This window comes from Cydia strobilella, chromosome 1, assembly GCF_947568885.1.
Source record: "Cydia strobilella chromosome 1, ilCydStro3.1, whole genome shotgun sequence".
Lineage (NCBI taxonomy): Eukaryota > Metazoa > Arthropoda > Insecta > Lepidoptera > Tortricidae > Cydia > Cydia strobilella.
In genome coordinates this window covers 27947903-28008850 of record NC_086041.1, presented here as the reverse complement: position 1 = coordinate 28008850, position 60948 = coordinate 27947903, and the positions used below count along the sequence as shown (strand labels likewise).

At 36.5% G+C, this 60948-nt stretch overlaps 1 protein-coding gene across 1 annotated transcript; it reads right to left on the bottom strand.

The window, feature by feature from the left end:
• Positions 1-21314: 21314 nt before the first annotated feature.
• On the bottom strand, positions 21315-34334 carry LOC134744223 (uncharacterized). The gene is made up of 4 exons (XM_063677960.1): positions 33898-34334; positions 24403-24541; positions 23123-23250; positions 21315-21526 (listed from the first exon to the last, which is right to left on the bottom strand). The coding sequence occupies exons 1-4, from the start codon at positions 33906-33908 to the stop codon at positions 21361-21363; spliced, it is 444 nt and encodes a 147-aa protein (XP_063534030.1). The 5' UTR covers positions 33909-34334; the 3' UTR covers positions 21315-21360.
• Positions 34335-60948: the final 26614 nt, after the last annotated feature.

Below are 60948 nucleotides of genomic sequence, written 5' to 3'. Positions count from 1 at the left end.
TGTAACGATTACAGCGCCACCTGCGTGGCGTATGTATCCTTATATTTACTTACTTGTAGACAAAATGTGCACATTGGCTCATATAGGTAGTTTCAACTACAAAAAATATTGTAAGTATGAAAGGTTATTAAACATTTATATACTTCATGTATTTATCTATAGAGGGTTAATAGATTTATCTATAGTTGGTCAAACCAAATTGGCAATAAATAGGAACAATACTCTCTTTTGTGTGCTGGTGCTAGTGTAAGGCAAGGATAGTATGATTCTCTGTCTATGTTTAAAATGTGACAGTCCTTGACAAACTTTAACAGATTTTATTATGTATGATATAATTGCAAGTATACACTGAAATGAATAGATGCAGATTGTAACAAAAGTACTTACAATTTCATTTAAAAGAAAGGAGAGGTAATAGATTATAAATGTCATAGGTATCTCTACAAAAGAGGATACACTGCGAACAAGATATTTATGGAACAATCATTGTTATACTGGATGTACAGGTCATAGATGTATCAGTATTGCTACAGTGAATGTTACATGTCATTGATGTATCAGTATGTGGTCTACTTTAACTACCTACATTAAGGACTAATCTAGACTCAAGTAAGAATATATGTTGTGCTACTAACCAGTGGTAGATATTTCTAGTCTAACATCACTCATTGTTGTTAACATATTAAGCATCCAAAGCTGGCTAGGTAATATATAGTCGTGATCATATTGTAAACATAATTATTGTACACTAAAGGGTATTTACAAGAAATAAGGTTTCTAAGACTATGTGGAAAGCTGTAATATTATTGGTAACTGGAGTTCGACTTCTTGATATTATCATTAGGTGTTGTCATTCATAGGTGAACACCGAGTTAATAAAAAGTGTGTGGTGATTTATTAGTTTTGTCATTGTTTCTAAATGCATTATTTTAATTGTTACCACTCATTTGGTTAAAGCTAAGATGCTGATTAGAAATGTGTTGTAGTGCGAGTTTACTTTTTGTTATTTAGTAAATGGTTCATTTTATGAATTGTTCTACAATTTCAAATTTGTTAAAAGGGAAGAGATGTGGTGTTCATAAATAAATAAATCAATCAGATGCGTTGGCAACACTAGTCAGACTGTCATGGCGGAGCGGTGTTTCGAGCGCACTGTGTGGAACAATAACAAATTGTTTTATTTATAATATAATTAATCCAAGAGTGTTTAGATTAACGGATGTAAATCTAAACACCACATAATCTAATATTATTATTATCTTTATTTATCTTTCATCTTAGGCTAGGTTTTTATAATATGGATATAAAAGTAAAATACAAAAACACTTACAAAACATTACAAAAAATATATAAACACATTATAAAAAACCTAACCTAGGGTACCGCCGGCAGCGGGGCAAGGCCCAAGCTGCCGGTGGTCAGGGCCGCAGAGAGAGGAACCGGCGGACTATCCGCGCCGTGTCCAAGATAACCGCCTTCTGCATCTGACCCTTGATCCAACCACCCAGCGAGAGTCTCTCTAGGTGTTGGTCGAGACTCTTCGCAATGAGACTGTTCGCTGACACGACTATAGGAACAATGATCGTCGAGTCAACATTCCACATGGCGGTTATCTCGTGAGCCAAGTCTAGGTACTTGCTGGACTTGTCCTTCTCGGCCTTCACGAGATTCTCATCATGGGGGATGGTGACATCGACGAGCACAGCTCGGCGCTGCGTTCGATCTATCAGCACGATGTCAGGCTTATTGGCTACAATAGTCCTGTCAGTGATGATAGACCGATCCCAATAGAGCGTGGCACGACCATTCTCGAGAACTGGCACAGGTAAATACTTGTAGTACGGTACTTCGCGGTCCACAAGGCCATATAGAAGAGCAAGCTGCTGGTGAATAATCCTGGCTACGAGATTATGTCTGTGCAAGTACTCGCCGTTAGCAAGATGAGAACAACCGGAAATGATATGCCTGAGTGACTCTCCGGGACGGCGGCATGCCCGACAAATGTCGACCGTACCGTCTTATTATTATTATTATTTTGACCATATATTTTATTTTATTTTACTGTAATGTATTTTCTTTGAGATTGTGTAATTAATTTCGACATTACTGGTGGAGTAATGTGTCTTATAAATGTATTTGCATTCATTATACTATGTTTTATGTGCAAATAAATGATTGATTGATTGATTTGTATATACAGATGTCAATCACAATGATCATCGTTGATTTTTTCATTGTGATTGACAATCTGTATATACAATTTATAAACTTAATTTATAGTTACAAAAAAAAGTGAAAATATTTAGATTAGTAATTATGATTTATTTCTTTATCGTGAACTTATATATAAAATTATTCCATAAACTTCAAATCTGGAAGGACTGAACATTATTTAGGCACCTAGTGTATGACGGAGAAAATGTTTATATGTACTTAACCGTTTAACGGGCAAGACTGAAAAAAATCCTCAATTCAAGCCTTTTTGAGACCGCTGCCCATTAAGGGTTGAAGTATGACCCAATTTCGATTTAATGAATAATTAAGAAAGATTGAAAATATTATCCCATCAAAAACATTACCTACGTGTAAAAAGATGCAAGTCTCGCAACGCAATTCTTCTACTACAAAAAAGTTTTGAGATGTAATGTGAAACCAAGTCGGTATTTTAGTCAGTGCCAGGGGGTGTTAAAATCGTATCAATATTAGATATCTTTATTTTTTAATACATATAATGACTTGGCGAACGAAATATCATTTGATATTTACCAGTTGCTTTTCGGTGAAGGAAAACATCGTAAGGAAACCGGACTAATCCCAATAAGGCCTAGTTTCCCCTCCGGGTTGGAAGGTCAGATGGCAGTCGCTTTCGTAAAAACTAGTGCTACGTCTATTCTTGGAATTAGTTGTCAAGCGGACCCCAGGCTCCCACGAGCCGTGACAAAATGCCGGGATGACGCGAGGAAAAGAAGAGGTCTTATTTATCTTTATCTTATCTTATCTAGTTCTGCTCATTCTAGTTGTATGGAATTGTCGGCATTAGCGTAACAGTACGTAACTACGTATCATGTCGACTCTGGGGACGTGTCGTGGGTACGGATTGGAGGAGTATGGAGTTGAGCTAAGTGGAGTAAGGTGTTGCAGTTCCATTTCATCAAGTAATGTTGCCATTAATACAGCGGATGCCGATTATTGTGACTGGACTGCTCTTCTCTTTACTGCTTTTGGGGTCTTGGTGCATTTTTTTTTGTTGCGATTCATTTTGAATGCCGTATACACTAACATTAGCAGGACAGTCATCGATCTCACTATCGGTGTTAAGCTTTTCGGAAGTAAGCCTTTAAAATCCCCCGTTGTGTGTAGTGGTGCAAAACCGGACACGTTCGTATGTGTGCATTGACTTATATATTACTTTGTAAAGATGGGACATAATGTAATGTTATTATTAAGTGAGTTAATAATAAACTGGCACGGCGGAATTTGTAATTATGTCATTTATATTTATAAAAAAGTCGCATGTCTTGTTTTAGCTGTGGCAACAATGGCAACATTCAATTGGCACTTTATCGGTGCTCTAAAAAAAAGAAAGGGAAACACACAGCTCTCCCTCGAGCTATTTTGTTTGGCGCGTTTTTGAAGATGAGAGTGCAGTCTACTTTAACATTTATGTCTCTGACTTGACCGGTAGTACGCATACTATATACCACAGGCGCCTGTGCTGCTTAACGATAATTTTCGGTCGGAATTGTATGAAAGGGCATATCTTTAGTTTTGAAATCATTGTGTGTGTGCATGTGCGACACAAGAACGTGGCCGATTTTGCAAAATAGGTCATAAGCAACATATAAAAGCTATTAGGTTAATTTATTAAGTGACTGAGTGATTCATGACGTAGACTGATTCAAGACTTTATTTTTTTCCAGACGCAAGGCAGCGAATATTCTTACTTATTTGGATTGAAAAGAACTAATCAATCAAAGTCGTTTCATCGGTCCATCCATCATACAAGAAGCCTTGTTGTCGGCTATGTTGAGCAAAGTACCTCTATTTGTCATATCGGACTTTTTTGAATAATAACATCGTTAAAGTCAATGCCTAGTTAGGAAAAATTCGTGCGTATAGTCCGACAAGAAATTGTAGAAATTAAAAAGTGGCAATGCTGTAGTGTTGTGTTGTCCCTTTCAAATCAATTGCAACTTTTTAATTTCTACAATTTATTGCACAACACGACGTACCTACTGCCTTTGTGTTTAGGTACTCAGCATTATTATGTTATGTCATACAACTCTTTAATGTTCCTATGCTATGCCTATCTATAAAAATCTATATACAGGTCAGTGAATCACATTCATTTGAGTTTTTCTTCTTCCTCGCTTTCTTATCAAAAAAATTACGAGGCAGGTAATCAAAAAGTTTTGATTGCGTCCATAAAATATCTACTTGTCTACAATTTGAATGCAAGCGTGATATTAATTAGAACGGTGAAATGAAGAGAAAAGATAAAAAAACCGGCCAAGTGCGAGTCGGACTCGCGCACTAAGGGTTCCGTACCATTATGCAAAAAACGGCAAAAAAATCACGTTTGTTGTATGGGAGCCTCACTTAAATATTTATTTTATTCTGTTTTTAGTATTTGTTGTTATAGCGGCAACAGAAATACAAATCAGCTGTGAAAATTTCAACCGTCAGACAGACAGCGGAGTCTTAGTAATAGGGTCCCGTTTTTACCCTTTGGTTATGGAACCCTAAAAAGGAAAAGATGTTATAGGTATAATTAACATCTTAGCCCTGGATACGGCGTACTTTTTTGAAAGTTCACGGCTCTGTTAAGTTTTCGTATTCTTGCGATGAAACGCAGGGCATGTCAATACCATGACTCTTAACTAATTAAACTTGGCTAACACAACACAAATTATTTGCTCACCGTTTGAGTGCGTCTTTTCTCTCAAACATAGGTACTTACACCTATTTTTAGTACTTATAGTTCTAACAACGAACTACTAGGTAGGTATCTTGCTATTAATACATATATAAATATTCAAATATTCGGCATTCAATATTTAAATATTCATTACATTTTTATGTATTTTCAGAAAAGCATCCCTTAAGGGTGTTAAAAATGGGTAGAAAATTTGTAGATTCAATAAATTCTTAAAAAAGGACATGCCTTTTACCATTTAAGTTTTCGTAGGAAATAAAGAATGTTTATGTATTTCTGACCAATTAGCCATACCTTTAAGGGTGAAAAAGGGGTAAGATGGGGGGTGGAAGTTTGTATGGGAAATAAATAAAAAACCGGCCAAGTGCGAGTCGGACTCGCGCACGAAGGGTTCCGTGCCATTACGCTCAAAAACGGTAAAAAAAAAATCACGTTTGTTGTATGGGAGCCCCACTTAAATATTCATTTTATTCTGTTTTTAGTAGTTGTTGTTATAGCGGCAACAGAAATACATAATCTGTGAAAATTTCAGCAGCTCCTTCGCGAATGCCCGAAGGCCCTTCACTCTAGGCGCGCCAAATAGTACTACGCGCCTTCCTCCTCGGCTTCCATTCTGCATTATAGCGGACCCCCCGAGCCCGCCACAAGGAAGTCACGGGCGCCAGTAATTTCCCCGGCGCCCGGCGACAGATCAGGTCTATGGTTCTGCCGCAAAACCACGAACGGCACATCGTAACACCGACACTCCTCTTTCTCTGCAGCCCCACCAACGCCGCTACAGCGGAACGGCCCCGCCAAGTTCGCAGGGGATAGGGAAAATGGCGCATCGAAATACCATCACTCCTCTTCCCCTGCGATCCCACCTCGGCCGCCGAGGACAGGGAAAACGGCTTACCGTGGGTGACCAAGCCACGGTTACTAAGCCCCTCTACCACGACAAAGTGAGCAATTCGCGGGGGTACTTCTTCAACTTCCTTCTCCAACTTCTTTAACTTCTTCAACTTTTACTGCTTCAATTTATCCAACTTCTATTAAATTAAACTTCTTCAATTTATTCAATTTCTTTAATTTATCCAACTTCTTCAATTTATTCAACTTCTTAAACTTCAAGTTCTCCAACTTCTTAAACTCCAACTTCTCAATCTTCCTCAACTTCAATTTCTCCAACTTTTTCAACTTCATCAATTTCAACTTCTCCCAGTTCTTCAACTTCTCCAACTTCAACTTTTCCATCTTCTTCACCTTCAATTTCTCCAATTTCAACTTCTCGAACTTCAACTTCTCCAATTTTGAGGTGGATGTATTGTGAAAGTGAAGCGAAGATACAAAATAAATAAATAAAAGAAAATAATTTCTAAAAAAGAGGGGGATCGAACATGTAGTTTTTTTTTCTTACAAGGGGGGGTCACGTAAGGTAAGATCACAAAGATGCGAAAATTTTTAAATTTCTATGAAATTATGATGTTTAAAATAATACTACCACACTTTATGCTATCAACTATCAAACACCGTGCAGAGTTAGTTTAGACGGCCTCTAGTACCTTTGTAGGAACAAATAAACATCACAAAAATGATTTTTTTTTGAAAAATAAAAACTGAATCAAACCAAACGTGTATTCATTTTTTTCTTTAGATTCATACGTAATACAGGGGGGAGGGGGTCAGCCTATTCTTTTTTTTACATAGTGGTGGGAGGGAGTCAAAAACTGGCAAAAACGTAATAAATAAATGGCGCATTTAAAACCTTTCGTTACAAATACAGAATGTTTGCATTTTTAACAAATTATTAGTCATCCCTTTTGGGGATGAAAAGAAGGGTGTAATAAAAAGCAGATTTGTTTAAAAATTAAGGTACCCCAATTACTAATTCCACGCAGTCGCAGACGAAGTCGCGGGCAAAAGCTAGTCGATAATAAATGAGACTGATATTTGTATTAGTACCAAAAGTTTGTGTAATACATCATCTTATCAACATATCATCATAATACCTACCCACCTTTCTACGCAATATAAAGTTTAGTAACTCCTTAATTAACTAAACCTGATGGTTCAGGTGAAGTTAAGCCTTATGTCAATGCTATAAAGATGTTGACGACGGCAAATCTGTTGTTAATAAATATATTGAATTAGGGAAATGAACAACATAACGTCTTTTTATTATGTATTTATAATTCCCGTTTCATTTACACCCAATATTACGTCTATTTTCTTAATAAAATGCTTGTTGTATTTTACATAGTCTGTAATATAAATGCGATGGGCCCAAAATCAACGATCTCCTTTGTAAGTATTTTTAACCGACTTCAAGGTTTCAAAAGGAGGAGGTTCTCAATTCGGTTGTAAGTATGTTTTTTTTAATGTTTGTTACTCCATAACTCCATAATTTCTGGACCGACTTTGAAAATTCTTTTTTTCATTGTAAGTATATACATACAGATTGGTCCCGTTTTTGACAAAACGCAGTTCTGATGATGGGATCCATGAGGAATCGAGGGAACTCCTCAAAATATGTTAAAGGCATACATATAGTGATTTTAGTATTGTCATCAACAAATTAAGCATTTACATTTAAAAAAGTGACATTTAATGAAGAGGAACTGCTGATGATGATCAGAACGGAACTCTTCAATGACGCATAGTTCACATTTGGCGATTTGTCCTCTTCGTTATGTTTGTTAAGCAAGTTAGGTTTTCAAGACACATTTTTGTCAAGCTCGAGTTATGACGGGATCCATGAGATTTTTTTAAAATTGCGATCCTCATAGAACCGAACTGCTATCAGAAAAGTGGGGTTAGGTTAGGTTAGGTTAGAATTGGTTAGAAAAGTGGGTGGTTTTACCTTCTTTTAGTTAAGCAAAAGATGCTGTCTTTTCATTTCATTGTCTGGAGTGCACCATCAACAATAAGTAACCTTTCAATGGCATCCCCCATTGAAGTCGGTTTTTCTTCTTAAAAATTATCTATTAGGTAGTGTTCACAGTGTCTCGATGAAAATTAAAAAAATATTTTTCATTTCTCATGCTCTGAAAGAGGGTCATTGTTGTTCTAAAAGGTGTGCAGAAAATGATACGTGTCTGCACTAGAGCATTTTACGTTCGAAGTACGATTTTTTTAATATTTTGTACGATAAACAATTGAAATTAGAGTTTAAATGGATTTGTTATACAATTTCCATTCCGATATTTGACTTTTCATTCCATAAATAACGATACTTTTGCCTTAATTGTTAATTGAAAGTACCCTCAAGAAATACTATAAAAATGTATACTTAGTCATGTTTAAAAAAAACACATGCATTATACTTTCCTCGTATTCGAAATGAAAAGTAGAGTGTTTAACTCGGGTGAAAGGCATCATTTCAGCCTCGGACTATTGGCGCTCTCACTGCATTCGAGCACCAAAATACCTCGGCAAAAATGAGTGCCTTTCATCCCTTGGTTAACAATCTACTATTACTGCACTAGTGCGATAATTAGCACATTACGTGACTATGTCGAAAATTATACGGGCCATATGTAGGTACTGTAAAACGTTGTACGATACATGTGCGAATAGTTCATTCGCAACTCGTGTCGCCACTCGTTGCGGATTTCCTATTTTTCGCACTTGTATCGTAATGTACAGTAATCGTACATCGTAACGTAATGTGGATACAAATTATACTCCTGCATACAAATTTTCACTCTACTTTTCATTTCGAAGACGAGGAAAGAAAATACCTACGTTACGTGTTTAAAAAAACTAAGTATTTTTAAATTTTTATAGTTTTTCTTGAGGGTAAGTACTTTCAATTAATAATTTAGGTAAAAGTATCTTTATTTATGGACTAGAGAGTTACTTGATATTCATTAGTGGCTTTTCGGTGAAGGAAATAACCCGAAGGACACCTGGACCTGCATACATTTTGCGCAGAAAATCAAAGGTGTATGTGAAGTCTCCAACTCGCTTCTGGGACTATAGTCCCGTCTCTCTCGTGCATGAGGCCTGTGCCCAGCAGTGGGACGTATATGTATGAGCTGAAGTATATACATAATACATATTATTTATAGATAATAATCAGATTCCATCGACATTCAGATGTTTAGTCTAAGATCCGTGTGGGATGTCCATAATGCGGAGAATATAAGTAGAAAAGTTAGAGCAACATAAAATAAGGCTCAGTATTTGAACAATGCCACTTGACAACCAAATCTTATTATTTCTTCCATGTTTATATTTAAATTAATTATAGTAAAGCATATGTTTTTCATACCCTAATTAACCGGCCAATTACGTTATTTTGTTCTCTTGTTCGTAAACAGAAAGTACGGCTTTATTTCATTATGATTATGACTTAACAGCGACTCAGTAACTGAGCTCGAATAATACTTATACACAATGAAATTAGCTATTAAAATAAAGTTTTTATGTTTATTAAGAAGTAGGCGTTTGTTGTGTAAAGGTATCTTTACACAAATAATTATTTCCTGTTTGAATTAATAATGCAATTAACGCTGAATTTTAGGTTTTATCCATATTTCGAGTTAGCTGTAGGTATATTATAAAACTGCGTTTGAATAAATATTAACATGATTTGAATAACGGGTAAAAAGACCGCGAGCCAGGAACATATTTCCATGACCAATCGCCTCCCGGGCATAGTAAGATAAGATAAAGATAGGATACAATTTTATTTCATTGAAAGATATCCAAAAATTAAAACAATCATTATGCGCTTAAATAGTACTTAAATACTATAAATGTACAAACATGGTTTAGAAAAGTAAATATAAATTGTAACTGGGTTTAACATATTTTACATCAATAGTGGTTAACGGCAATATAGTGTTTAACGGCTCTGTATGTTGAACCCTTGTGGACGCCGTTGGTGGGCTGAGGAATGGCAGCCACCGAAACACGTAAAAAAATTGGTCATCGCCTCCCGATTGATACTTTTTCAGATTTTAGTTTAGATGCTATTGTGAATTAAAAAACTTGTCAGCCGGTTGTATCGCGGTGGAAAGAACGTCCGCTGGTCGCATGAACATGTAAAAAATAAGCGCTTTACCATTTAATGATAATTATAACAAAATCATGAAACTTTGCATGTACCATGTAGCATTCCATCAGGCGTTTCAGTAAACGGATTACGCATTACGCATACTTTGCGTACATAAGTGGTAAGTCGCGTATTTTTTACATGTTCATGTGACCAGCTGACGGTCTTTCCACCGCGATACAACCGGCTGACATATTTTATTTATTTTAAATAGCATTTAAACTATCGTCTCACACAAAATCAATAGGGAGGCGTCGACTGTTTTTTTTTAAAACGTTCATGTCATTAACTGACCGTCTTTCCACCGCGATACAACCGGCTGACTATTTTTTTAATTCATGATAGCACCCTATCATCTGACAAAGTATCAGCCAGGAGGCGAACACTGACGATATATGCACCTGGCCCGCGGTCTAAAAGCTACGTGCCTGTAATAACGGTTTAAGGATAAAGCAAAGCGCCGTGCATACATTTTCTTCTTTACCGCTGCTTTACGGTTATTAAATTGTCGTAAGATTTTAGACATGTGATTTAAGCCTTTTTTTTGACGGAGTGGGAATGCACTTGCACACGGTGTGTGGGACTCGCCGCTCCTTGCCCCTCTCTTGCCGAGAGGGGGGGAGTATTTGGCCCTACCCACTTAACCCACTCCGGCGTTTCACCCTCTTTGCCGTTCGTGAGGGCGCACTGGGATCGATAACATTCCACCACGGGATGTGATTTAAGCCTGGAGGGGTATACAGATTTTTAGATCTGGTTTCTGGTTTTCATAGTAATAGTGGCACTATCGCTCGTGCTTAGGAATTGATGTACACAAAAGGCACTGTGATCAAAGATTTCAAAAGATAGACTAATTTCCACTGAACCTTGTGCGTATAAGAAAAACAGCGCCATCTATTGATTATTGTGTAACCTAATAATGATAATAAAGTAAAATGATCGCTTATAATTTATAAATTGTATATACAGATGTCAATCACAATTTAAAAATCAACAATGATCAACTCTGGTCAACGTCGGACTCGAACCCACATCCTTGGATTGCCGGTCCAATGCGTTACCAATTGCGCCAGCTGATTTTAGTCCTTGCAACTGTAACGACGTCACTAGCGACATCTGCATATTAAGGTTCAAAACCTAGGCCACCTCTGAGGACATGCGTTAGCGCATGACTTACCTCCGGACCACACAACATGGTTGTGTTAAGCCGGCCCGAGAGATGGCGTTGTTATCAACTTTAATGTTAATATTATGTTTCCTTTTTTATTGTAGGACGTACCACGTTATTACAATCTATAAATTATATATACAGATGTCAATCCCACCCACAATAAAACAGGAAAAATATATTAACATTTACGCTTATAATTTTTTTTAAGCAAGAAGTGAATGTAATCTGAAATTACTTACTGATGATATATTATTATTATTAATACTTTATTTCAAGCAACATGGCTCATAAAAGCAGTGAAACATTAAAATTAACTGTGAAATCTCATCCTTATTAGATTTTTCTGTAATCGTTTTTGACACCCTTTCACGACACAACTAGTCCTTTTTAGGGTTCCGTACCCAAAGGGTAAAAACGGGACCCTATTACTAAGACTCCGCTGTCCGTCTGTCCGTCTGTCTGTCACCAGTCCGTGTGTCTGTCTCATGAACCGTGATAGCTAGACAGTTGAAATTTTCACAGATGATGTATTTCTGTTGCCGCTATAACAACAAATACAAAAAAGTACGGAACCCTCGGTGCGCGAGTCCGACTCGCACTTGGCCGGTTTTTTTAATTAGAAATGGCATTACATAACAACTTCACACTGCGCCGTTCGGCTCATGACTGGATCGCGTTGGTGCGCATATGCGATTTGCTCACCAACGAACTAGCCCACTTCATAGTGCTCGTAAGGCCATTCTATACGAAGTAATATATAAGTCAGTGACTGAAATTCGTGTCATATTGGTGTGTTTAACTAGAATCGTGTCAATGTCATATTATTATCTAACCGCCCAGACTATGGATGGTATAGAAAGGATGCCAATCTCTTATGGCAGAATTGTTGCAAAAGTGACCGCTTTCAGCTTTAAATAACAGTTCCTAATCTCTCCGGTGGCGCTAGTTAGGGTCTGGGACATGAGTATAACATGAACAATATAAGGCAACAAATAACCCGACCAAATTACGTAGGTTGTTTTTGGTAGTATTTCGGTGTATAGTGGCGCCGCCTAATTACTGTTTTTTGATGGACACTTTTCATACATAGAGATTTGGCTCCTTTATATAGTCTCCATGGCCCAGACATCAAAACTTACCAAGACAAATGCAATATGAATTTGTCAAAATAAAGATTCAAAATGGAGGGATGTATTGAGAGACCCTTTTAAAGGCCTCTGTGCTTTGTGTCTCTCTATCACTCTCTATGACAGTTACTGTTGCGTTTCGTTCGCTACGAAGCGTAAATAATTGGCCTGTTGGCTACGCACCCTGGGCGGGTAGACTTTATAGGTAATAATAACAAATAAAGTTGAGATTTTAAAAGGAAAGGATCGGAGACTTTCGCGCCTATAATTAGGGAGCCACTGAGCTTCTATCTCAGACACGTTCATCATACCATTAACGAGCAATATTTTTAAATGAATCCCCCAAACAGCAAAACGCTAATGATTCCAATGTTTACTGTATATCACTGCAGTGCTTTAAAGGGCGAGAGATCAATCAATGTTGTCTTTCTCACTAATAATGAAAAAAAAAACCTAATGTTTTGTTTTTATCTATTAAATTGTATTGCAGTAACTGCGAAATTGGTACCCAATATTTATATCGTTGAATTATTGTGAGCCGGTGTCAAACAGGCTTAAGTTTTTACGTTGCCGTTTGTTACTAAGCCTCTATTGAAAATAGTAAATTGCAGGTACTTTCGCAATTCCATTCTCAGTCTCGAAGTAGGAATGGCAAAAAGAAAAATAACAATGATCACTTTAGGGGATTTGCCCGTTACGCCTATATGTCATATGGATAGCGGGATTTTTCGGGGCAGTTAAACTTCGCTGTACAAGACTGGCTTGGTAAATGAAATATAGATAGGGACATGTTTGCGACACAGAAATGTATACTTGATACCAACGCTACTCATGCTATAAACTAGAAGGATAACAGTTTACGAGGCTAGGGGCACGCTGGTATGCCGTGCTGTGGCCCAAGTTTTTTCAATCAGCTTCAATGGTTCGCTTTATATTCTGATGGTTATTGAGTGTGGCGAGCTTTGCCTTGATAGGAGGATCGACTTCTAAGACTGCTAAGTTTTGCTTTAGCATTTGTCGTTGTCATAAATATGCCGGTTTTAAGACTAATATACTTATGTGTTTTTCATAAGCATGGTGTGATAAAAATTCTGTTTGGGAGTAGGTAGAGATCCAACGCCTATTTATATTACACTGAGCATCAATCATCAGGTAGCTACTTTAATATAATATCCCTAAAGAATTGGACGCGTCGAAACGAAACATCCCAACAACCCAACTACGAGGCGTCCACTACTAGCCACCAAAGACTTTCACTATCCACCTTCAGGCTCCGTAAATGCATTGTTTAGTACGGATATTTTACAAATCATGCGTTATGCTCGACTGCATTTATCTCGCAAATAAAATATGGTGTCACGTTACTCCCTCCTCCACGTATATTGGAGGAGTGAGTAACGGAGCTGGGAGTGAGGAGGTAGAAAGGAAAGGATAGATATAACAGGGGTAGGTTCTTTATTTATCGGCTATAGTCTAAATATGACACGCTAACAGATGGTTTAAATTACAAAAAGAATAAAAATACGTTTATAGTTGCGCTAGTAGCACGCGCAAGGCAGGAGCACGCACACGGATAGGCGCGCTGATAGCACGCGCAAGGTGAGGCGCGCTGGTAGCACGCGCACAGTAAGGCGCGCAGATAGCACGCGCAAAGGTAAGGCGCGCAGATAGCACGCGCAAAGGTAAGGCGCGCAGATAGCACGCGCAAGGTGAGGCGCGCTGGTAGCACGCACACAGTAAGGCGCGCAGATAGCACGCGCAAGGGTAAGGCACGCAGATAGCACGCGCAAAGGTAAGGCGCGCAGATAGCACGCGCAAAGGTAAGGCGCGCAGATAGCACGCGCAAAGGTGAGGCGTGCTGGCAGCACGCGCACAGTAAGGCGCGCTGGTAGCACGCGCACGGTAAGGCTCGCTGGGTAAGGCGCGCTGATAGCGCGCGCACGGTAAGGCGCGCTGGGTAAGGCGCGCTGATAAGCACGCTCTTCGAAGAGGCGAGGCGCGGTGACAACACGCGCCTGTTGAGGCGAGTCGCGCCGATAGCGGGCGAGGCGCGGTGACAGCACGCGCCTGTTGAGGCGAGGCGCGCCGATAGCGCGCGCCTAGGAGACGAGGCGCTCCGCTAGAGCAACCGCAAAGCACCACCGGACTTGGGCGCGTGCAGAGAGCGCCAGACTTCGCCAGGAACACAGGTAACTTTTTAAGGAGCGCGAGCGAGGGTTTCTTGATGGTGCGGGGCCTGGCTTGGCCCCGCACGGACCCTTACAACTGACGTTCCTTTGTTGGGAACTAGAAGCAAACTGAATTCAGATGTCCGCTGGGCCGCTTATATAGCTAGCAATAACATTTTCTAGAATTCTTCTTTACTTCGTTATTAATTTTGAAAATATTTGAAAATATTTGTTCACCAGTAACAATTTTTAGGTAAAATTTAGAACAAACTACTTGAAAACTATACGACCTAAACTTCATGCTAAAGAATTTAGAGTAAATTATTAGTTTGACGGATTATGTCAAAACAAAGAAACAAATATGTCAAGGAAAATTTATAGTGAATTTTAGGTCGATTAGCTTTGAAATCATTATAAAAACATGAAGTGATTAGAAAAACAGCAAGGTAAGTAACCGGACGGGTCAGGGCCGTATTAGGGTAGAAGGAGTTTAGGGAGAATTGGAAATGGTAGCCAGAAAGTAAAACATTTTAAATCAAAAGTTTCAGAGAGTAATTTGGAAGACGAGAATCAGACAGGAAGACAAGGCAAAAGCGTTAAGGAATTATAGCCGATTGGAGAATCCAGAGCATCAGCCCGTGGGAGTAAGGACTGGGAGTTAGGACCCAGGTATGAGATGCTACATTACCCCAAAAACCACGGAAAAAAAAACTTTGTCGTAATCTTAAACGGAAAAGTTTTTTTTTGTGAAGAGTTAAGTTTAGGGGAAAGTAAAGGAAGTAAGGTAAGTAGGTAAGTAAGTAAGTAAGTAGGTAAGTAATTAAGTGGGTAGGTAAGTCAGTAAGTCAGAAGAAAGAAAGAGCAAGCTCGTTAATGGGGATGAATAAATGGAACGAGAGGATGAGTGATATAATGGAGAAGAAGATGAATAGATCGAGGAACTTCCCTGCACTCATACATCTCCTGTCATAATCACGCATTCATAAGTCTCTGGCAAAGGAAGGGGATGTGGTTCACGCTCTATGACGCACACTCCTAAGAAGTCCTCGCTATGACCTGAGGCTTCTTTATAGAAGGGAGTAGTCAGCCGCTCCACTGGAAAAGATAATAAGATAATAATGAACGACCTAAGGCTTATTTTAAGGGAGTAGTCAGCCGCTCCGCGAAGATAAGTTTATGTACAAGTTCTAGTCGGTTTAGAGCCGACGAGAGAATAGAGAGTAGGGGTAGAACCTACTTCTAGGTTGTGGTAGGGGTAGACCTACCACAGTAGAGTAAAAAAAAGTAGTGTTTGACCATAAGGCTTATTTTTTTCTTCAGAGTTGGACTACCGCTCTGCAGGGTGAAGAAAAGAAAAAGAAGGGCACCTGGCTTATTAAGCCACCCGAGAATGAAGAAATATTTACAGATGAATACAATCACACAAAATGAAAGAAATGGAAAATGACAGTTAATGAAGAATGAAAACGAGCTTGAAGAAGGACAAAGGGGAGGAGGAGGACGGGCTGAGCTGCAAAGTAAAAGAAGTACAATTATTATAAAGTTAAAGACCTATAAAAATACATCATTAGAAATAAAAGTGATAAAAAAAGTAGCTATCTAGTCTGATTGCTATAATAAGATAATCTAAAAAACGTGCCATATTGACTAAGGAAATAGAAAATTAAACAGAAAGAGGCCGAAAAGTTATTTAAGATTTAAAGACACGGATTCTGTCTATAATTTAGAATTTAGTGGGTTAAGAAAGCCGGTAAATTTAAAAGTTGGGCGCCAAAACTGTCACGTTACTCCCTCCTCCACGTATATTGGAGGAGTGAGTAACGGAGCTGGGAGTGAGGAGGTAGAAAGGAAAGGATAGATATAACAGGGGTAGGTTCTTTATTTATCGGCTATAGTCTAAATATGACACGCTAACAGATGGTTTAAATTACAAAAAGAATAAAAATACGTTTATAGTTGCGCTAGTAGCACGCGCAAGGCAGGAGCACGCACACGGATAGGCGCGCTGATAGCACGCGCAAGGTGAGGCGCGCTGGTAGCACGCGCACAGTAAGGCGCGCAGATAGCACGCGCAAAGGTAAGGCGCGCAGATAGCACGCGCAAAGGTAAGGCGCGCAGATAGCACGCGCAAGGTGAGGCGCGCTGGTAGCACGCACACAGTAAGGCGCGCAGATAGCACGCGCAAGGGTAAGGCACGCAGATAGCACGCGCAAAGGTAAGGCGCGCAGATAGCACGCGCAAAGGTAAGGCGCGCAGATAGCACGCGCAAAGGTGAGGCGTGCTGGCAGCACGCGCACAGTAAGGCGCGCTGGTAGCACGCGCACGGTAAGGCTCGCTGGGTAAGGCGCGCTGATAGCGCGCGCACGGTAAGGCGCGCTGGGTAAGGCGCGCTGATAAGCACGCTCTTCGAAGAGGCGAGGCGCGGTGACAACACGCGCCTGTTGAGGCGAGTCGCGCCGATAGCGGGCGAGGCGCGGTGACAGCACGCGCCTGTTGAGGCGAGGCGCGCCGATAGCGCGCGCCTAGGAGACGAGGCGCTCCGCTAGAGCAACCGCAAAGCACCACCGGACTTGGGCGCGTGCAGAGAGCGCCAGACTTCGCCAGGAACACAGGTAACTTTTTAAGGAGCGCGAGCGAGGGTTTCTTGATGGTGCGGGGCCTGGCTTGGCCCCGCACGGACCCTTACAACTGACGTTCCTTTGTTGGGAACTAGAAGCAAACTGAATTCAGATGTCCGCTGGGCCGCTTATATAGCTAGCAATAACATTTTCTAGAATTCTTCTTTACTTCGTTATTAATTTTGAAAATATTTGAAAATATTTGTTCACCAGTAACAATTTTTAGGTAAAATTTAGAACAAACTACTTGAAAACTATACGACCTAAACTTCATGCTAAAGAATTTAGAGTAAATTATTAGTTTGACGGATTATGTCAAAACAAAGAAACAAATATGTCAAGGAAAATTTATAGTGAATTTTAGGTCGATTAGCTTTGAAATCATTATAAAAACATGAAGTGATTAGAAAAACAGCAAGGTAAGTAACCGGACGGGTCAGGGCCGTATTAGGGTAGAAGGAGTTTAGGGAGAATTGGAAATGGTAGCCAGAAAGTAAAACATTTTAAATCAAAAGTTTCAGAGAGTAATTTGGAAGACGAGAATCAGACAGGAAGACAAGGCAAAAGCGTTAAGGAATTATAGCCGATTGGAGAATCCAGAGCATCAGCCCGTGGGAGTAAGGACTGGGAGTTAGGACCCAGGTATGAGATGCTACAATGGTTATACTCCAACAGTATCTGGTTTATTTACCTACCAACTAAAAATGTCCCATTTGGTACTATAAATGTGTGCAAACATTTAGTTCGTAAATAGGGTTTGATTTGTGGTTTAAATGATTTATTCTTATTCTTGATTGATTTATTCTTATACGGCCTCCTAGCCTAGTCGGTAGAGATCCTGCCTACAAAGCAGGAGGCCCCGGGTTCGAATCCCGGTATGGACATTTGTTTCTTACAAGGCGAGAATGCACTTGGCCAGTTTTTGTATCTTGGATACTAAGAGCGGTAGAGTTAATGTTTAAACTACTGAAAAAGGTATAGCGCTACTATATAACAAAACTTGAGACACAGACATATTAAACATATTCATAAAACACTACTTAAAATACGTGAGTGACCCGTTATTAATATGTTTAACATAGCGCTACTTGTTAACGTTACCGTAAGCTCAGGTAACTACAGTGGAATCCGTTTATCCGCTTATTATGACGTAATTACTGTGCTAAGTTTGGTTTTCATATCATATTTGTGACAAAGTCGGAGATCATGACTTCGCTTATCAAATCACTTACTACCTACCTACCTACCTATAAATCCTATTTTCATGAAATTATGTCCGATTATACTGACACTTCGCTGATTTTCGTGGGAGTCCCCACGTCTTTTCCTGCGAGGACGTTTGGTGTATGCGTGGTGTGTAAGTTGTTTTAGTTTTGATTCTCAGTGACAAGTTGATAGTTGGTACAAAGTCAAGAAAACTAATCTCTCACAAAGGAATTCGAGATTAATTTGGTAAAAATAACAAAAATAAGAAGTTAATCAACTATGCTTTATATGACATCCGCTAGTATGACGTGTTTGTCACTTCCCTTCGATGTCATTATATGCGGATTCTACTGTATAGCCCTTAAGTACAACTATGGTCCAGTTTTTAACGTTGATTCTTGACGAGCCTTTATGATTTGTACACGTTACATTTATTTTAGAGCTTAGATACACTAATGCACTTTCTATATTATATACTCAACATAATTAAAAAAAATACTTATATATATTTTACTGGAACTTGAATTTGGACCATAGTTGCAAGTTGTGGACTAAAGTTACCATAGACCTATATATTACCTACTTCGTAAAGGCCGGCCTTACGAGCACTACGAATGGGGCCGATACGTTGGAGTCAAAATCGCATTTAGTTACACCAGCGCGCACAGTCGTGTGGCGAATTGCGCAGTGGAAAGGCGTCACCATAGGTGTAAACAAAGTATAAGCGTATGCATACAACTCGCTGGTGTAACTAAATGCGATTTTGACTCCAATGTATCGGCCCCATTCGTAGTGCTCGTAGTGGTAAGGCCGGTCGATACGAAGTAATATATGTCTATGAAAGTTAGATGATTTTACGGTACGTGATTATGTTACGAGAAATCCGTCGGATTTATGTATTCGGTTTTATGTATTTCAAATTGAGAACTAAACTTTGAACAAATATTATAGTTTTATTGGACTAGAATTTACATACAAATATAAAAACGACAATAAATCTTACAATAAGTGACGTTATTAAACAAGGACGTGTATTAACAAATTATGTTTCCTTAATACTTATAACTAGTTACTTATACATCATAATTATACGACATGACAGAAGTTTTGGCATATTATTTCGAGTTTAGGTTGCATTACAACTTAATTCCATGTTACCCTTTCACTTAAAAGTTTAAATACCAAACATATTTGTATAAATACCAAAATAATTCAGTAAGTATCAATTAATATAAAAACTCTGATTGCGAGACCTATGTATAAATAAATACAAAGGGAACGTGAAATGTGGCGCAATGAAACCTACTCATTATTATTCTACATTTTAATGCAATATAAAGCGACTTTTTAGATGCTAGATATAAAAATATAGGAGTGCAATGGAGCTTTTTCATAAACGCAAAGATAATATAGGCCGGCCTTTATACACTTGAGTCAAACACAACAACTACACTGTGCATGAGATTAAGCTTTAGCCGGCTGTACGTTAATTTCGTGAATGGACCCTTTGACAGCATTGTGAATAGAAAAATACTGGAACGGGTATGCATTTAGGTCCTACCTACTTTCCTTCGGTGAATGCAACTAAAGCCAGACCAGGATCACGCGCCATGTTGCGGATTTTCACTGGAACTATTTTTTCGTACTTTACTGAACTGTCACCCTATAGGTACATGAGAATAACAGCGCCCTCTTGACAATGATCATAATATTACTGGTCAGGCTTTAAGTTCTATATCCAAGTTATACTGAAATAAAAGCTATGTGTATCACACAAACATTCCATTGCTTTAAAATGTTTTTAGTTTAAAACTATTTTCACATATCGCATTTTATTATTTTAATTCTATATTTTGTTGTTTCATGCTTCCACTTTTTATGTATCGGGATTAAAATTAAAACGTTTTCAACTTCAATAACCCGTGACGTGTATGTGACTGACATATCATAATTTGGGTGTACTTCCGTTTGGGCCTTTCCCCGTCCCTTTCGCTAAATCTAAAGCCTGACCAGGAATATATGATCATGCGCCATGTTGCGGAATTTCTCACTATTTTTTTCATACTATACTTACTAAAAATGTCAGCCTGTACTAGATGAAATTAACAGCGCCCTCTTGACAATGATCATATATTACTGGTCAGGCTTTACCTTACCGCAAACTATGTTGCTGGATTCGTCGATCTGAACTCAAAACAAAAACGGCCGTTTTAACTTTGGACGCATAGATTGACAAATCCAGCAACGTAAAAACTATTATAATGTATTCAAAAGGTACTTAAATACAAAACACAGTACGTAGCGGCCCCCTTTTTTAAATATCTATCGATAAATTTATCTAATCACAATTATTTAGCAGTGTCGCTAGTGAGCACGTTGATGGACTCTTAACGTATATATCAGTGTTGACACTGTCAGTGATTCATGGTACGGGTACTGGTGGTAACCGTAAAGTTCCAATTTTGCAACGTATTAATAACTAACTCACAACCTGTATTTAAGAATTGTGATTTTTTATATTATTTCCAGTCAGAATCTCGAAAGCTCTTTCGACCTTAATACGAGAAATCAGTGTCCCCAAAATTTCATAATTTTTTTGTTTGTCCGTTATTTTATGTGACATAACATAACGGACAAACATATGTCATAGAAGCTTGTACTAAAAACGTATCTAAATGGACCAAAAACTTGGGGACATTTTTTCTCAGTAAAAATGGTAAAAGCTACTGATTCTGAGTAGAAATAATATATAAATTCAAAACTCTAACAGAACAAATTTAGGTACAAAATTAAATAGCCTATTTACCAAATTTGCGGAGTGACAATTTGATCAAACATTTTTTGGTAATATAATATTAGCTTATATTGTAAAACGTTTGATAACTTGAGGAAACCTGATTAATCCCAATAAGGCCTAGTTTCCCCTCTGTGTTGAAAGGTCAGATGGCAGTCGCTTTAGTAAAAACTAGTGCCTACGCCAATTCTCCCATGAGCCAAAAATGCCGCGACAACGCGAGGAAGATGATGATTCTTAAAACTGATGACATAGAGGAGGTAAGGCTTAGCAAAATATTTACATCCATATACCTACTTCGCTTAAGTTTTAAGCAGGTATTGTATTATCTCAAAAAGGAACCCCGCGTCGAAAGGGCACATGTAGTATTTCTTCTTGCAATATTCTGCATCGCTGTTTAACTTGCCCGACTCGTAAGCTTTCGCGAACACTTCGTGAGAAAGCTTATCCTCTGCATGTGGATCTAATCTGAAAATTGAATGAAATAAGATGAAAGGCTGGAACTTGTTCATGTAAACTACAGGTCTAATGAGTTTCTGCAAATTAATAAGTTATCTTAATATATAACTAATATATACTAAACTTAATAGTAGAGAGACTTAATATTAGGGTAAGAAAGCAAGTGAATAAACCATTAAGGAAATTTTGGACGTTATAATAGTAGTTTATGTGACTGCTACATAATGAAAGGCATCACAACTCGAGTGTGGGTTTATGAAACGAACGTAGTGAGTTTCATAATAGAATCACACCACGAGTGTTTTAATGCCTAATTATGTACAGTTACATACACTGCTTTATCTACACACATATTATAAACTTTATATGATATATTCAGTAACCTCATATTTCAGCCGACATTGGGGCATAGTTGCTCTATGGCGGAATTCGCGGATATGAGGTGGCGTCTCCGAAATATCTTTATCGCACATTTTACACGAAACTTATGCTAGAGTTACTTTAAAAACAACAAAACAAATTATTTTTTACTTACAAACTAATTAAAAGATAAACTGCACGTCAAATGGCGGCAAAAAAAAACTTTTTTCACGCATGTCACGCATCCGTAGTTTTTTTTAAATTCAGAGACAAACTAGAGTGGGGGTCGATTGCCATATCGTTCGATACCAACTAACAAGCGAGATTAGTCAAATTTGTATGCAATTGACATTTCATTTTGAATGAAACGTCATCTCGACTGATATTAGAATAGAGGTCAAATCAAATTTCTTTGTTTGTCAAAGATGTTCGAAATTTGAATAAAATAATATTATCGAAATCGATGTTATTATTTAGCAATAATATTTTTTTTGTAACAAAATAGTTTATCTTAATGTTGGCCATTATTTACGAATTTTGAAGGCATCATAGAGGGTTTATGATATGTGTGTAGATAAAATATTTTATGTAATTTAGCATTATCTTTTGTGAGCTCTAAGCACTTTGACAGCTCAAACAAGTATTTAAGTGTGTTTACATTAATATAGTTTTTGAATAATATCTCAAATATATAGGTATACACGGGACAGGAAGATGAAAGAAACGATAAAAAAGAACAGAAAATTATTTACATATTAACGGCAAATTAATCACTTGGGTCCAGCAATGTGTGCCGTAGGGAAAAGGCCTTGTCTCAGCATATTGGTGCAATTTGCAAGCGAGGCAAATTGCAACGCTGTTTTTCTGCCAAGGCCTTGGGGAGTGACTTTTTTCTTATTTTTATGAAGAAGAAAAAAATCGGTACATAAACTACATAAAGTAACGTTAGCATGACCACGAATCTTTTTATCGGCTCGGTATCGGCCGCGCGCCCCGGTCGCAGTACTGGTAACGCGGGTGCACTGGATCATACCGTACCTACAGCAGAATTCTCCTTCAACTGACATGTTGTCTAGAACATAACATGAACTCACATCAGCATGATCACGAATACTTTCCTCGGCTCGGTGTCTGCCGCGCGCCTAGGTCGTAGTACATGTGTCGAGCGCTCTGGATCATACTGTACAGCAGGATTATTCTTCAACAGACATGTTGTTTCTAACATAGTTAAGTACATGAACTTACGTCAGCATGACCACGAATCCTTTCCTCGGCTCAGTGTCGGCCGGCCGCGCGCCCAGGTCGCAGTACAGGTAACGGGCGCACTGGATTGGATCGTGAAGCAGAATCCTTCTCCAGCGAACGTGTGGCTTCTGGAATTTTTTTTACATGAATATATACATATTATAGTGCTATATTATACTCGTAGTGGGGTAAAGTTTTTATTCCGAAATTTAGAATGTCGAATTTTATCATTCCGATTTTTAAATGCTCGACCCATCAAAATTCCGACTGTCGTAATGAGGGCTATCGTTTTTTTGCTCACCAGTTGGCGCCTCTGTTGATGGTGGTCCAAAGGACTATAGAAAAGCTGTCAGTCATTGAAGTGACAAGTGACATTTGACATTTCGAACTATGGAAAAGACCACCATCTACACTAGCGCCCCTAGCGGCGAATTCATACGCGTTAGCCCTCATTACGAATGATGAAAATCACGAAGATTTATATTTCCGAAAAACCAAAAAACCGATTTTTGTAAATTCCGAACCACATAATACCGATTATAACAATTCCGATGGTGACAAACACCGAATTTAACAATTACGATTTTTGAAATCACGAATTCCGAATTGCCATTATTCCGAAATTTTAAATTCCGAACCACATGATTCCGAAAAGCCGGTGCCTTTAACTGCTGGCTAGGACAATATTGAATGGCTTTTGAAACGGGGATGGTTGGATGGATGGTGGATTTGATGTTTAAGTAAAAATGATAATATCGCCCTGCATTCGTAATATTTCTTTGATCTTGTAAAATTGTACCTATATATACCACTGTACTTGTATAACATTCACGTTAAACAATTGAAAAAATTATGGAAGGTTATGAAAAAAGGAGTAAGAAGAATTCTGCCCTGTTACGTCAAAGCACGTTTTGCTGTAACGGGGCGGGGCAGAATTGAATGTAATTCAATTAATATGTCGTATTATATTAAAACCTGAATGGCGCTTAGATACTTTGAACTGAAATGTTGCAATTTATTGGTTCATAGTTATTGCTTGGCCCATTATCATACAAACCCTAATAAGTACTACCCCTTTACCAACCCTACCACTAACCTACACAGTCCAGTTCATTACCACCCCGCTCCCACTACCATAATTACCACTACCACTACTTCGTCGACGACTATCATCTATTGGTAAGAGAAAACGCAGGAACGAGCGTGTTGTTGATAAGTGAATCGCTTGTATAGAAGCATTTTTTGTATACATTCTTAAGAGTTAGTTCATTGCATGTTACCGTATAGTTTTGGGCGTTGACATCCCTTTTGAAGAGGAACCTGAACAGCATTCGTGGCGCGGACAGCGCCTGGTAGTCCTGGACCAGCAGGTGAATGCAGTACAGCACCCCCAGCAGCAGGCCCATCAGTACGATCAGCCTATAAGGAATGACGTTTGTTAATCCTATTAGTTTTACAATTTAAACGAATGACTGATGTGCTAAGTCAAGAGCTAGCACGATGAGGGGTCTGAGGATGGTAAGAGCTTTTATGGCCTCAAGCTTAAAGTAACAGTGTTGCTTTCCAGACCGAGAGTGGCGTAGCTACTAAGCTCCTTATTCATAAAAATTTACAGGCCTGATTTAGTTAAATTATGTTTTACCCCTTTCTTACAAATACATAAGTCAAATTGACAGATAAAGGCAAACGATTCATAGCTTATTTCAGGCCAGTAACGCGTTTATGAATAACGCCATAAATCTTTACCATACACTTTATTCTATGCAAAACCTGTCGACAAATAGCAGCAAATCATAGCCTAATTAAAAACAAAAAAAAATAACCTCAGGCCACTTGCATGAGATCTGATGAGATCCCAAAGAAATTCGGCTGATTTGCTTTATCTGCCTAGGATTAAAATTGTCACGTAAGTAATTGGGCAGCACTTCTCCATGAATCTGGCTTTATAAAAACACTAGAGGTAGGACCAGATAACATCACGTGGATAGTAGAATAGTCTGATTCCGATTTTGTGACTAATTTCTTTCCTTACATGCAAGCCTACTCATCTAATTGTACTTGACACCAGATTTGTTTAATAATAGGTATACTAGCTGTTGTCCACGACTTCGTTCGTACGCGTGGATTTATTTCCCGATACACACTTTCAACCCCTTTTAATTTAAACCCTGTTAGAGGATGAATTTTCGAAAGCACTAAAATGATTTTTCGTACTTCTAATACTTTGTCTTCCTACGAATTTCAAAGCCCCTACTCAAATCGTTCCTGCTACAAACGTTTAACCCTCTTTTAACCGCCTCCTTAGGGGTGGAGTTTATAAAAACGCTGAAACTACTTTTCTTGTGTTGTACTATAGTTCGTTCTTGGTACAAATTTCAACCTCTTTTTCACCAACTTAGGGGATGAATTTTCAAAAACGCTGAAATTATTTTTCTTGTATTTTATGAAAATGACTTTTTACGAAGTTTCAAGTACCTAGCTTAAAATAAAACTTGATCTTCATACAAACTTTCATCCTCTTTTTAATGGACGGATCTTAGGGGATGAATTTCCAAAATCGCTGAAATTACTTTTCTTATATTTTAATTAGCTTTTGCTTTCGCTTTTCGGTGAAGGAAAACATCGTGAGGAAACCGGACTAATCCCGACAAGGCCTAGTTTCCCCTCTGGGTTGGACGGTCAGATGGCAGTCGCTTTCGTAAAAACTAGTGCCTACGCCAATTCTTGGGATTAGTTGCCAAGCGGACCCCAGGCTCCCATGGAGCCGTGGCAAAAATGCCGGGACAACGCGAGGAAGATGATGATATTTTAATTAGCTATTATCAGAAAGGCAGTAATTCGTGCAGAATGGAGAGCTTGGTGCAAAAAATAACGACCTCATGTGGTCGCGACCCTCAGCCATGAGGAACCGTGGAAGAAGAAAATATTTTAATCAAATACCTTTTTACGAATTTGTAGAAAACTTGAACCTCATACAAACTGTCATCCGCTTCTCTTGTACACATTATAAATGTAACCTGGTGTGCAAATTTTAACTTTCTAGCTTTTGTAGTTTCGGCTCTGTTTTGATGAATCATTCAGTTAGGACACACGCATTAATGTATAATTGTATATAGATAGATATAATGCATCTTTCTAAAATAATGAGTGCATATTTCTAAGGCTAAATAATTACGGATCAACAGCGGCCCACTGTAATTTAATTTTCAATATTTAGTGATTATAAATAATTAAAATATAAAAAAGTTATTTCAGCGTTTTTGGAAATTCATCCCCTAAGGGGGTTAAAAAGGGGATGAAAGTTTGTATGAAGATCAGGTTTTATTTTAAGCTAGGTACTTGAAACTTCGCAAAATTCATTTTCATAAAATACAAGAAAAATAATTTCAGCGTTTTTGAAAATTCATCTCCTAAATGTTGAAAAAGCGGTTGAAAATTTGTACCAGGAACAAAAATTTTCTACCCCTGAGGAGTTGGATAAAAGAGGGTTAATAGTTAGTAGCAGGAACGTTTTGAGTAGGGAATTGAAATTCGTAGGAAGACAAAGTATTAGAAAGTACGAAAAATCATTTCAGTGCTTTTGAAAATCTAATAGTGTTTAAAAGGGGTTGAAAGTGTGTATCGGGAAATAAATCCACGCGTACGAACGAAGTCGTGGACAACAGCTAGTATACCTATTATTAAACAAATCGTGTCAAGTAAAATTAGATGAGGAGGCTTGCATGTAAGGAAAGAAATTAGTCACAAAATCGGAATCATACTATTCTACTATCCACGTGATCTTATCTGGTCCTACCTCTAGTGTTTTCATAAAGCCAGATTCATGGAGAAGTGCTGCCCTATTACTTACATGATAATTTTAATCCTAGTCAGATAATCAAAATCAGTCGAACTTCTTTAGGATCTCATGCAAGTATAAGATTTTTACAGATAACGTATTCAGAAATCCTACAAACATTTTACCCGGAAGTAACTAGGAAAAAAACACACCCCGTTTTTTGTTTCAATCAATTATTATTATTTTTATTTACGAGCATGACGACGTTATTGCCTAGAATCAGTAAAAATGGAAATCAAAGAAAATGTATTCTAAAACTAATAAATCTACAAATGTACGAGGCTATTATAATTTAATGTTTTGCGCAACCAATTTGTACTGCGATAACGTATAACATTGTCAAGTTTTAATGAATTTCTTTTGACTCGAGGTATTTAAAGGTTTCTTTTGATGAAATGAAGAAAACCAATAGATTGCTATTGAAGATATATTTATTTCGTCGAGTTTTATGGTTGTTAATAAAATCTATATTTGCTAGGTACCGTTGTAAAAACCCGTTTTAAGTAAATCGCGTTCTCTCCTCCAGTAAAAACTAGTTTTCGTCACGAGTTGGTGAAAACGCGTTTTCACTAGTTATTAAAACTACTTTTCCGAAAGTCCTGACTGACTGATTGGCTGACCGACTGACTTAAATAACCCCCGACCCAAGACTTTTTTTTACAATATGTAGTACGAGTATGTTACTTAAGCTACCACTAAGAAGGGATTTTCAGAAATTCAACTAATACCTAAAAAGGGGTAAATTTGGGGTGGATATTTTGCATGGTGATGGTATAATTTTTAAAGTAATAGATTGAAGATTTCGTAGAAGAATGCTTCATCAAAGATATGAAAAATACTTTCACGGTATTTAAAAATTCACCCCCTTGTTTATTAAATATGAAATATAATATTCCGTTTACACATTTCTCATGGAAACTAATTTCAACGTTTTTGAAAATTCAACCGTCAAAGGGGATGAAATTTTGTTTGTGGAACAAATCTTATTTTAAGGATACCTTCGTAAAAAGGCATTACTTTAAATATAAGATTAGTGTATTCAGCGTTTTTATTTTTTATTTTCCCCTATACCAATGGTTAGAAAGGGGATTATAGTTTTGATCTAAAACAAACATTTTTTTATGAGGGGATTGAAACTTCGTACAGTAATACAATATTATTAGTAAATGAGAAAAATGGTTTCAGTGGTTTCGAAAATTCATCTACGAAAGCAGTAAGTAAGAAAGAGGTTGAAAGTTTGTATCAGGTACCGAATATTTTTTAAGAGTGATTTGAATCTTCTTAAGAACACCTAATATCTGTAGAAAGACGAGAAAACTGATTGCTGCGTTTTTTAAAAATTCATCGCATAAGCGAGTTAAAATGGAGCTGAAAATATTTCTTCAAATGAGAGGCCTGCGTAAACACGCAAACCTATTATTGATAATTCTTCCTCTAAGAGGGTAAGAGGATGTTAGAAGAAAAACAAATATTTTTTTGAGTGAGGGATTTGAAGTTTCCAACATATTTCACGTGTTGTCACAACAACCAACTAAAAATTCCGCGCGAACGAAGTCCCGGGCAACAATATTATATTTCTAGAATCAGAAAAAAATATTGTTTCGATTACGATTTTTTTGTCAAACTTATAAAATCGCGTTTCTTAAACTGCTAGGTGATTAATATTGTTGTCATATTGTTATGTCAATCAACTATTATGCATATCACCACAAGCAATAGTTTATTAAAAAAAACTACTGACGATCTGACACGGGTTATGTACTGTAGAGCTAGCAAAATAGCATGTAGCTTTCCGTATAATGTAGGTTCTTATATCATTTTTGGTAGGTACATTACTTACCGGTACCGACGTTTATATTCCGCCATATTAGTTCGACCTTATATTAATGCTTACTTTCAATGCGATAAAGGTCTTGATTTAGTGGGCGCAATAGTTGCAATTCATGATATTTTCTATGAAAGGCGTTAGCAAGGGTACTTACATTAAGGCATACCAATGGGTCTAATATATTACTTACTCTTGCCCGCAAACAGTGATTTACTGAGCTCCATCCATCAGTATTTTTAATACCAGCTTACTTCTAACATAATAAAATAGGCGGTTGGACTAATTTAAGTACCATTACAATGCGATTTCTGAAGCTCGTATTGGTAATGACCCGACCCATCTCTATGTGGGTCTGGGCCAAAGTAATCTGGTCTGGTCGCAATAAGGAAGACGAACTGCCTGGTGACTCGGAATAAGGAAAGCCGACCCCGTATAACGGGAAAAGGCGAGGAGGAAGAAGAAGAATCCCGGGTACAGCGGTCGCTTTTTATCGCTTATTCAATATCCATGCGATGAATGGCATAAAAACATTTTTTATACAGTTGCTCAAAAAGTGCTACTTTACGTAGCTGTTTAGCGTGCGGAAAGTTGGTTTTCGCGAACTAGTGCTTTTTACTTTTCCAATTTTTTTAAATTTATTCTTGTTCCAATTTATGACTACTTAAAGATGAGTGTTAATATTAGTTTCCTTTAAACGTCGTAATCAACATAAACACCTACTGTTAATGTAAGAATACGAAAAATATACATATTTCATATTTTATTACTTACCTCTTCATCATTATAACACGTCTTTTTTATATTGAATATTGAAAAATCGTTCTTAATAAGTTGTCTGAATGGAACGGAACGCCTGTCAAAGAAGAGGCGTTTTTTCTTTCTGCTTTAAGTTTATTTGTTTGTTTATTTGTTTATTATGATCACCAACAGAAGATACAATTTACATACTAGTATTAACTTACAAAAAGGGCACATTTTTTATTGATCCCCCACTTACAAGCAATCACAGCATGCATTATTATATTAATTTAAACATTAAGTCAACAGTAACAGTTTCCAAAGGCAACATTCGATATTGTTTTTATAAATGTACGATACACAAATAATCGTAATCAACGATTATTTGGGTAATATTAGTACAATGTTTTATATTTACAATTGTTTCTGTCTTATATATAGATCATGCATTTAAAAAAAAAACTTTTATTGAAGTGGGTTTAATAAAAATAACACCCAGCTAAAAAAACACCTCTTCATAATGTCAATGTCAGTGATGTCACAGAATTAATAATATAAAAGTTTCGAATTCCTTACTTGTTGTTTTTCTTATTTTTTCGCAACTGTATTAAAAAACGTCGTTCGATACACGTGCGGAAATATCATTCTTCACACGTCCCGAGTCTCGCCTGCTGCTCGTGGCAAGATATCTCGGTACTCGTAATGACATACTTTCCGCACTAGCATCGAAATGTACTATTACAGTACATATGGTGTTACATATGTACTCGTGCATATGTCGAAAGTTTAAAGGGCCATATGTACTGTAAAACGTTGTACGATACACGTGCGAATAGGTAATTCGCAACTCGTGTAGATTTAAAACACTCCCTGCGGTCGTGTTTTAATTTATCGCCACTCGTTTCGAATTTCCTCTTTTCCGCACTTGTATCGTAAATAACTATTATTTAACGCCAACACCTTATTACATAAGGAAAAGGAGGCATACAGACATAAAGAACATTGGAGACGCTAAAATAGGACTCAGCATAAAGGATGACTCACGTTAGACCGGGCCGTGACCGGGCCGAAGCTTCTGGCGCTTCGTTTTCTATGGAAAGCATCACGTGATCACCTGTCATGTCATAGAAAAGTAACCGCCGGAAGCTCCGGCCCGGTCACGGCCCGGTCTAACGTGAGTCATCCTTAATGCCGCGGGATTCCGTGGCGCTGGTTTTCAGTGGTGGGGCGGTTTCTTTTGTACGAATGGTACAATAACTGTACCTATATACTTATCATATAACACATAACATGAGTGTGAGATTAATGGACGTATTTTTTTCTAGAGCGATAAAAGATAGAAACTTGCCCATATAATGGGTGGCCACACGCAGGCGTGGTCAACTGTTCACTGTTTGGTATAGAACCGTAATATAAATCGAACTGATAGCAATTAGCTATAAGTACAGTAATTTGCAATAATATTTTACGCAACTAAGCACTCGAAAATATTTGACACTATGATAATATTTCTGCCATTTTCAACAAAAAGGGTACTTATTGTCGCTTGCGAGTAATGCGCTATTTCCATATAGTTTCAATTAGAAATCAACCTTTTCGACAACCGACAATGTGGTACCTTTTGGTTGATAACGTCACATTTGTAGAACACACACACACACGAGGGGGTTATAAATTTCGCGTATTTTGCGACTTTTGTGAGATACAAAACTATGTACCTAACAAACGCTTCGATTGAGTATTGCTCTATATGTAATATAGGTAACTGTTATAGCACTCACTGACTAGGACCGGTATGGGGAGAAAACGAAAGTTTAGTCAAAGGTTACACGGTAAAATGTTACCTGGACGACTACTGCGAAAATCGTAATTCCAATGAAAGTCCATGTTAGTCGTTCTTGCGTAATTTGGTTGACAGGAACAAAAAACTATTTTAGATGGTCGCGTTAGCACCCTTGGAACCTACTATTTATTTAGTCCAGTTGTAGTAAAGTACATTGTTTGTGGTATTGAAGAACTCATTCTATTATTTACTATATTCTTGAGTAATGAATTCTAGTGAGTTCAAACCGATATTTAACCAACTACCGATTATTTTATTATCTACTACGATTTCCCGAAGACGGCTGGGCCGATTAGAAAAAATATTTTTTGTTCGCGGTTATTTAATGTCAATGAACATGTAGATGGGTCATGGGTCTGTATAAAACTGAACAAATTTATTTGGCGCAATAAACGAACTGTTTCATTCAAAACTGCCTTACTTTATATCACGGATACATTATGTGTATTTTAGGATACGGTATAAATATGTGGGGTAACTTAGTTAACGCTGATCGCGCCGTTGTCGCTCAACAAAAAATGTATCCAAACCCTTTGTGGAGTAGATGGACATGGATTATTTATTAAACATACTCGTAAGCTACTATGCTTCCCCTGCCTCTATATTTACGAGATATGTTTCTCAAACTCAATATTCAGCTATTCACGTTCGTGGAAGATAAGGAAACAACACGATCACATAGACGCTGTAGGTTAGCATTACCAACTAGCAACAAATTAGTAGTTAGTAAAAAAGCGCTCGTAACATGTGCATAAATATAAAATTTAATAAAATACCAGCTGACATAAAGACATGCCTATATAAACGAGTTTCAATGACAATTTTATGAAATACTAGCTTTTGCCCGCGACTTCGTCTGCTTGGACTTAGTAACCCCAGCTAGAGTAAGAATAGCGCCTGGAGAAAGTCTTATAGCAATTATTCAATTTGAGCGTATTATGCACACAAATTAGCAGACACTTCATTAATTATCTCAGTTCCATCCCGCTTTTTACTTTCTTAAGGGATGATTTTCGGGATAAAAACTATCCTATGTCCTTCTCAGGGACTCAACCTATCTCTATGCCAAATTTCATCTAAATCGATTCAGCGGTTTAAGCGTGAAGAGGGAACACACAGACAGACAGACAGACAGACAGACAGACTTTCGCATTTATAATATTAGTATGGATGGATTGATAGATAAATGTTTTTGATTTTGACATTTAATTTTTATATACTTAAAAGAACTTGACTTGTTTATAAGAATATTATGTATGATTTTAATTTTTTTTCTTTTAATCTGACTACTCTGACTCTATTGACTTATTATTAAATTAATTGCCTATTTGCTTTTATTGGCGAAAATTATAATTATGTGGTAAAAAGTTTTTACAATTAATAATCTTTAACAACCTGAACACATGTGCCCGGAAACTGACAGTTAAATTTAAGCCACTGTTTTAACCCATTCGTTGCTGAGAACATAATATTCGTGACATTGTGAATAAACTTATAGACCGCTTAACATTGTTTCTTTTTAGTGCAGTGCAACAACAAACTTGAAAGGCAACAAACCTGAGACGTGCTTCTTTCCGAACACGTTTGTAGCACTTATGTCGCATATAAATACTGAGTCCCACGACGGGCGTATAAATTGTACCCTATGTATAAATTATTTGGGGTAAGTATATTCAACCACAAAGTTTTATTGTAGGGATCGATTTCACGCAGTACATTTAACAGTTTGGTAGGAAGGGAGTGTATTAGGGTGAATAAATTAAAATACACTTGTCTACTGACCGAGAAACATTTTAATATATATTTAAATGTATTTTGAAAATAAGGTATACTTAGTTGCATATAGGAGCCAGTTACGTATTGGCCATGTCTCAAATGCGTGAAGGAATGTACGAAAAAGAAGGTAAACATCCTAGTGCTAGACATGCTAAGACCTAATAGATGACACCCTGCTGTCACGTCAATTGACAATGACTTAAGTTATAAGATGACATATACTAGGACAATAACGTGCAGTTGGACGTCTACGGTAGTCGCATAAATATTTTTGGAATAAAAATGTCTTTACCCACAATGAAATTTATTGATTATTATAATCTTATTTGTAGATTACGCCTGTTTTTAAACAGTCACCCATTTATCTTAATCATGATTTACCGAGCCTTATATAAAGTTGTTGTATAAGGCTCGTTGTTGTTTTTTGTTCAAATTAAGTATCTAATTTAAGATTTAATACAAATTTTAGTCTTAAAAATCAGACCATCTGGAAGGTTAAATTGGTTTGTAGCTCAGCTTGTACAATTTGACAAACTATTATATGTATGTATAAACATTGCAAATAAAACAAAAGCTCGTAAAAATATGGACCACGACGCAGCGCGTGTCAAGTTTTGTCGCTATGTTACTCCGGTTTTAAAACAATGGGTAATGGGTAATGGTTCATGTGTGACTTACCAGAAAAATATTTGTTGTATAACACAAAATTAAAACTTTTTATATATACTTATATATTTTATAAATAAACTTACTTTATACCCATTGGGTACGACAAATTAAAACATAACACTGAGCACGTTTGGTCTCAAGCACATCCGCATTAATTGTAGGGGAGATGTTAAAAAAAACCGTCATCTGGCATCCCATAGTAACTTACCGCATATCTGTGATGACACGTCCGAACACAATACACCGCTCAGTGGCCCTCAATGCGAGGAGTTACTGGATTCTCAATCGGACCGTGTAATGTGCCAAAGAGGGGGAAAGTGGTAACCAACCAGCTCACTTACGTTTCCGCTAAAGATTATTGCAAGCAGAAAGTAAGCTTAGCGGAGTTTGTTTATTATGATCTACTTGAAGTGGCCCACGCATTGTTGCATGAACGAGACGTAAGACTTACGTGTAGTAATTACCTTTTTTGTGCGCTATTTAGACTTGTCCGAAATGGAACGTAAGAAGCACGGCCGGTCTAGTTAAGGTACACGTATATTATTATCATAATAATTACATTTACCTACTGACTTGTTGCTTACTTGCCGACATTATGTCTACTTACTCTACTACTACTTAAATACTTAATGGTATTCAAATGGTATGTTTATATGAATATATTTTTTTATTAATTAAATAACTACTTAGGTATTACATAAATATTAAAACGTATAACATTAGGATAAACCAGTACAATAATAATCTTTTAATAGTTGCATTTTTTGATTACATACTATTTTTAATAACGCTATGTCAAAGCCGCATGGTTGATTGTTTATAAAATATATTTATATTAATTTACCATGATCGAAAGCCGTCAAATTAATTAGCCCGGTATGACAGCAGATAAAATACTAATCAAACAAAGTTTTCCTCTATGTCCCAGAATAATTAACTTTTTCTGCAATTAAAGTTTGGCAATAATTATCTATTAGAGTAAATTATACTAGAGCGGTACTTTCATAGTAAATTTTGTAACCCCAGTAAATTCACTGCCATCTGTCGACACACTTTAAAACTAAAAATAAATATTTATAAAAATACGATAAAATGTATTTAAATATGGATAAATGATTTTTTTTATTTGCATTAATTATTTTTATAATTTTGACCCATGTTCTTTCACTGATATGCGTTAAAATTGTTAAATAACAAACGAAACCGTCAACGCCATCTATACGACAGTAAGCCAAAGCTAGTAGCGCCCTCTGAAATAGAATCAAATTTTCTTGATTTTCGAGGCACGTTTTTTCCTTAGACTGTATACATCTATTACGGAGTTATATCTATCTTTGTCTATGCTTACCAATTTTCCGGGATCCGTGGCGAGCAGTCGTGTTGGAGGCCAAGACACACTGGGTCGCTGCGCCAGAGGAGTAAGTGAGTAAGTACCAATTTTCACATAAAACACAACTGATTTCAGTGATACAACACTTACAACGGCTCTAGCCGAGTGATATTGGATCACAGATAAAAAAGGTATTTAAATATGAACCAAAGAATGTTATTTGTTTCAAGATCTTTTCGGATTTCGATATGAAACTCGAAAATGTATTCGTGAAAGAAATAAAGAATGAATTTCTTGTATCAAATAACAAATTATCAAATAAATTAAAATTGGACAAGAGCATGTCGGGTCATGCTCAGTGTAGGGTCTGTCTAGCTTATTTATTGTCTTTTTTATCTGTCTTGCTGTATTTTATGTCTAGCTACATCGCTGTTTCATTTATAAACTAGGTATCTCGCAATCAGATAAAGTAATTACCTACATCTAAATTTTGTCTCGGTGATGCGAGTTTCAGATTACACACATAATTAATATTGATCAAGTTAATTGTAGCACCCATTACGTAGATGAACACAAAAGGTGGCATTAATAATTAACGAGCCTTCCTAAACCTGAATGAGAAGGATGCTGTTCAAAAGGTACTCATAAGGTCTAATAAAGGTACTTGAGTGGTATTTAGTAACTACGCGTAATTAGTTTAAGCTTCTCGATATTCGTATTGAATTATGAATTACGAATTGCTATCCCTTCACGCCTACATTTTTTAAATTTGCCGCCTTTTTGTACTGTTGCTTGACCAGCTATTCCTATATTAAACAAACAATTCTTGTGTTTGACTTTCCTCATAGTCGAAATGAAAAGTAGTCTTTAACGCTGGTAAATGTAACCATCAGATCTCACCCTCGACCCTCGAACTATTGGCGCTCGAACGAAGTGATAATAATAATAAATATGTCGGGTGATGGTTCACTTTCCACCCTTGGTTAACAATCTACTATTGTTCACCTTAATGTTTACCCCTACTACACTTATTGCGTTTTCAACAAAGTTTCTTAGAATTCTTGACATAATTTATTCAACCGTAGCCTACGGTCCGTACTGTCCGTGGGTAGTCGTAAAAAATCTTTCGCTTGTTATTTAGGACAGATAAAAAAAATGTATTACGTAAGTATATTTTAATTAATTCCTCGGACTAACAAGTACCTACCTAATAAGAATATCAAGAGTATATTTCACAAGAATTTCTACCTATTTTATTTACCTCCTATCTTCGTACAGATCTCTTGTACTTATTTTATCTACAGGTTCATTACCTGTTTACCGCAGTATTATACACCTTACATAACATTTGACATACGGTTACCTCAAGTTTATCATAAGGATCTCTTCATGATCGTTACATTATGTCATATAACCAGCCTCGGTAGGAAACTGTGACAATAGTCTTTTATCCCTTTTTAGCTAATGTACTGTGAAAGGGACGCATGCTGGAAGTGGAAATAAGCGCGTCCTAGCTCGAGGACGTTACTCAAATATTGCGTAATAAGAAAAATAAAGAGGTTTGCTGCATACGGATATCGCAGATATTATACCTATACGGGTAGAGACCTCCAGCCAATAACATCTAGAATTGCTACCTATTTAAAAAAGTTGTTACACCGCGATTAAAGAAAGCGAAAGGGTATCATGTTATTTATGTACCTATACTACTTACAGTTTATAAGTTTTCATTTAGGTACCTACATTTATTTTATTAAGTACCTCATGGCCTAAATAGTATTTACGTTGAGGGTTAAATATCTAGACTCTCAATTTATCACTTTTTGGATTCAGACCATCGATGGACTGCCGGCCGCGATTGAAACCGAGCCGATAATTGCACATTAGTTGTTTAATTTTTTTTCGCATATTTGTTTTGTTTGTAAGGGTTATAGGTTTGACATGGCTTATATATTTCAGTTAGATGTCGAAAAACACACTAAGTATTTGCTTTTGTTCCATGTAACGGTTTAAGGATGACTCACACTAGACCGGGCCGGGCCCGGGCCGAGGCGTCCGACATGTGATTTTCTATGAAGGCTGATCGGTGATCACGTGGTGCTTTCCATAGAAAACCAAGCCCCGACCCCGGCCCGATCTACCGTGAGTCATCCTTTATATGATTGCTTCTAAAATATTTACTTAAAACCGGTCGAATTCCATTTCAAAGGTTGTAATATTGATAAATTTTAACCCATAGCGGCATTTTATAGTAATTTAATTTCTGTTATAAATATAGGTAGAGTCTGTGCGGAAAGTGAAGCGTCGTAGGATTTGAGGGCGTGCCGGTGCTATTTTACGGATTTTGCTATGCTGACTTTTGCTTTTGCTTTTTTGCTTTTGATTTTGCTGTGACTGATTATACTAAAGGTCATGATACTTGAATCCTTTTGTTCCGGCTTTTTGCCACAGCTCACTAAAGAGAGCCCGGTGTCGACTCGGCAACCTAGTCCTATGAATTAGCACAGGCACTAGTGACTGCCACTTCACCTTCTTCCTTCCTACCCAAAGGTTAAAACCAACTCTTATCTCAGATACTACAGTGACCGTTCGATTGAAAATACATGCCATACCAATTGTCGTATTAGTACAAAACTAGATAAAAGTAAAAAGTAAAGTAAAAGTAAAAATTATTTATTAACCAAGGAGAATTGTAAATACAGTATGCAGTTTATCGACGACTTCCATACTAGGCTATGCCTGTATCGGAAAAGTCAGCTACGTGCGTAAATTACCAAGTACTAAACAGCGGGTTAAAAAATCTATAGGTTCTAATTTACTCCAATCTGCCCAGTTATTTTAGCACAAACCTGGATAGTTAGGTAGGTAGATTGGGTAGGTAATCGAACTGTAATTTTAGTATCGGGGACATAAAAGCAGTGAATACTGAATAGGTTGACTTATTGGGATTGCTCCAAACACGATATTTTACTTCGTCGAAAGTCACTGCAAAATATGAAATAATATTTCATAACTAAAAATAAGGAAATATTTTCAATAAAAAACTTTTATTTATTAAAATCCAAGTCTGAAGGTTTACCGCGAACACCGAAGTACGCAAATTGCGAGCATCTTTCTCTGTCACTCTAATTACGCCTTGATTGGAGTAAAAGAGAAAGATGCCCGCATTTCGGGAACTTCGGTGTTCGCGGTAGGCCCTCTGAATCTAAATATTCAACGTAACTTATGACTGAGCTAGCTTCAGAATAACCAAAGACACTCATCGAACTGTCTTCATCTAAACTGGATGTGCTTGAATCTGACATGTGAATTACAAATTATTTCATATCATCTAATAAAATGGTCTTTTATTCGAGATACCGTAGGTACTTTTACTCAGGCCTGAAATTAAATTATACAAATATTAAATATGACTAAAATGGTAAAGTATCAAAACTATTTGCATAGAGTAACTGATAATAGAGCGGTACTGTCATAGTAAATTTTGTAACCCCAGTATATTCACTGCCATCTGTCGACACACTTTAAAACTAAAAATGAAGATTTATAAAAATACGATAGAATGTATTTAAATATAGATAAATGATTTTTTTTATTTGCATTAATTATTTTTATGATTTTGACCCATGTTCTTTCACTGATATGCGTTAAAATTGTTAAAAAACAAACGAAACCGTCAACGCCATCTATACGACTGTAGGCCAAAACTAGTAGCGCCCTCTGAACGAGAATAAAATTTTCTTGATTTTCGAGGCATGTTTTTTCCTTAGACTGTATCCATCTATTACGGAGTTATATCTATCTTTGCTATTTGTCAGTTATTTCAAGATCACGAATGACCTTCATTATTTACGTAAATTAATATATTTTTAATGAATATATTTACCGATTATGTACCAGAGACTAATTACTTAGGGGGACTATTAAATAGGTAATTATTTTATATTAAATACAACATAAATTTACCCGTCATAGCGGAAGCACGTTGTGTGACTTTTTGTAAGTCGATATAGTCGTCTTTTAGCCGTTTTCTTCCCGGCTGACAAAATTGGACAATATTAAATTAAATTTCCCTTGTGGTTTTATTTATCCTGTTCTGATAATATTTTATACATAAAACTTGCAGTTTTTGTAAATAAAAATACACAATGACAGAAGTTTGTTTACTTTTTACAAGACAGGTGCCAAAGGTTTGATTGCCATCAAAATTGCCATATAAAACTAATAATGTTAGCTCCCGTTTCTGTCACGAAGCTTCTCTTCTCGAACAGACTCTACGGGGCGTGCGCGCAAACAAACCGTTATAATTCAAGTATATTCCCAAATTTTCCAGTTTTCTTTACATATAGCCATAGTCTTAGCGATAAGAACTCCTTTTTTTTCGGCAATGTCACAGTTAGATTTCTCAAAATTTAAAGATAAAAAAATATGACTAGAAAAATGAGGCAAAAATTACGGTTGCGTCTTATAATATTTACAAACATTTGATATAATCGAAAGAGTAGTATAATATATATAATCTAAGTTTAATATCATTCACAACAACTCTACCGATGTTTATAACCTAATTATATTATTATGGTAGTTGGTAGATATTCTCAAACATACTTCGTACATCATATGAAGTTTGTATTGGCTAGTTATTTTTTGTATAACATACATAAGTTATAGTAATTATTACAGATAAGGATATTTAATAGTACATTTCGATGCTAGTGCGGAAAGTATGTCATTACTTCATCAAGAATTACATTTTCGCACGTGTATCGAACGACGTTTTTTTTAATACAATTGAGAAAAAATAAGAAAAACAACAAGTAAGGAATAAAAACAATATCGAATGTTGCCTTTGGAAACTTAGCTTGCAGTAAGAAAAAACCCCTCTTCTTTGACAGACGTTTCGGCAGCTACTCCTACCTCTACCTTCCATAGCTATTCCGTTCCATTCAGACAACTTATTAAGAACGGTTTTTCAATCTTCAATATTAAAAATAAACGTGTTATAATGATGAAGAGGTAAGTAATAAAATATGAAATATGTATATTTTTCGTATTCTTACATTAACAGTAGGTTTTTATGTTGATAGGAAACTAATATTAACACACATCAAGAAGTAGTCATGAATTGGAACAAGTATAAATTTAAACAAATTGGAAAAGTAAAAAGACTAGTTCGCGAATACCAACTTTCCGCACGCTAAACAGCTACGTAAAGTAGCACTTTTTGAGCAACTGTATTAAAAAATATCTTATATACTAACAGTGGCGTAGCGTGAACTAATCTAACAGTGGGAGAAATCGCATCTGCGAGGCCCTTTTTTTTCACAGTGCCCGAAGGAGCATCGCGCGAGGCCCCCCTTGGGGCGCGAGGCCGTGGGCAACGGCCCACTTCGCCCACGCCTAGCTACGCCACTGTATACTAATAACATCAAAAATATCAAAATATTTAGATCAGTACCGTTTCACTCACTATTATTTTTAGTCGCTAAAATAATAGTGAGTGAAACGGTACTGATCTAAATATTTTGATATTTTGTATAACATACAAATTTAAACATCAAAAATAAATCATCATCATGTAAATTTGTGGCAACGGCCCACTTCGCCCACGCCTAGCTACGCCACTGTATACTAATAACATCAAAAATATCAAAATATTTAGATCAGTACCGTTTCACTCACTATTATTTACAGTCGCTAAAATAATAGTGAGTGAAACCGTACTGATCTAAATATTTTGATATTTTGAAATATGTCTCACGATAGTTTAATTTCGATTACTAATAACATTAAATACATGACAGACATACCTTCCAAGTTATACATATGATCATACATGTAACAAACTAAATTAGTAGCTTCTGCCGGTTGTTCTATACTAAAGCAGGTTTCCGTTAGGTACGACGAGCGAAGCGAGGAGGATTCGAGTGTTAGGATGAACTGCGAATAAACAGCGTGCGAGCCGAGCGAGAAAAGCGAGCGTGCCGCGGCAGCGGCCGGCGAAGCGCCAGAACGAAATTGTTCAACAGTTAACTAATTTAAGGAAATTTATTATCCATTTATGTTTTTAGATCTACTAACTGGTATGGTTTTTGATCGTTCGACTACATAGTTTTTTAACTTTTATACAACATGAAATTTAAATGTTTTTTAAAAACAAATTAGCCATTTTAACATTATACAAATCTATATGAATAATATGCAAATCTTATATTATTCAAAATTATACAAAGTGAGCGTATATCTTTTGAATTTTATTATATTTATAATTGGTATATATTATATCTTACCCAAAAATTACACTTGATATCACATTAATCTATCCTTATACACGTCTTGTTTTTGACACCGTGGGAAAGTACAAAGTTTTTGAAGAAAATCAGGAATTGAGATAAAGCGCTGTAGAGTCGTAAGCACGAGCAACTCCGTTCTGACGTAAGCGCTCAGACAAGATGGAATGAGAAAAGTTTCTCTATCACTAGTTAGTTATGCGTAACTTGACTGTGTCATTACAACTTTTTTAAGATACTCGTACCTACTTTAAATTTTAATGAAGTCAATTCTATAATATATTGAGGTATCATCTAAATAATCAGTCAGTTTGTTGTAGATTAAACACACCAAAGCCTCCATGCTAATCAAATTTACTTGATCAAAGCTAGGACTTGCTATGCTTAATAAACACCCAGCATTCTATAAATAGAATGTCTATCTAGGAATTCCAGAATACCCATAAATACATATGACATAGGAGCCATTGTGTTTTTTCTAGTACTGCATCTTTCTTTTCCCACAGTGAATATAAATAAAACCGTTCACCATCTGGAGAAGAAGTGACCTCAACAAATGTGAGTGTCCGTCGAGAACAGTAAGCTAGATAAGCAGTACGTTTGGGACAAACAAATTATACCTACCCTCACACTCGTATATAGTGATGTACCTACGTAACGCCGTGGGCTGTTTCAAGGATTACGTGCTTGTGTTACCGGGAATATTTCGCAAACAATAAAACATTTAAACCGATAATCGCTCAGAAATAAAATTCGGGTCATACACAATACAGAAATTTACTCGTAGGCTGCCCTAATTGGACATTCTGTCCCCGTAACTTAATAAAATGGATCAAATCAAAACAATCATAAGTAATAGGTCCCGGCCGAAATTTTTCCCGAGGCTCTTCAGTATGGGGGAGAGGGGGGTACTTTTACTAAACCTTTATAGGCTTATGCTCATTTTCTCGACCGGCTTAAGGTGTCCTGTCGGTGGATAAAAGATTGTCCATTAATTACAGGGCACCCTGTACAAGACGATATTCCCTTTAATCGGGCATCTCCTTACCTGGGAAAATCTTAATTCACATCACTACTTACTCATATACACACAAGATAAATCTGGCCCGAAAATCATTTACATTATTACCATACATACCCTTTGTGTGAGAGGGTGAGAGCGTTAGCATGAATTTGAATTGATTACGGTAATACTTACCATTAATGAAGTTTGTACCTTTGATATCAAAATTCCTTTACGTACGTAACTAGGTAATAAGAACAGCGACTAGTTAATGATACAGGTAGCTAATTCATACAAATTTGAGTTCCTCACGATTATAAACTGAAATAGATACTCGTATCATACACTTGCATACACTAAAGAAAATGTGACCAAGTCCACCGGTGGCCGAGGCGGGAATCGAACCCGCGTCTTCAGCTTACGCGGCTAACGTCCTGACCACTAAACCACCCGGCTACCTCCTCCCTCACGATTGTTGTTTATGACGTGTGTTATGACGTCACGGAGTGAAATCATAAACCCAGATATTCTACATGGTGGTTGGTAGATTGAAGTTTGATTGATTAATTTTGTTTTACCGTGGTAAATTTCAAAGCACCTCTTTATTTACATATGAAGTTTAGACCTCACTAATGTGATGTCATATACAATTAGTAATTGACAAGCAAGTCTGTATTGTTTACTTGTCTCTGCAATTACGTAACTAGGTACTAACTATGTAATTTTAGTCAGTAGGGATCCCTATCGCATGAAGTCGTAGCGAATGTCGAAGTCTCTGTTTAGCATAAAGAGTTGTCCCAGGAGGCATTACATTCGACGATACTGATGGGTTATTTTTCTTTAACTTCCACAAATTTTTGATGGCTTGTTTTTGTATAAAATTTTATTCAAAATAAATTGTGTTAATTGTTCTTGGGATTATTTTATTATTATTTCTGAAAAAAAAGTATCCATGAAATACTCGTAATTAGATCAAGAAAAGTGTGCAAAGATAGCAGCACAGCAAACGCAGTGCCAGTGTTATTTATACGTCATAATTTCATAGGAAATAACAACCTGCACTTGACTGCGTGTGCTGTCAAAATCTCTGCACTTTTCTTGGTCTAACTAAAATATATCTGCGAAAAATAATAAGTACTTAAGTAAGGAAGCCTAATCAGCGCTACATTCATATGAAATGTTTTCAAAATGTCAAACTAATAATGCATTCACTTGAACTCTCCATGTTATTTTTGTGTATATTTTGGTTGAAAATAATATTATTATGGCTTATTCAAATGTTGATCGCGAATAACAAACAGCCCGCCACAGCAAACAACTGACCACGCTAACAAGTATTCACAATATTCAAATGCACGTGGTTGGATAAATGCTGATGAGCGACAGCTGTGAACCTCAAAAATCGAATCGATAGAATGGACATCCTTACACACAAATCGACCTACGGCCAGGGGTGCGAAACTCCTCGCTTCGGGCAAACTCGGCTCCGTTCGGCTCAGCATTTTTCCGAGCAATTATCAGGGTTGGCACAACTTGACGTCACTTTGCGTGCACGACCACAGATAAGATAATTACTTGAATTTTGACAACCCTAAATAGCCGAAAGGGATAGTGCCATATATTAAATACTTCGGTTTTGTAGGAAGTTTCCTTTCTGTACGGTAGAGTTAGACTGAGTTAGACCAAGATAAGTCTGCAACGAATTTAATAGCACACGCAGTGCAAGTGTTATTTTAAACGTCAAACTTCTAGGAAATTATGACGTATAAATAACACTTGCACTGCGAATGCTATCAATTTCTTGGTCTAACTCTAATACTATTATTCATTCTGTGCTACGGCCTGATTCTGATTTTAATAAAACTCAAAAATTTGATCTCGATACGATATGGATTGGATCTAACAGTGTCAAAAGTGACGTTTTTGTTTGGAGAAACGTCACTTTTAACACTGACTACGAGCTCAATAAGGCTTGTACCTATTGTAAGTACATACTAATCGACGATGTATACAGGATGACCTTTAGCCATTGGACAAACCCTGAAATCACACGTAGGGTTACTTCTCAGGAATGCTCTAACGTTAATATTTTTTTAATTAGAACAAAAAATAAAAAAATAAATTTTCAAACAAAAATTAATTCCAATGATCGACAACAAAATGAAACATACTGTATTAATCATTGGCAGTATTTTTGACAAATTGTTCGAAAATGTGAGGCAATGATGGCATTTGTCAAAAGTCAGAATCTTATTAATGCCATAAATAAAAAAGATAATCATTAAGGTCGAAGAAGGTTTCATACTATTTATTACCTCAGGAGCTATTAACACATACAGGCTGCTCCAAAGTAAAAAAATCGTAATTTGTTAATTTCTTTGTAACCGCTACACCGGTACTTGGTATACTGATTCTAAATACCCTAATGCATACGTACATTTCGGGTTTGTCCAATGGCTAAAGACACCCTGTATAAAAGATCCTATCGCAACTTCGAAAAAAAATTGTCCGATGTTTGGTTTACCTATACCAAATGTTCATTTGACCAAACGCATTTTATTCTAAGAAAATATAGTGCATGTTACAGCTGACACAGTTATAATTTGGTTATTATAACAGGGCATTTGACTGTATTTAAAATAAATTATTTCACACCATGCATGAAATAATAAAGCACCACACGTTTATTAGAAAAACATAGATAACAGTTATTTTTAAACACAAGTTTTATTTAATAAATCGGATAGAAATATAAAAAGTAGGTGAGTTACCCGAGACGTCATTGTGTAATGTTTCATATAAATTCCATGTTTTGACAGTTCTAAAAAAGAAACTGATTTGACTAGTAGGAGGATCTGGGGGCACGGCCGTGCCCCCGCCAAGACGAGACAATGGGCAAAAGGCAGTGCATATCTTTTCTCGGCACGTTTCGCCGTATTTTCGAACCCTCGTAGCTTCGTCTTGGACAATGCTAGAGAGCTGTAATTTTTTGTATACCATGTACTCAGTAGACTTATCAAAAACACCAAGTTTTATTAAGCTACCTATTATACTTAAAATTTTATAGTACCTTAATTTTCACTGTCCGAAACACATGAAATTCGCGTCATAGAAAATACAGACTACTTCCTGAAGTCTTAGAAGGCTGAAATTTGGCATGTAGGGATGGGTCTGTATGCAGACACATATGGTGACCAGAAATCTGTAACTTTCGCTCTGCAACCCCTTAAAATGGAGGTACCTAAAAATACCTCTAAACCTGAAAACATTGGTTCCTGAAGTCCTAGAATCGTGAAATTTTGTGTGGTAGCAGTGATCGGAATGCTAATACAAAAACAACAATAAAAAAGAACAAAAAGTTTTCGAAGTACAGATTTGAACCAGGTTCACGTAAACCAGCCAAATAGCGCCCTCTATATTGGCACTGTTTCTTGTCGTAAACTTTTCAAAACCATACTTCAAACACAAGCGCTGGTGGCCTAGCGGTAAGAGCGTGCGACTTTCAATCCGGAGGTCGCGGGTTCAAACCCCGGCCCGGCTTAATGTTAACAGAAGGCTGGTTGGAAAAAGTGATCGTATCTACATACATGTAGAAGCTTATATAGCTAAGTGCAGTGCCACACTATGACACTACGGATTGGTTATGAACTATTACATATAATGACATAGCTAAACTAAGCTTAGAGTACTTCTGCAAGTACAGAAGAGTTTCGGTAGATGTCACCTTAATTAGTTTAATTATTATATCATAGAATTAAATAACTCTTTATTTACATACAAGATATATATAGTACTACGTAAACGAAATTAATAACTAGCTATCTAAAATAGGCCCTTGAGGCATTGTACCAAGGATGCTGGCGGCATTTCCTCGCTGTATCGCAATGCTGATACGTTGTGCGAGGAAGCCGCCAGCTCATCTATTTAGATTAGGTAAGTAGGTATTTGCAAAGATAGATAATATAATATAACTCCGTAATAGATGGATACAGTCCAAGGAAAAAAAGGTGCCTCAAAAATCACGAAAATTTGATTCTCGATCAGATGACGCCACTACCTTTGGCCTACTCTCGTATAGAGGGCGTTGACAGTTTCGTTTGTTATTTAACTATTTTAACGCATATCAGTGAAAGAAATGGGTCAAAATCATACAAAAATAATTAATGCAAGTAAAAAAAAACATTTATCTATATTTAAATACATTTTATCGTACTTTCATAAATCTACATTTTTAGTTTTAAAGTGTGTCGATAGATGGCAGTGAATTTACTGTGGTTTAACCTCCTGGATCCTGGAGGTATTGATTCTATCAAAACTGATATTTTTTTCGAAAAATCGATTAAGTAAGTAACCCATAATGTCGGAAAATTAGTAAAAAAAATCATGGCGTTTTTCCCTCGATTTTTCCTTATGTTCTCAGGCGAGTACATGGGGACTTTGTCCTCACTCGAGGTACCGTATCAAATAAAATAAAATACTACAATAATCCACTTTACTTGCATGTAAACTTACAAAAATTACTTATTTGTACTTATTATAGGACAAGCATATAAATTCAGTCTTAAATAAATTGAAATCCTCATGAATCAACTATCTTGCATATAAACTTACAAAAAATACTTACTTCTACTTAACAGCACAGGCTATCAAATTAAAGTCAGTAACAAAATAAACTATGTACGAGTACAAATGTAACAATTAATGGTACGTAAGTTGCATATTAAGTAAATTACATTACTGTAATATACTAACTAGAAATCACAGCTACAATTTTCCTTACATCATAACATCTTAACTCTGGCATTTCTTAGGACATTTTTATCTTACCGTAGGTATATTAAGTTTAGTGTTTAATTCAGTAACTTAAATCTTCAGTCTCACATTTCTTAGGAATTTTTTATCTTACCCTATAGTTTAGTTTTCAATTCAGTAACTTAAATCTTCAGTCTTACATTTAATAGGACATTTTTATCTTACCTTAAAGATTAGTTTTTAGTTCAGTCGTTACCAAAATCAGTCAGTCGTATCAGTAAATATTTTAAAAGTCACATAAATCTAAACGAATTTAAACTATTGTGAAACATACTAACATTAAATAATTTTACGTGAGTCTAAAAAGAAGTGTCTAAACCGTAAACTTATTTTATGACACAAATCTGTTCTCCATATAATCATCGCATGACAAACATGGACTAAGAGCTGCCAATGCACTGCTTATTTTACTCCGTAAACTTGGATTAGAATATCTTGACGCCTCTATTTCTACTTCTAGAGCTGGACTAGGAACCGCCGAGTTTATATCTTCTAACAACCTTTAAATATTTTCAAAAATGTCGCTATCGTTATCGTCGATTTCCGATTCAGATGTACCGGAACCATTAAGTTCAAGATTACTTCTGACATAAACATCGGAAAGACCGTCGGATTCGTCGAAGGTTAAGGTACTATTTCACAGTCCTTTAAGCCTGAAAATCGGAAATAAAACATAGTTAACTTTCACGTGACATCAAAAAAACTTACAGGATTGAGACCGGTTGTACTCGTACAAGGACATAAATTACTTGTTTAAGTCCGCTTGTACTCGCACGAGTACATTAACTTCAGAGCTGTATAAAGCTAAAGTTTTTTCAATTTATGGAGGAAATCTACTTACTAACATATGAAATACATCATATTTTTACTAATCAAAACCAAACAAAAATATATAATTAGACTTTCAGTGAGATAAATTTGGATTTACTTACCGCGGGGCATGATGTGGCCGGTAGTGTCAGATGTCTAAGCCGCACTGATCGCTGATTGGCCATCTGTGACTCTGTGTTTATTTTTATAGGTTGAAAGTTTCGTCCTGAAACGATATATGAGTGCAAACTTCTTAAGTTGCTTTGACATTTGACAGGAGATTTTTTTAAATCTTATGTCCTCAAGTGAGGACCGGGGGATCCAGGAGGTTATTTTAACTTCTTACTTCGGCCAAACCATCCGCCATGAAGATACTTGGAGACTTTGCGGGTAGCGTGTACCTGTCATACGCTCCGGGCATTCGGCCTTCAGTAGCCAAAATGGCAAAAACGGAATCCTTACAGTTTTGTTTAGTCCGTCTATCCGTCCGGTCTTCCGTCTGTCTGTCCATATGTGACAGCCATTTTGGAACATATGTGTATTTTGTGAGCAGACTATGATCAGTTGTTTTATAAACTACATTACATACTCGACTGACGACGTTCATGTGACTCGTATTCTCACGTAACAAAATATTGTTAATTAAATTAGATTTGCCGTATTGTGCTGCACACTTTATTTGTGCAGTATTCAGCGAAAGGTCATATCATAATAGGAAGTTTGCAGGCACATACTTTTTTTTTTTTTTTATTTAATTTATTTAGAAACTCGCATGCGTGTAGAGATCTCGAAACACCAGAGTAACGCGACCGTAAGATCCGTAACAATATGTATGCATATTCGGAGAGCTCATTTATATACCGGTTTATTTACCTCTTGACTTGCGTGTGATAAGTGAGCTATTTTACTATTTTTTAAATAAATTCTGCTCACAAAATTTACCGAAAATAAGTTGAGTAATACGTACGACTTATACAAAAGAACAGCCGGAGACTAGAAAATATTTTTGCCCAACTGTAACGAATGCCTACGCTTAGCTCGCACTTCGCACTAGCTAAATTCAAATTTTATTTAAAAAAATACATGTCTGGGGATCAAACTCGAATCGTCGCACTACAAAGCCGCGGTTTTCCAACAGCACTGCGATAGCACGTAGGTATGTACCCACACCAAGGTATCTAGATCTCTAGGTGAAATTTAGCTACTTATTCTCCATTAAGAATTAAATATCTAAATAGATGTAATTTCTGCATTAAGTACATGTCTCAAAAAGAAAAAAATGCCTAATGATATCGAAACCGCTACTTTTTTAGGCGCTGATCTACAATGACTCCGTGATGTTGTATATTCTCCAAATACATATATGTACTTAGTCGAAAAACATGTGAACACAAAATTCACAAAAATCGGTTGAGTGAGCTAAATCGGAGACCTTAACTAACGCTTAGGTCATTAAAACTATTCCGATTATGATAATAATGCTTTAAATTTTCTAGAAACTTACAATTTATAATACATAAAATTCCTGACTTATAATTTATATAGGCTCTACATAGATGGCGCTAGCAATACGTAACTTTTATAAAATCTAATGTTAAAATATTTTAGAATTATGCCTGCTTATATATGATCCTGTATTATCGTAGATTCTATAAACGAATAAGTCATTTCTAGCTGGTATATCAACTTTTACAAAAATGAATGAGATCCCACTAAAAACATTTCATGTAAAGTGTTGCCAAGACTAGGCGCATAAAGCTTTTACACTCAAAAGCTATCAGATCCCGTAGTAGGTACCAAGACTTTTACTCTGTAAGTCCTAACTTTATTAGCTTTAACTGTATAAAGCCAACATCTTGGTCAAACGTACAGTACGGCTTGGCCAAACCGTCAACGCCATCTATACGACTGTAGGCCAAAACTAGTAGCGCCCTCTGAACGAGAATCAAATTTTCTTGATTTTCGAGGCACGTTTTTTCCTTAGACTGTATCCATCTATTACGGATTACGGAGTTATATCTATCTTTGGTAGTATGTACGCTGCGTAATATAAGGGCAATAACGACATCTCTAGTTTGATTGTGAAACTTGTGCTAAGGTAAGAGTAACTTACAAGTAGCTGTGGATACTGCCATCTATGGTTAAACTTGTGAAATATCACCTTTGCCGCTGTACAAAACTTTCTCTCTTGACTTTCGTTTTAATTGGCTAGTTTTACAAAGGTCTACTAGATGGCGGTAAGATGTTGTTTGTGTAAATTGTAACTGAAACTAAGAAACCTAAGTACCTAACTTTATAATTAATTAAAGAGATAGGAAGTATAGTTGAATTGCGTTTTTAATAATTGCTATTGCGGTTTATGAGAATATGGCATGTTTTGTAGGCATATCTAGGTATAACTATAATGTTTGTAAAATAAATAAGCAAACCTGTGATAACTCGGGGCACATTCTAGGGATTTGATATCGATAAAAAAGATGTCGATATAATTATATTTTGCATCCGTCAGCCGCCCATTAGTCATTATATTGTCAAAAAGTTTTGATAAAGAACTCCTTTCAGGCATATTTTACAAAATAAATAAGGTTTGTCTCGAAATGGTTTATGTATACCTAATGGTATTTTTATGACCTAAGGTAAATTTCACTTTTTATGTACTTTTAGCAATAAATGAAGAAGGAGTAATGTTTAAAATATAATAAGTAACGTTATAAAATGATTAGAATAAAACATTTAGTGCCAATGTTACTGATCTGGTTTAAAAATAAAATAAATTCTTCGAAAAAACACCTTTTTAGAATTTAAGAAGCAGTAAGTATACAAAGCGATTCTGTATAAATATATTAACATTTAGATGATGATAGTAACATCGATATATTTAATTGTCAAAATATTTAAATCAGTACGGTTTTTACTCACTATTATTTATTATTATTATTTTTGAAATATGTCTCACGATAGTTTAAGTGCGATTAAATATTGTCGATAAAATATTTTGCTACGTCACTTTAGTAGAGCCCCGAGTTATCCCGGTCTGTAAATAAGGTTTGTATCTTATCATTTGCTATTATTGTAAGTACTTACTTCTGTTGTTTCTCCAATAAAGAAAATAAAATAATAAAATAAGGTTTAAACCCCACATGTAACAAGTACCTACTTAAACAATAGTTACATTTCAATTTAAGTATAGTCAGCATCAATAACAACTAATATTACAAGCAGAATGAGTTGAAAATAGAGTTCCGGTTAATACGGTTATAATATTAGCTGAAAATTGTTGAGCATTAGAGTTTTCGTTAGTCGCGACATCTATTGTCAAGTAGCAGTACTGATAAATCCACTTCTTGACGCTAGATGTCGACTACGAAAATAACCCGCGTTTTGGTAAGAATACTGATGGAGTTATCACTCTATCCTTACTTATTTCTCTATGGTTCATACATGACAGAGATTTAACCCAGACACTAATGGTTTTTCTCTTAACGAGTGTTTCCTAAGGGTCTCTATTGTTCCCCATATAGTTTAAAGTCATAATGTAATATTGTTTGTCCACATTTTCGTTAGTCATAATTTGGTTTTTCTCTGAAACGCGTAACTTTCCAGAATTGCCATAATACAAACCTAACCTAACCTATCTATCGGATTAAATGAGGAAAATCCTGAATAGTTAACGGTTTCAGAATTATGACTAATGATAATATGACAATCATTACATTATGGCTTTCAATAATTATGCCAATCAAAGAGACCCCGTTTCCTAAGTTTGGTCCATTGTATTGGAGCTAATATGTATAAATTTTATTATACTTATTCAGTAGCTTAGTTCAAGCACCCCATAAGCATTCCTTCATTAAATATCGCGTAATCTCCATTGATAGAGGGTACTAAACGGGAAAGCAATAATGTTCACAGGTGTTCAAATTTCGGACTGGCCAGCTTATGCTGTCAGGTGCTTAGTCCGTTTTAACATGGGTTGAGTCTAATTCCAATTTAGTAAGTGATACTTAAGATCCTGTGATGTGAAAATCTGTTTTCAATGGCTTTATAGTATTTGAAAGCGTTGTTAAAATATATTAATATTTGACTTGCTGAAACGAGGGAAATAATGTATGTATTTTTCAAGAATTAAATCATCTAGCTCAATTATTTTTTCTTCCTAAATAAGCTAAGTACTAGGGAAGTTAGAGTTAGACCAAGAAAATTCTGCAACGATTTTGATAACACACGCAGTGCAAGTGTTATTTTAAACGTCAAACTTCTATGAAATTATGACGTATAAATAACACTTGCGCTGCGTATGCTCGTCATTGCAGACTTTTCTTGGTCTAACTAATAATTGGATAGAAACTGTGCAAGCTGATTTCAAGAATTAATTTGCAAATAAAAACTTTAAAGGTTTAAACATATATACCTCTTTTAATAGTAGGTATATGAGATTTAATATTCGTTTTTGATAACCTACGCCGACACAAATATATGAGATGATAAGCGCGAAAATGGTGGAGATAGTTACTGTGGCGCTGCTGTGGCGTCATAAAGTCGGCGTAATTAATGTATCATGTGGCATATATTAGGTATATTATATTCATTTATTAGTATTAAATAGGCATACATTGACAACAATATTATACAGCTATTTACATAATAATTATTACACGAGATTAATATAACGTGGGCACAAATTTAAAATTCAGAAGAAATCTATTTGTCAAATAGAAGGGCTTGTTCAGTCGATTCTAAATATATAACATACTATAACATTTTCAGTACTTGGTCTAACAAATTATTAAAAAGCATTCAGAAATTTCACAATGCGGAGTTGACTTTGAACTGCTCTAGATTGAAAACGACTGATTATTCCAAAATTATGACGAATTATTCCAAAATACATATCAAGTAAATACAACTAAATTGATTATTTCTAAAAGTATTTATGTGAGATAGTCGTGCAAAAGAAAAACAAGAGACAAATCTACATAATATTAAAATTTCGTAAGATTTGACTAAAACCACTTTTCCCTATGTTTGCTGTGGGGTGCTTTAATCAACAATATTTCCCACAATTAACATTTCAAAAGAATTGTCTGGCTTCGTTTTCTTCTTTTATACAGTCATATACTTACCTACACTAATTTTGCTAAGAGCACTAAGAGCCTGATTTGTAGACTATTCTTTTTCTAAAAGTAATTGAATTATTGGAAAAATCTGACGAATACCTTGCTAAATTGAAATTAAACTCCTTTTATACAAAACTTATTATCCTTTGTCATTATCCAGGGAGATGATTGTCCACTATCCTTTCGATGCCAGTTTTGAAAGTTAGTTACGAATATTAAATAGGTAACAGTTATTAGCTCAAACCGAGTCATATAAAAATAAATACATTTTTACTTATCTAAAATACTAATTCTATATTATTATTACACTTGAATTTTTTTTTGAGAAGAACCCCTTTGCAGGTGAAAGCCTCCTCCAAATATGCCCAGTTAGTTCTATCCTGGGCTATTTGCATCCAGTTAGGACCAGCTATTTTGTTTATCTCGTCCGCGGTCTTCCGTTACCGCATTTCCCACTTGGGCCTTTCCACGATGTCACTTACGGTCGTCTGTTAGTCGTGCTACATGTCGGGCCCATTTCCAATTTTAGCTTTTGGGCAAACCGAGTCATAATTAAACAAATATATAACTCTCAGACACTTTTAATTGGAAAATATAAATTAAGTTAAAGATTAGTCTTCTCGGTAACCAATCAAGGAAGCGTTTATAAATTTGGCCGTGTATAAGTAATCAATGCTCACACGAGCACGAGCGAATCAAGTTATTACACAAACCAGCTTATTGTGACACGCACACCGTAATTGAACTACACCAGTAGATATTCTAATATATTAATAGATTATACTTCTGTAACTTTTTAAAGGTTCCTTACATCGAAAACCTTTATTTCGCTTCCGTTCCGTGACATTTTATTAGATATTTGGTGTCCTAGGAATTCTAGATATATTTCTTCGTATTCATTGCGCCATAAGTCGTTAAAAAATCATGGAGAATTGAAAATGTTTAAAAGTGGAAAAACGTTTTCTCTTTTTGTATGGACTAGTACGAGCTATACTTTCCTGTTTTTTTTTTCATATTTTCGCACGCTCGCTTCAGAACTAAGAAGGGTATAAATACACACTCACTGGCACTTGTACGAACACACACTTTCGGAGTGATTTTTTCTAAAACTATTACTAATTCAAAAAACGTTGATTATTACTTTTTTTCCACTTTTACATACCTACATGTAGTGCCGGGCACACCAAAATACATTTTTTTTTTGCTTCTCAGTAGCAGCTCACAAAATACACCTACCTACATACACCTATACTGATTTAAACTAAAACGATTTTCACTCATAATTTTATAACTAACACGGGTTAAATCGCGTACAAACTTACGTTTATTTATGGCCTGACGTTTCGAACGTGACGTTACGTTCATGGTCACAGGCAGACTAGCGAGGAATTGTGTCAATATCTTCTTGCCGCGCGGGTTTTCGGCACCAAGATCAAGTGCGGGTATAGTTCGCAAAACCCGCGCGGCAAGAAGATGTTGATACAAATAGCATTGAGGTTCCTTCTGTAGTCTGTGTTAATTAAACTATGAATAATGGAACACCTTCTGCTACATTATTATCTAAGCTTTCGACTTTCCCGTGATCGGTATGCAATCGGAATGATGCTGGTATCCTTCAAGTTCTGAAGGAGGGAATCGTCGCCCGCGCCACAGATGGCTTTAAAGGCTTCAAAACAATCTTTATTAGGGATTAATGGCGACGCCCGAGTTCCGACGGTTAGTGATGGAGGCACAGTGAAAAATTTCCGTCAACCGGGATGAATAGGGCTGGGGTGAATAGGGACAAAACTTAAAATGTGATTTACCTGACAATTAAAAAAAAATAGCACCTAAATTTTCTTAAGTACCGAGTTAGTTTTTTTTCAAAGTGCACGCAATATTCAATTTGATCCGCTAATGTAAATAAAATCGTAGGTACAATCCAGGACATTCCCGGTGAACCACCTTAAGGCCAAAAATCGTTTAAACGTCTTGGAGACGGTTAGGCGATATCATAAAAGTGACAACTAATAGCATGGCACTTAAAAATGTGGGTGTTGAAAAAAAAGGGTAGCTCAGGTAAAGTTTATTGCCGTACATTGTCTCTGTGACGGCCGGCATTTGCAAATTAAGATAAGGAATCTAAAATGCATAAAAAACAACAACATTAATAAACTGTCCTTACTACCTATTCCATACATGGAACTGTCAATACGAAGAATTATGCTGAATGTGAAGGATTATGCTGCCATCAGCATAATCCTTTTTCTCTTTCACTCTTATAAATTTCAGTATTTCGCCATCGCCTCCTTGCATGCTATGATGCCATAACCCGACCATGAAAAAATACCCGGTCGGTGATAAAGACAAAGCATGGCACTATTTTCTCTTTCCTCTTATAGGAATCGCAATAAGACTATCTTTCTCTATCAAAGAGTGTCAGAGGCCCTTGGTGCACACCGACAAGGTAAAAGATTACGCGGGTGAATTTTGAGGATAACTTTTTGGCATTTAAATTAAATTCCTTAAACATTTGTATGTGTGTTTGTGTAAATGCAATTAATTAAATGCGTTATATTTCTTTTTATTTAAGTAATGTATATTTTTGAAAAGAGTATGGCGGATGTGCAGTTATGGCATTGTTTTACCAAGCATCAGCTAACTCATGTGCTGATCCGGTAGTTATTTGACGAAAGACGTCAAATCGTATGTGCACAATATGTCTTTGTTTTATGTAGCACTATGATGCATGTAACGATAGAACGATACTCTACGTTGTTTTCCCACAAAAAAAATTCAAACGTCAGAATCACGTTACACTCATAGCATAATATCAAGGAAATATACTTAACATGTTTTGAAACCATTCTCATTATATGCCAAAAATCAATAAAGAATATCGTATGAGATCATGCGACTGGCTATTTTACTGCAATAATTAAAACCCAAACAGCTGTATGCGCACATACAATTGTTTTGCACGAGACTATCTTATTCACATTTAAAACTACTCGGATCGCCATTAGAGCTTTCATTTTTTCATTCATTATGCCAATAGGGTATTCTACATTTTTTTATTAATGGTATCAGTCGATCAGGTTTGTTTTGAGGATCAAATGTCTGTATGGGAACCATTGTCAGCAATACAAAAGTCACAAATGATGGTCAAAGTCTGGCACCCGCACTTTACAAACGAAACTCTTCATACATCGTGACGTCAGTATGTAACGTCGCCGCTATCGCTTAGAAGAGTTAGAAGCCGTGAAAAACAAGGAAATTTTGTCGACGAAATAGTGCGTTTATGTATATTGTTGCCATACAATTTTTGTTTAAATAAAATGTAAGGAATCGAATGGTTCCATTATTTTTTTCCTATTTGGAAGTTGATATAATTTAAATTCTGAACAATTATGTGCGGTACGATAAATTAAAAGCTTGTGGCACATCCTTAGCTCGCATTAATTAATCGGCAGTGGAACTTGTACTGGGTTTGCATTATTCCAAACTCTATTTTGATCGCTTTGTGCAGGCAATTCAAAACTTCGGCTCAGTAGATTCTCAAATTTAACGAGTTCAATTGATCGTTTATTCGTCCATAGCCTTGGTTTTATTTTAAATCTCACAATCCCCCAAATGAACTCGCCGGAAGATCAGCGCTGACACTTGGGTCGGCATTATGCTGAGGCGAGCCCATTTCGTGGTAAACACTGCAAATATGTTTTTTTAATTTTCCTTGTAATGCTAATAATGTAAGTTTCATATTTTTCATATTTTTATTATTCAATAATCACGAAATAAATGATTTATGATTATGACAGTATTATTGTTTTTATTATCATTTCTCATAACCATCTTATCGTCAAGCACATAGTTAATATTTGTTTTGGATTTTGCTCGAGATAATTTTTCACTTTCGTTTCGGGTGTCTCTTGTGTACTTTTTTTCTCGCACACTACTAATTACATAGGTACTCTTTCTAATCGTTATAAATAACACCCTAATAGTACCAAATATATTTTATATTGTATTGTGAACCAACTCACATTAATCGAATTTAAACTATCGTGAGACATATTAACTTAGTGCTTGAAAATGGAAACCTAGGCTCTCCGAAACATGTCGCGCGGGTGACTAAAAACACGTGAGTGTAACCGCTAAGTTAGTTAAACTCACATTAACATACCTAAATATATCCTTGAATGAAAATGAGATTAGCCCCAATAATTTCAATTTGAGTTTACTAATAAGCTTTCTTTTTAGGTACGCGTCTGTTTTCGATTCTCCGTCCATCAATTTCTTAATGATTGATATAACGTTCACTCTGAAGAGCCGCTGTTTTCGTTTCCTCGATTAAGTACCCTATAACTTCTGTAGAGCTGTTCAAAACAGGAGCACTTATAAATAGGATAAGTAATAATACGCTTGTGCAAACGATGCCAGTTTTATTGGATGAAGTTGAGAATTGTTGAGAATGTTGAGTATTGGCGAGGAAGGAGGAAGTTGCAACAAGTTGGAGCAAGTCGCGTGCCAGGCGAACCTTAATGCTAATGGAGGGGACTTGGCGACTGTAAGAAAGATTAGAGAGGACTAGATGAGACACTTATATTCATAAGCCTTAATAACATTAAGTTGTCTTTCGACCGAAGATAAGCTGCGCTACTTACGCAAGTGAGTAGTGACACAACTTAGCTTGGCCGATTGTAATGAGATCGAAGCGTCGTTAGCTTTAGTGGAAAATCAGCTTTGAGCTCATTCTCGTATACCTACGCTAAGTGAATCTTGAACAAAAACTTGATTAAATAGTACCTACCTAGCTGAGGATCGGAAGGATAGGAATTGGTTGCCGAGGTAGTTGACTGTCCTACGCTTGTCGATGCCCAAAAGAGCTGAGAGAACATAAATTATAGTGTTCTCCTTAACATACAATTTTTTATTACATATTCCACAATCTATTTTGAACGTTTATAGTGTAACATGAATGATAAAACAACGTGGGATTAATTGTGATTCGAAATGATTAATTATTTATTAGGTATATTTGATTAATGACGCGGAAATGGATATTCCAATGTATGTATCTACTTCTTTTGTTGTGATTTTTTTGACATTTAGATTGTATTCTAGAAACATTCTAGACTAGTATTTCTTTTTATTATAGGCCAAACAATAAGACGGTATAGAGGGAAATGCTTAGAACGCAATTTCTGACTCCGTACCTTTGTTAGCACTTAGGAGGTGAACGAACATATCAAATGTCCCCGGCCGTAGCCTGTTTATTTAAAGTTTATATGTTTTTACTTCGGAATAGTGTCAATGTGATGCCATAAATGAAAGCGCGCCCTCGATTTATATGAAAACGATAGCAAACACGAATATCATCATCAAATATCAGATTAAAATTGAGAGCCCTAAATAAACTTTCAAGAGCGGATATCTCAAAAACTATTCCAGATATCGAATAAATTGACTAAATACAACTTCTAACATATTAAATTAACTTTCGTTCTGTATCAGTGGCTATGTCGCTAAGATGCATAGTTTCCGAAATATAATCGAAAAATCGAAAAATGGGACCTTCAAACCCCCTTCCCCCCCCCGGCTCAAGGGCCACGGCTGGGGACCTTTGATATGATACCTAACTAGTAGTAAACAAAGTTACGGAGTCATAAATTGTGTTCCAAGCATTTCTCTATTTTTGAGCATTCGTTGCCTCGCCTATAATGTTGATCTTTTTGTGAATATTTATTAAAATTTGCCCGTATAATAATTTAATATTATTATGAATTATATTTACAACAATAAATTGCTCTGATAATTAGCTTCAGATAATATAATAATATGTAATACCTACTATTCATAGGTGCAAATTTCTTACTGGTTTTCGCGTAAACGTATCTCTCTTACGCAAACCCGATAGTCAACTATCTATCTACGCAGAATACTAAAGTTTTTGGTCACAGCCAGGAAAACAGACCTTGAACAGCTCAAAAATATTGTATACCTACCTAAAATTTTACCAAAAGAATTCTAATATGTTCTAGGAAAATTGTGTTTTTTAGGGTTCCGTACCCAAAGGATAAAAACGGGACCCTATTACTAAGACTCCACTGTCCGCCTGTCCGCCTGTCCGTCTGTCTATCTGTCTGTCACCAGGCTGTATCTCATGAACCGTGATAGCTAGACAGTTGAAATTTACACAGATGATGTATTTCTGTTGCCGCTATAACAACAAATACTAAAAATTACAAAACCCCCGTTTGGGTAGTCCGGTTTTTTAACATCATCATAAATTTCATTAAGTCTGAGCCATACCTACGTGCACGGTAAGAGATTCCCAATTTTATTTACAGGCCTCGCAGGCTCACATAAAACTGACAGGGATGACGTAGTGCTGAGTCAATAGAAATTCTGGGACGCCGGAATCGGGGCCATAACAGATAGTAGTAGCGGAGTAACTGTACATCACGAGATTATTTTTATGTTAAAAATAAAGGCCATACAGCGCGAAAAAGTTTAGCGACACAAACAATTACAGGTACTTACTTAAATTTCACCTCGTAAAATAGTGCTGATCCGAATCAATGCTAGTTATAAATACACTGACTGATATCAACATAACAATCGTGCATTTCGATCGTACTTGTCCGTACATGTATTGGCGTGGTCGAGACGCACGACAACTCTTCTTGTCCTAAGCCTTATCCTTATCCCATTATCTGGGGTCGGCTCTCGTCTGCCTTTTCCACTGTTCCCGGTTTTAGGCTACGGTGTTGTCTACTATCTATTTTAGGTCCTTCTGGACCGTCGTCAATCAGGTGGCGGGCGGCGGCGCCTCGCGTTGTCGTGGGTATGCTCAGGGCAACTCGTACCAAAATAATATGGTCTTCAGGGTGGCGGAGTATGTCCATACCATCGTAGGCGATGTTCTTTAACCTTGTCGATTACGGGCGCGATCTTATAACTCCCTCTGATGTGGATATTCCGTACTTTGTCCAGCAGCAGCGAGACGCACAACAACTAAATAACATAATTCAAATATCATTCTGATGTCAGTGTACGTTCGACTTGGCCTGTCTTTCTTACATAACTGCACAGATTTGAAAAAACAACGTATCGACAATAAACATCTTATTTTCATAAAATTGACGTTTATTGGCTTATCCATTATCCAATATGTAAATACACACAAATTTGTTATCCGAAGGGCCCTTGTTAGTGCCAAGGTGCCGACAGTCCTCGAGCCCAATGGTCTGACCAGGGACGACGGAATGACTTTAGTGCCTTGGAGTATGGGTCGGCCCCTTGTCTGGGATGCTACTTGTGTAGACACCCTGGCGCCGTCCCACATTCCGGGCACCAAAGTTGATGCTGGTGCGGCTGCATCTTCAGCCGAAAACCTCAAACGTCGCAAGTATGCTGCCCTTGGCAGTAGCTACTTGTTTGCGGCGTTTGGGGTTGAAACCCTGGGGCCGTGGAGGCCAAGTGCGCGCCGACTCCACAAGGAGATATCGGCGCGTCTTATTGAGTCTTGCGGTGACCAGAGGGCTGGTCACTATTTCGCGCAGCGCATCAGCATAGCTATACAGCGCGGAAATGCGGCCAGCCTTCTGGGCACCCTACCACACGACCGAGACCTAGGTCAGATTTTTTATTTGTAAGTTTTTTAGTTTAGGTCATTATGTTTTTAGCTCACTTTATTGTAATTTTAATAAATAATTTTATATGTACATATTGGATAATGTTGCAGTAGTAAATAACCAACCAGATTACAATAGAAGATATTTCTTGCACTA

Coding starts and splice junctions, on each gene's coding strand:
- LOC134744223 (XM_063677960.1), bottom strand. Junction 23,251..24,402: donor TCAACGCCCAAAACTATACG/GTAACATGCAAT, acceptor AAAAAATTCCAG/AAGCCACACGTTCGCTGGAG. Junction 21,527..23,122: donor GGATTCGTGGTCATGCTGAC/GTAAGTTCATGT, acceptor TTCAATTTTCAG/ATTAGATCCACATGCAGAGG.